The following is a 72,089-nucleotide window of genomic DNA, read 5'->3' as shown; positions in this document are numbered from 1 at the left end:
ATTCTCCTAAGTAATTTTAGCTTCCTTCTGTAGACCATGGAAAGGCACTGAGTTATTGTGAGTAAAGGAGCGAGAGGTTTAGATCTGAGTTTTAAGAAGGTAATGCTGGAAATTAGTAGGCTCCTAAAAGTATTTGTTAACTGAATGGAGAAAATGATGGCTAAAGATTAGGGGATCAGATAAAAGGTACTGTTACTATTTGGAAAATAATGGAAGATAAGGTGGAAGACCTCTCATTCAATGAAATCAGGGACTGAATTTGATCAGTCATTTGCTTTAACAAGCAAGGAATTAAGAAAAGATATATACATTTACCTTAGAGATTATAGTTTTAACCTGAGACGTATATGAGTACACTCATCCAGCAATTGTATAATACAGTGCCAAGGCCCTTCCTCTGAGTATAAGTCTGCTAATTGGAATTGTACCATTTTTCTTGCATGAGCCACACTCACATTTCTATTTCTTTAAATTGCAGCAAAGAGCAATCAAGTGCAGAATCTTAAAGACATGTTTATGAACTTTTCCCAATTATGTTTGGTTCACCTTTCTCATACTTATTTGAATTATAATATTTTCAGCCACTCACTCTCACCAAGTCTTCCAAAGAATTACAACTTAGTTTTCATAGGAACAGCTCTCTTACACACTCAGGTTTCATTGGTTTACATAATATTTAATTAAATACTATAACATAATGAAAAGAACAACTGCATTGACTGGCTTGTGGAAAAAATACAACTGTTTCTTGGTAAAAACATACAACTAAATTGTTGGAACCAGGAAAGTTCAATGTACCAGACAATCTCCTACTAGTCTCCAATGATGAGTGTGAAAGAGGATTGGAAAGTATTGTTAATGAGGTGATTTGACTAATTGGGGATTGGCTAACAGAGCTTCCATTGTGATGATGTGAGCAAGAGAAACAGCAGTGGAAAAAGACAGGAGAGGACAAATTGAAAAGACATCAAGACACAGTTTTGGAAATAAACAGGCTTGAGTTCAAATTCTGACTTCATCACTTAGCTGTGAACCTCAAAGTTTCTGTTTTCTTACATGTAAAACAAGAATAATGCAGTGTAGTGAAAGACTGATTGGGAAAACACAGCTTATGTACTTAGAAATGTGCCTGGCATAAGTAAGTAGAATGATATTGTCAGTAGAATTTTATGATGAATTGATAAAAGTGAAGACTCAAAGATGATTCTCTACTGTCTACCTTGCCTGAATAAAAGATAATAAGATAAAAAATATAATACCACTAACTGAAGGATGAGAAATGAGAGAGGAGTTAAACATGTTTTCAGGCTGAGGGGAAGGAACTAGCAGCAAGAGAAATTTTTTTTAAAATTAGAAGTTAAAAGTGGTTTTCTCTGTTTAAAAAAAATTGACAAACTTGTAGACAGACTCATCAAGAAAAAAAAGAGCCCAAACCAATAATATCAGAAATGAAAGAAAAGAAATTACCACCAACACCACAGAAATACAAAAGATCATAAAAGAATACTGTGAAAAATTATATGCCAAGAAATTAGACAACCTAGCAGAAATGGATAAATTTCTAGAAACATACTATCTTCTAAGAATGAATCGTGAAGCAAGAGAAAATCTGAAAATCACAATTACTAGCAAGGAAATTGAATCAGTAATCAAAAAACTTCAAAAAACCCCAAAAGCTCCAAAAAAACCCAGATGGCTTACAGGTGAATTCTACAAAATATTTAAAGAAGAGTTAACACCCATCCTTCTCAGATTATTCCAAAAAATTGAAGAGGAAGAAACACTTCCAAACTCATTCTATTAGGTCAGCATTACCCTGATACCAAATCAGACAAAGACACTATTAAGAAAGAAAATTATACGCCAATATCCCAGATGAACACAGAAGCAAAAAACCTCAACAAAATATTAGCAAAATGAATTCAACAATACATTAAAAGGATCATATACCATGATCAAGTGAGATTTATTTCAGGGATGTAAAAATGGTTTAACATCAGTAGATCGGTGTAATACACCACATTAACAAAACAAAAGATAAAACTCACATGAATATCTTAATAGATGCAGAAAAAGCTTTTGACAAAATTCAACATCCATTCATGATAAAAACTCTCCACAAAGTGAGTATAGAGGGAACATACCTCAATATAACAAAGACCATATATTATAAACCCACAGTTAATATCATACCCATTAGTGAAAAGGAAAGCTTTCCCTCTAAGGTCAGGTGCAAGACAAGGATGCCCACTCTTACCACTTTTATTCAGCATATTATTAGATGTCTTAGCCACAGCAGTTAGGCAAGAAAAAGAAAGAAAATCTAGCCAGGAGCAGTGCAAAAAAGAGACAAGAGCGATCCCTGGACCGACCAAAGCCCATGCACCACTGTATTCCTGTGTTCATTGCCTACATCTCACTGTCGTTGCGACCATGCCCAAGAGAAATGCTGAAGGGGATGCTAAAGGAGATAAAGCCAAGGTGAAGGACAAACCACAGAGAAGATCTGCAAGGTTATCTGCTAAACCTGCTCCTCCAAAGCCAGAGCCCAAGCTTAAAAAGGCCCCTGCAAAGAAGGGAGAGAAGGTACCCAAAGGGAAAAAGGGGAAAGTTGATGCTGACAAGGATGGGAATAACCCTGCAAAAAGTAGAAATGTCATAACAGACCAGGTACAGAAAGCTGAAGGTGCTGGAGATGCCAAGTGAAGTGTGTGCATTTTTGATAACTGTGTACTTCTGGTGACAGTAGTTTGAAATACTATTTTTTTATCAAGTTTTATAAAAATTCAGAATTTTGTTTTACTTTTTTTAAAGCTATGTTGTTAGCACACAGAACATTTAATTGTTGTTTTTTGGGGAAGGGCACATGTCACTAATAGAATATTTCTGAAGCTGGATTGATGTGGGGGAAAAAACAACTTTCCTGTCCAGTTTTGAAACACTTCCTCTTGATTCCCAGGAAGGAGGGATTCCTTGATGTTGACACACATTAGCCATGTTGGCACAAACTCCTTGTGGTATGGAACAACTAAAATAAGTTTTTAGGTGCTCTTCTCCCTCTCCACCCTCAGCATAGACTTAACTCCCTTAAACCCAGAGACCTGTTGGAACCTGACCCCCCAAAATTGGTTACTAGTATGTCAGGCAATCTGGACTTTCCAGTGTCACCATTGAGATAGCATCCCTCAAAAGAGCAATGATTCCTTTTTTAGATTGTGGGTCTTCAGATTGATATTTCTACCATTTCCATTTCCATTTCCTGAAAGTCAGGGTTGGCTTGTAAAAAGTTGTTAAATAACATGTTAAATGTGAAATGTCAACCCACACTCTAAACTTTCCCTGTTCAGAGCATCACATGAAGACTTCATTGGGTTTTATAGTGGATTTCTGATTTTGGTAGTTCATTGAAAATGGGAGTTTGAAAATTGTTGTATACTGTTAACAATTATCTGCCCATGTCCTACCTGAAATACCATGATGGTTTATAAAAGGTATCTTTAATAAAGCTGGATACAGTTTGGCTTGGGAGAAAAGATATCCAGATTGGAAAGGAAGAAGTAAAACTGTCACTATTTGCAGATGACATGATACTTATATTAAAAAAAATCTCAAAAATTCCAACAAAAAATTATTAGAACAAATAAATGAATTCTTTAAAGTTACAGGGTACTAAATTAATATACAGAAACCTGTTGCATTTCTATATAAATACAACAAACTATCAGAGAGAGAAATTAAGAAAACAATTCCATTTACAATTGAATCAAAAATAATAAAGCACTTGGGAATAAATCTAAGGAGGTGAAATGCCTGTACTCAGAAAACTATACAACATTGATGAACGAAATTGAAGAACACACAAAGAAGTGGAAATATATCTCATGTTGGTGCATTAGAAAATTAATGTTGTTAAAATGTCCATACTACTCAAAGTAGTCGGCATATTCAAAGCAATCCCTATCAAAACTGCAATACATTTTTCACAAAAATAGAAAATACAAAAGAAAACACAAAAGACCCTAAATAGCTGAGGCAATCATACAAAGAGGACCAAAGCTGGAGACATCAGACTTCCTGATTTCAAATTATATTATGAAGTCATATTAATTTTTCAAATTATATTACAAAGCCAACTAATTTTTTATTAGTGCCCCAAGAGTACAAAATGGGAAAAGATAGTCTCTTCAATAAATGGTGTTGAAAATATTAGATATCCACATGTAAAACAATGGAATTAGACCATATTTTACATCATATGCAGAAATCAACTCAAGAGGGATAAAAGACTTAAGCATAAAACCTGAAATCATAAACTACTAGAAGAAAACATAGGGGAGAATGTATTTCAGATTGGTCTTGTCATTGATTACTTGGCTATGATACCAGAAACACATGCAACAAAGACAAAACATAAACAAGTGGGACTACATCAAACTAAAAGTTTCTGCATGGCAAAAGAAACAATTAACAAAATGAAAATGTGAACTGAGAGAAAACATTTGCAAACTACATATCTGATAAGGGATTAATACCCCAAATATGTAAAGAACTCATATAAATCAATAGCAAAAATACAAATAATTCAGGTTAAAAAGAGCAAAGAACCTAAACAGATATTTCTCCAAAGAACATGTACAAATAACCAACAAGTAGATGAAAGAGTGCTCAACTAATCATCAGGAAAATGAAAATCAAAGGCACAAAATATCACATTACACCTGTTAGGACTGCTATTATTTTTTTAAAAAAAGAGAAGTGTTAACAAGGTTGGGAAAAAAGGGAACCCTTGTAAATTGTTGGTGGGAATGTTAGTTGGTACATTCATTGTGGAAAAACAATACATATGTTTCACAAAGAAAATAATAATAGAGCTACCATATGATCCTGAAATCCCACCTCTGGATATTTATCCAAAGGATTTGAAATCATGATTTTCAAAGAGATACCTGAACTCTTATGTTCATCACAGCATTATTCACAATAGCCAAGACATAGAAACAACATAGATAGCCATTACTGGATGAATGGAAAAGTAAATCATGGTATATACATACAATGGAATAATATTCAGCCTTTAAAAAAGAAGGCAATCCTGCCATCTGTGACAACATGGGTGGACCTAGAGGACATTATGCTGAGTGAAATAAGCCAGACAGAGAAAAAAAATACTGTCTGATCTCAATCACATGTGGAATATAAACTAGTCAACCTCAAATTCTTAGAAAAGCACAACCTTCCAAGACTGAACCAGAAAGAAATAGAAAATATAAACAGACCAATCACATGCACTGAAATTGAGACTGTGATTTAAAAACTTCCAACAAACAAAAGCCCGGGGCCAGATGGTTTCACATGTGAATTCTATCAAACATTTAAAGAAGAGCAAAGACCTATTCTTCTCAAAATCTTCCAAAATATAGAAGAGGGAGGAACACACCCAAACTCATTCTACGAGGCCAACATCACCCTGATAGCAAAACCAGACAAAGATGTCACAAAGAAAGAAAACTACAGGCCAATATCAATGATGAACATAGATGCAAAAATCCTCAACAGAATCCTCAGCTAGCAAACAGAATCCAGCAGCACATTAAAAGGGTCATACACCATGATCAAGTGGGGTTTATCCCACGAATGCAAGGATTCTTCAATATATGCAAATCAATCAATGTGATAAACCATATTAACAAATTAAAGGAGAAAAACCATATGATCATCTCAATAGATGCAGAAAAAGCTTTCAACAAAATTCAACACACATTTATGATAAAAACCCTTCAGAAAGCAGGCACAGATGGAACTTACCTCAACAAAATAAAGGCTATATATGACAAACCCACAGGCAACATCGTTCTCAATGGTGAAAAACTGAACATTTCCTTTAAGATCAGGAAAAAGACAAGGCTGTCCACTCTCACCACAATTATTCAAAATTGTTTTGGAAGTTTCAGCCACAGCAATCATAGAAGAAAAAGAAATAAAAGGAATCTAACTCGGAAAAGAAGAAGTAATGCTGTCACATTTACAAACAACATGATATTATACATAGAAAATCCTAAAGATGCTACCAGAAAACTACTCAAGCTAATCAATGAATTTGGTAAAGTAGCAGGACACAAAATTAATGCACAGAAATCTCTTGCAATCCTATACACTAATGAAAAATCTGAAAGAGAAATTAAGGAAACACACCCATTTACCATTGCAACAAAAAGAATATAATACCTAGGAATAAACCTACCTAAGGAGGCAAAAGACCTGTACTCCAAAAACCATAAAACACTCATGAAAGAAATCAAAGATGACACAAACAGATGGAAAGACATACCATACTCTATGGATTGTGAGAATCAACATTGTGAAAATGACTCTACTACCCAAAGCAATCAACAGATTCAATGTAATCCCTATCAAAATACCACTGGCATTTTTCACTACTACTAGAACAAAAAAATTCACGATTTTTATGGAAACACAAAAGAGCCCGAATAGCCAAAGCAATCTTGAGAAAGAAAAACGGAGCTAAAGGAATCAGGTTCCCTTATTTCAGACTATACTACAAAGCTACAGTAAACAAGATAGTATGGTACTGGCACAAAAACAGAAATATAGATCAATGGAACAGGATAGAAAGCCCAGGGATAAACCCCCACACATATGGTCAAGTTATTTTTGATAAAGGAGGCAATAATATACAATGGAGAAAAAACAGCCTCTTCAATAAGTGGTGCTGGGAAAACAGGACAGCTTCATGGCAAAGAATGAAAGTAGAATGCTCCCTAACACCATACATAAAAATAAACTCAAAATGGATTAAAGACCTAAATGTAAGGCCAGACACTATAAAACTCGCAGAGGAAAACATAAGCAGAACACATTACAACATCAATCACAGCAAGATCCTTTTTGACCCACCTCCTAGAGAAGTGGAAAGAAAAACAAAAATAAACAAATGGGGAGGAGTTTCAAGATGGTGGAAGAGTAAGACGTGGAGATCACTGTCCTCCCCACACATAGATCAGAAATACATCTACATGTGGAAAAACTCCTACAGAGCACCTACTGAACGCTGGCAGAAGACCTCAGACCTCCCAAAAGGCAAGAAATATCACACGTACCTAGACAGGGCAAGAGAAAAAAGAAAAATCAGAGACAAAAGAATAGGGATGGGGCCTACACCAGTGGGAGGGAGCTGTGAAGGAGGAAAGATCTCCACACACTAGGAAGTCCCTTCGCCGGCAGAGACTGCAGGTGGCAGAGGGGAAGCTTTGGAGCCAGGAGGAGAGGGCAGCAACAGGGTGTGGAGGGCAAAGCGGAGAGGTTCCTGCATGGAGGATTTGTGCTGACCAGCACTCACCAGCCCGAGAGGCTTTTCTACTCACCCGCTGGGGCGGGCGGGTGCTGGGAGCTGAGGCTCGTGCTTCAGAGGTCGGATCCCAGGGAGAGGACTGGGGTTGGCTGTGTGATCACAGCCTGAAGGGGCGAGTGCACCACAGCTAGCCAGGAGGGAGTCCGGGAAAAAGTCTGGAACTGCCTAAGAGACAAGAGACTTTTTCCTGCTTCTTTGTCTCCTGGTGCAGGAGGAGAGGGGATTTAGAGCACCGCTTAAATGAGCTCCACAGACGGGCGCGAGCCACGGCTATCAGCGCGGACCACAGAGATGGGCATAAGACGCTAAGGCTGCTGCTACAGTCACCAAGAAGCCTGTGTGCAAGCACAGGTCAATATCCACACATCCTCTCTGGGGGGCCTGTGCAGCCCACCACTGCCAGTGTCCCGTGATCCTGGGAAAACTTCCCTGGGAAAACACGGCAGGCCTCAGGCTGGTGCAACATCACACCAGCCTCTGCCACTGCAGGCTCACCCCGCATCCGTACTCCTACTTCCCCCGGGCCTGAGTGAGCCAGAGCCACCGAATCACCTGCTCCTTTAACCCCTTACTTTCTGAGCGAAGAACACACACTCGCAGGCGACCTACACACAGAGGCATGTCCAAATCTAAAGCTGAAATCCAGGAGTTGTGCGAAAAAACAAGAGAAAGTGAAATCTCTCCCAGCAGCCTCAGGAGCAGCGGATTAAATCTCGACAATCAACTTTATGTACCCTGCATCTGTGGAATACCTGAATAGAGGATGAATCATACCAAATTGAGGAGGTGGACTTTGGGAGCAATGATATATATTTTTTTCCCCTTTTTCTCTTTTTGTGAGTGTGTATGTGTATGTATCTGTGTGCGATTTTCTCTGTATAGATTTGGATTTACATTTGTTCTAGGGTTCTGTCTGTCCGTTTTTTTTATTAGTTTTAAAACATATTTTCAACAAAAAATTATTTTTCCTTAATAATTATTTTAATTTTTATTTTAATAAATTTATTTTATTTTATCTTCTTCTTTCTTTCTTTCTTTCTTTTTCTTCCTTTTATTCTAAGTCATGTGGATGACAGGCTCTTGATGCTCCAGCCACGTGTAAGGGCTGTGCCTCTGAGGTGGGAGGGCTAAGTTCAGGACACTGGTCCACAACAGACCTCCAAGCTCCACGTAATATCAAGTGGTGAAAATCTCCCAGAGATCTCCATCTCAACACCAAGACCCAGCTCCACTCAATGATCATCAAACTACAGTGCTGGACACCCTATGCCAAACAACTAGTAAGACAGGCACACAACTCTGTCCATTAGCAGAGAGACTGCATAAATTCATATTAAGGCCAGAGACACCCCAAAACACACCACCACATGTGGACCTGCCCATCAGAAAGACAAGATCCAGCCTCATCCAGGAGAACACAGGCACTAGTCCCCTCCACCAGGAAGCCTACACAACCCACTGAACCAAACTTAGCCACTGGGGACACACACCAAAACAAAAGGAAACTATGAACCTACAGCCTGTGAAAAGGAAACCACAAAATCAGTAAGTTAAGCAAAATGAGAAGAGAGAGAAACACACGGCAGATGAAAGAACAAGGGAAAAACCCACCAGACCAAACAAGTGAAGAGGAAATAGGCAGTCTACCTGAAAAAGAATTCAGAATAATGATAGTAAAGATGATCCAAAATCTTGGAAATAGAATGGAGAAAATACAAGAAATGTTTAACAAGGACCTAGAAGAACTAAGGAGCAAACAAACAGTGATTAACAGCACAATGAATGAAATTTAAAATTCTCTAGAAGGGATCAATAGCAGAATAACTGAGGAAGAAGAATGGATAAGTGACCTGGAAGAAAAAATAGTGGAAAAAACTACTGCAGAATAAAGAAAAAACAATGAAAAGAATTGAAGACAGTCTCAGAGACCTCTGGCACAACATTAAACGCACCAACAATCGAAGTTTAGGGGTCCCAAAAGCAGAAGAGAAAAAGGGGCTGAGAAAATATTTGAAGAGATTAGAGTTGAAAACTTCCATGATATGGGAAAGGAAAGAGTTAATCAAATCCAGGAAGCACAGAGGGTTCCATAAAGGATACACCCAGGGAGAAACATGCCAAGCCACATATTACTCAAACTAACAAAAATTAAGTACAAGGAAAAAATATTAAAAGCAACAAGGGAAAACCAACAAATAACACACAATGGAATCCCCATAAGGTTAAAACCTGATTTTTTCAGCAGAAACTCTGCAAGCCAGAAGGGAGTGGCAGGACATATTTAAAGTGATGAAGGAGAAAAACCTACTACCAAGATTACTCTACCCAGCAAGGATCTCATTCAGATTTGACAGAGAAATTAAAAGTTTTACAGACAAGCAAAAGCTAAGAGAATTCAGTACCACCAAACCAGCTTTACAACAAATGCTAAAGGAATTTCTCTAGGCAGGAAACAGAAGAGAAGGAAAAGACCTAAATAAAAAACCCAAAGCAATTAAGAAAGTGGTAATAGCAACAAACATATTGATAATTATCTTAAGTGTAAATGGATGAAATGCTACAACCAAAAGACATAGATTGGCTGAATGGATAAAAAAACAAGACCCATATATATGCTGTCTACAACAGACCCACTTCAGACAGAGGGACACATATAGACTAAAAGTAAGAGGATGGAAAAGATATTCCACACAAATTAAATCAAAGAAAGCTGCAGTATCAATTCTTATATCAGAAAAAATAGATTTTAAAACAAAGACTATTCCAAGAGACAAAGAAGGACACTACATAATGATCAAGGGATCAATCCAAGAATATATAACATTTGTAAATATTTATGCACCCAAAATAGGAGCACCTCAATATATAACGCAAATACTAACAGCCATAAAAGGGGAAATCGACAGTAACACATTCATAGTAGGGGACTTTAACACCCCACTTTCACCAGTGGACAAATTATCCAAAATGAAAATAAATAAGGAAACACAAGCTTTAAATGATATATTAAACAAGATGGATTTGATTGATATTTATAGGACATTCCATCCAAAAACAACAGAATACACATTCTTCTCAAGTGCTCATGGAACATTCTCCAGGATAGATCATATATTGGATCACAAATCAAGCCTTGGTAACTTTAAGAAAATTGAAATCGTATGAAGTAGCTTTTGCAAACACAATGCTATGAGACTAGATATCAATTACAGGAAAAAATATCTAAAAGATACAAACACATGGAGGTTAAAAAACACACTACTTACTAACCAAGAGATCACTGAAGAAATCAAAGAGGAAATCAAAAAATACTTAAAAACAAGTGACAATGAAAACACGAGGACCCAAAACCGATGAGCTGCACCAAAAGAAGTTCTAAGAGGGAAGTTTATAGCAATACAATCCTAATGTAAGAAACAAGAAACATCTCAAATAAACAACCAAATCTTACACCTAAAGCAATTAGAGAAAGAAGAATGAAAAATCCCCAAAATTAGCTGAAGGAAAGAAATCATAAAAATCAGAAATAAATGAAAAAGAAATGAAGGAAACGATAGCAAAGATCAATAAAACTAAAAGCTGTTTCTTTGAGAAGATAAAGAAAATTGATAAACCATTAGCCCGACTCATCAAGAAAAAAATGGAGAAGACTCAAATCAAAAGAATTAGAAACGAAAAAGGAGAAGTAACAGCTGACACTGCAGAAATACAAAGGATCATGAGAGATTACTATAAGCAACTCTATGACAATAAATTGGACAACCTGGAAGAAATGGACAAATTGTTAGTAATTCACAAGCTTCCAAGACTGAACCAGAAAGAAATAGAAAATATGAATAGACCAATCACAAGCACTGAAAGTGAAACTGTGATTAAAAATCTTCCAACAAACAAAGCTTCAGGACCAGATGGCTTCACAGGTGAATTCTATTAAACATTTAGAGACGAGCTAACACCTATCCTTCTCAAACTCTTCCAAAATATAGCAGAGGCAGGAACACTCCCAAAGTCATTGTACAAAGCCACTATCACCCTGATACCAAAACCAGACAAAGATGTCACAAAGAAAGAAAGCTATAGGCCAATATCACTGATGAACAAAGATGCAAGAACCCTCAACAAAATACTAGCACACAGAATCCAGCAGGGAATCAGAAGGATCATACACAATGATCAAGTGATGTTTATCCCAGGAATGCAAGGATTCTTCAATACATGCAAATCAATCAATGTGATACAACATATTAACAAAATGAAGAATAAAAACCGTATGATCCTCTCAATAGATGCACAGAAAGTTTCGACAAAATTCAACATCCATTCATGATAAAAACCCTGCAGAAAGTAGGCATAGAGGGAACTTTCCTCAACATAATAAAGGCCATATAAGACAAACCCACAGCCAACATCATCCTCAATGGTGAAAAACTGAAACCATTTCCACTAAGATCAGGAGCAAGGCAAGGTTGCACACTCTCACCACTATTATTCAACATAGTTTTGGAAGTTTTAGCCACAGCAATCAGAGAAGAAAAAGAAATAAAAGGAATCCAAATCAGAAAAGAAGTAAAGCTGTCACTGTTTGCAGATGACATGATACTATACATAGAGAACCCTAAAGATGCTACCAGAAAAGTACTATAGCTAATCAATGAATCTGGTAAAGTAGCAGGATACAACATGATGCACAGAAATCTCTTGCATTCCTATGCACTAAGGACGAAAAATCTGAAAATGAAATTAAGAAAACACTCCCATTTACCATTGCAACAAAAAGAATAAAATATCTAGGAATAAACCTACCTAAGGATACAAACGACCTGTATGCAGAAAATTATAAGATGCTGATGAAACAAATTAAAGATGATACAAATAGATGGAGAGATATACCATGTTTTTGGATTGGAAGAATCAACATTGTGAAAATGACTCTACTACCCAAAGCAATCTACAGATTCAATGCAGTCCCTATCAAGCTACCACTAGCATTTTTCACAGAACTAGAACAAAAAAATTCACAATTTGTATGGAAACACAAAAGACCCCGAATAACCAAAGCAATCTTGAGTATGAAAAATGGAGCTGGAGGAATCAGGCTCCCTGACTTCAGTCTATATTACAAAGCTACAGTAATGAAGACAGTATGGTACTGGCACAAAAACAGAAATATAGATCAATGGAACAGGATAGAAAGCCCAGAGGTAAACGCACACACATATGGTCACCTTATCTTTGATAAAGGAGGCAAGAATATGCAGTGGAGAAAAGACAGCCTCTTCAATAAGTGGTGCTGGGAAAACTGGACAGGTACATGTAAAAGAATGAAATTAGAACACTCCCTAACACCATATACAAAAAGAAACTCAAAATGGATTAAAGACCTAAATGTAAGGCCAGACACTATCAAACTCTTAGAGGAAAACGTAGACAGAGCACTCTATGACATAAATCACAGCAAGATCCTTTTTGGCTCACATCCTAGAGAAATGGAAACAAAAATAAACAAATGGGACCTAATGAAACTTTAAAGCTTTTGCACAGCAAAGGAAACCTTAAACAAGACCAAAAGACAACCCTCAGAATGGGAGAATATATTTGTAAATGAATCAACAGACAAAGGATTAATCTCCAAAATTTACAAGCAGCTCATGCATCTCAATAACAAAAAACAAACAACCCAATCCAAAAATCGGCAGAAGACCTAAATAGACATTTCTCCAAAGAAGATGTACAGATTGTACAGATGTACATGAAAGAATGCTCAACATCATTAATCATTAGGGAAATGTAAATCAAAACTACCATGAGATATCATCTCACACCTGTCAGAATGGCCATCATCAAAAAATCTAGAAACAATAAATGCTGGAGGGGGTGTGGAGAAAAGGGAACATTCTTGCACTGTTGGTGGGAATGTAAATTGATACAGCCACTATGGAGAACAGTATGGAGGTTCCTTAAAAAACTAAAAATAGAACTATCATACGACCCAGCAATCCCACTACTGGACATATACCCTGAGAAAACCATAATTCAAAAAGAGTCATGTACCAAAATATCCATTGCAGCACTATTTACAATAGCCAGAACTTGGAAGCAATCTAAGTGCCCATCAACAGATGAATGGATAAAGAAGATGCGCATATATACAATGGAATATTACTCATCCTTAAAAAGGAAAGAAATTGAGTTATTTGTAGTGAGGTAGATGGACCTAGAGACTCTCATACAGAGTGAAGTATGTCAGAAAGAGAAAAACAAATACCATATGCTAACACATTTATATGGAATCTAAAAATTTTTTTAAAAAGGTCATAGATTATAGGGGCAAGACGGGAATAAAGACACAGAGTTACTAGAGAATGGACTTGAGGATATGGGGAGGGGAAATGGTAAGCTGTGACAAAGTGAGAGAGTGGCATTGACATATATACATTACCAAATGTAAAATAGGTAGCTAGTGGGAAGTAGCCGCATAGCACTGGGAGATCAGCTCAGTGATTTTTGCCCGCCTAGAGGGGTGGGATAAGTAGGGTGGGAGGGAGGGAGAATTAAGAGGGAAGAGATATGGGGACATATGTATAACTGATTCACTTTTTTATAATGCAGAAACTAACACACCATTGTAAAGTAATTATACTCCAATAAAGATGTTAAAAAAAAGTACAGGAATTTAGAAAAAAACACCAGAAATATTTATTTCATTGTGCAATTGTTACTCTCAATTCTTTTTATGTAAAGCACCATCAACTTTTTTTTTTAACCTCTTTATTGGAGTATAATTTCTTTACAATGGTGTTTTAGTTTCTGCTGTATAACAAAGTGAACCAACTATACATAAACATATATCCATATATCTGATTAGTTGTATGGAGGATCTTAGAGAAAATTACCAAATATGGCTTTAAACCTCTAAAACTGCCATGCAGTTATTTTCTTTCTCATAGAAAACTTGGGATCAACACATTGTCACTATTGTACTCACTGTAGGTAGGCCAATTTCACTGAGCCCTTTCTTGGAAAAAGAATAAAAGGCTTCATGTGGTCACTATAAAGAAATAAATAATTTCCTGCTTAACGTTATTTTGCTTAGTGATTTTTCTCTTTACACTCTTTGGTGAAAATAAATGGATTAAGGAAAACCTAATAATTTGCAGTGTTCTGAGAATTTCATCAGTGGAATTAAAAAATATATACATACAATTAAAATTAAATAAAATAATGATAGATACAATATTAACATCAAGGGTAAGAGGGAATGATGTCTGCAGGTTTGGCAGACCCTAAAACATTGATTACTTGTCCTGTTCTCTGATTTATACTTCACCTGCTTAGAGGCTCATTGTAGTAACTGTATCTCTTTTGCTTGGATTTTATATAATAACCACAATTTGGTAGATATTCAATTTCTTTTACACTGTGTATTTATTGAAAATATTTTAAATTACGTAAATATATACAGAAATGTGTTGTTAATTCATTTGATTTAGCTTTATCAAATATCATCTTCATGTTTAAAATCTTGGTTCTTTTTTTTTGTTTACTTGTACCTAGTTTAACACGTTTTTGTCCTGCTTTATATGAGCTGAAGTAGCAGTTATATTATGAACTCATTTGTGAGATGCTTTTGAATTTTTTTAATTGAATGTTTTTACTTTTTACCTTTTGTATACACTATATCTGTAAGAGTTATGGAACTCTGGGGGCAAAAACATTTAAATCTTTGTTGAATTTACACTGCAATCTTTAATGCAAACGAGAAACATTAATGCAATGAACTTTTCTTAAGGCATATTTAAGTATATTATGTAACCATTGTTAGGCTTGAGAATTCTTATTTCTCATTCCCATGCTTCAAAAAAGGAAAGAATATGCACTAAAAAAAAGAATATTGTGGTGATGGTGTACCACACTGTGAATATACTAAAAAACATTAATTGCATTCTTTAAATGATTGGATTTTTGCTATGTGTATTATATATTAAATAAAGTTGTTTAAAAAAATGAAAGCAATGAAATTGAATAGAAATCAGTGCAGAAAAATCAGTGAAACAAAAGCTTGTTGCTTAAAGTGTCAACAATATTAATAGAACTTTAGCCAGATAACTAAGATAAAAGAGAGAAGACTCAAATTACCAATTTCAAGAATGAAAAAGAAAACAACTTTAATGATTCTACAGACATTAAAATACTAATAATGGGGCACTACAAACAACTCTATGCCCATACATCTGACAGCATAAAGTGAAATAGATAATTTCCTCCAAAGGTACAAGCTAACAAAATTAATTCAACAAGAAATATCAATAGATACCTGAGTTTTCCTACATGTATTGAAGAAATTGAATTTGTAATTTAAAATCTTCCATAAATAGAACTCCAGTTACCATTTCACCAGAAAATTATATCAAACATTTAAGGAAATAATATTAGCAATTCTATAAAACATTCCAAAAATAAAAATAAGAGAAAACATTCCCTACCTTATTTCATGAGGCCAGCATCAGTGCAATGCCAAAATCACACAAAAACATTACAAGAAAAGATCCCTGCTGAAAAATATTTCTCATGAACATAGACAAAATATTTCTCATGAACATAGACACAAGATATTAAAAACCCAAATTCAGCAAGGTTAAAAAGAAAGATAACATAACCAAGTAGGTTCTACTCAAGCATGCAAAGCTAATTTAACATTTGAAAAATTTAAAATGTAATTCACTGTATTAACAGACTAAGAAAAATTATAATCATCTCAATAGATGGAGAAAAATTATTTGTCAAAATTCTGAATTCATTCATTATAAAAACTCTCAGAAAACTGGTTTAAAAGGGAACTTCCTTAAAATAATAGAGGAGGTAATTATGAAAAATTTACAGCTAGTGTTATACTTAATGATAAAAGACTAAATGATAATATTGACAGACAATAAAGATAATGACAAGAGATCCCAAGATCAGGAGCAAGGCAAGTCTCTCACAGTACTTGTAGTCAACATCATACAGGAACTCCAAGCTATTTAATAAGGAAAGAAAAAGAAATAAAAAGACATACAATTGGATAGAAATATGTAAATGTAATTTTATTTGCTGATGATATGATTGTCTATGTAGAAAATCCAAAAACCATTTTAAAAAAGCATCTAGAAATTACTAGTTAATTTAGCAAGGACAGAGAGTATACAGTCAATATAAAAAATTCAATTATATTCCTATACACCAGAGGGGAAATCCAAATTTGGAATGAAAAATATTATTTGCACAAAAAATACAATTGCACAAAAAATGAAGTTCTTAGCCTGTAATTTTCTTTTGTTGTGGTGGCTTTTTCTGGTTTTGGTATCAGGGTGATACTGGCCTTGTAGAATGGACTTGGAAACATTCCTTCCTCTTCAAATTTTTGGAGCAGGTTGAAAAGTATACATGTTAATTCTTCTTTAAATGTTTAGTAGGATTCATCTGTGAAGCCATCTGGTCCTGGACTTTTGTTCTTGGGAGTTATTTTTCTTTATTCCTTGTTCAATTTCATTACTAGTAATTAGTTCATATTTCATACTTCTTCCTGATTCAGTCTTGGGAGATTGTACATTTCTAGGGATTTATCAGTTTCTTCTAGGTTGTCCATTTTACTGGCATAAAAGTGTTCATAGTAATCTGTTATGATCCTTTGTATTTTTGTGGTATCAGTCGTCACTTCTCCTTTTTCATTTCTGATTTTACTTATTTGGGTCATCTCTCTCTCTCTCTCTGATGAGCCTAGCTTAAGTTTTATCAAATTTATCTTTTCAAAGAAGCAGCTCTTAGTTTTGTTTATCTTGTCATTTTTTTAGTCTCTATTTTATTTCTTTCTGCTCTGATCTTTATTATTTCTTTCCTTAACTTTGGGTTTTGTTTCTTCTTCTTCTAGTTTCTTTAGGTGTAAAGTTAGTTGCTTATTTGAGATTTTTCTTGTTTTCTTTCTTTTTTTAAACATCTTTATAGGAGTATAATTGCTTTACAATGGTGTGTTAGTTTCTGCTTTATAACAAAGTGAATCAGCTACACATATACATATATCCCCATATCTCCTCCCTCTTGCATCTCCCTCTTACCCTTCCTATCCCACCCCTCTAGGTGGTCACAAAGCACCGAGCTGATCTCCCTGTGCTATGGGGTGTTGTTTTCTAAGGTAGGCTTTCCTATAGACATCCATTTTAGAACTGTTTCTGTTGTGTCCCACAGATTTTGGATCATTGAGTTTCTGTTTTCATTTGTCTCAAGGTATTTTTAAATTTCCTCCTTAATGTCTTCAGTAACCCATTCGTTGTTTAACAGTATAATTTTTAGGCTCCATCATATGTGTTTTTTGCAGTTTTTTCTTACTGTTGATTTCTAGTCTCACAACATTGTGGTCAGAAAAGGCACTTGATATGATTTCAATCTTCTTAAATTTACTGAGATTTGTGGCCAGCATGTGATCTATCCTGGAGAATGTTCCATTTGCACTTGAAAAAAAATGTGTATTCTTCTGCTTTTGAATGGAATATTCTATTTAAATATACATTAAGTCCATCTGGCTTAACATGTCCTTTAAGGCCAGTGTTTCCTTGTCGATTTTCTGTCTGGATGATTTGTGTATTGATGTAAGTGGGGTGTTAAAAATCCCTTAATATTATTGTGTTACTATTGATTTTTTCCTTTATGTCTGTTAATATTGGCTTTATGTTTTTAGGTCCTCCTATGGAATTGTTATTATATAACAATTTACAATTGTTATATATTATTTGTTGGATTGATCCCTTTATCATTAGGTAATATCCTTCTTTGTCCCTTTTTACTGTCTTTGTTTTAAAGTCTTTTGACTGGAGCATTTACTCCATTAACATTTAAAGTAATTATTTATAGGTACATATTTATTGTAATTTTGTTAATTGCTTTCTGGTTGTTTTTGTAGTTCTTTTTTGTTCCTTTCTACTTCTTTTGCTCACTTCCCTTGTGATTGATGATTACTTTTAATGCTATGTTTGGATTCCTTTCTCTTTTTTTTTTTTTTTGTGGTACGTGGGACTTTCACTGTTGTGGCCTCTCCCGTTGTGGAGCACAGGCTCCGGACGCGCAGGCTCAGTGGCCATGGCTCACAGGCCCAGCCACTCCACGGCATGTGGGATCCTCCCAGACCGGGGCACGAACCCGTGTCCCCTGCATCAGCAGGCGGACTCTCAACCACTGCGCCACCAGGGAAGACCTCCTTTCTCTTTTTATGTGTGTATCTGTTATATATTTTTGGTTTGTGGTTACCATGAGGTTTATATATAGTAATATATATATATATAGTAATATATATATATATACACACATATATATCATGTATATCTACATAGTATATATACTCATATGTTTGATTTAGTTGATGATCTCTGAAGGGTGAATGCATTCAAACAACTCTGCATTTTTACTCCCCTTCTCTCACATTTACTGTTTTTGACATGATAGTTTACATCTTTTCTTTGTGTAACCCATAACTACTTATTGTGGATATAAACCATTTTAATATTTTTTCTTTTAACCTTCCTACTAACTTTATGCAAGGTTGATCTACTAACCTTCCTGTATATTTTTTACCAATGAGATTTTTCCTTTTGTAATTTTCATATTTCTAGCTGTTGTCTCTTTTTTTCCCCTTAGATAAGTCCCTTTAACATTTTTGTAAAGCCAGTTTCATGGTGCTGCACACTTTTAGCTTTCACTTGACTGTAAAACTCTTGATAACTCCTTCAAATCTAAATGATAGGCTTGCTGGATATACTTGGTTGTAGGTTTTTTCTTTCATCACTTCAAATATATCATGCCACTGCCTTCAGGCCTGTAAAATTTCACTGAAAAGTCAACTGATGGCCTTATGGGAGTTTCCTTGTACATAACTAGTTGATTTTTCCCTTGCTGCTTTTAATATTCTCTCTTTATCTTTAATTTTTGCCATTTAATTACAATATGTCTTGGCGTGGACTTCTTTTGGTTGATTTTATTTGGGAATCTCTGTGTTTCCTGGACCTAGATGTCTGTTTCCAGGCTAAGAAAGTTTTCAGCTATTATATCTTCAAATAAGTTGTCTGCCCTTTTCTCTCTCTTCTCCTTCTGGGACCCATATAATGTAAATGTCACTTTACTTGATGTCTCAGAGCTCTCTTAAACTGTCCTCATTTTTAAAATTCTTTTTTCTATTAAGCTTTAGTGATTTCCACTACTATGTCTTCCAGTTTGCTGATCTTTTCTCTGTATCAATTAATCTAATGTTGATTCCTTCTAGTGTATTTTTTATTTCACTTATTGCATTCTTCATCTCTGTTTTTTCCTTCTTTATATTTTCTAACTCTTGGTTAGAAACTTCTAACTTTTCACTGTGATCATCCATTCTTCTCCTGAGTTTTTGAGCATCCTTCTGATCATTACCTTGAAATCTTTATTGGGTAGATTGCTTATCTTCACTTTGCTTAGTTCATCTTCTGGTTTTTTATTTTGTCCCTTCACTTAGAATATATTCCTTTTTCACCTCATTTTGCCTAATTCTCTGTGTTTATTTTTATGTATTAGGTAGATTGTTGTGTTTACTGATCTTGGAGAAGTGGCTTTATATAAGAGATGTACTATGGGGCACAGCAGTATATTCCCCTCTGGTCAGCAAAGCTATTTGATCTAGCCTCTATGTGGGCTGAAGTGGGCCTTTCTGTTGGAACAAAGTCAACAACTGTGGGCATACTGGTACGTAAGGCTGGTCCCCAACCTGGTTGGCTGCCAGGTTTTGTCTAGTGAGGAGGCTGCCAGTTGCTGGTAGGGAAGGCTAGGTCTTTCTGTGGCTGATGGAGGGAACTGGGGGGTCCTGAAGCTTGTGCCAGACTGCTTGAGGGTGGAGTCAAGTCCTGGGGCAGCCAATTGTGCATCTCAGGGTGTCCTGGGGCTGATGCTAGCCCCTTAGTGGGTGGGGCCTGGCTTTGAACGTCCTGGGGTTGGTTTTGGCCTGCTGGTGGGTGGGGCTGTGTCTCAGAGTGCCTGGTTGCACATCCTAGGGGGGAGGGTCCCAGAGCTGGTTCTAGCCCATTACTGGGTGGAGCTGGGTCTTAAAAGTCCTGGGGTTGTCTCCAGCCCAGTAGTGTCTGGTGCAAGGTCCCAGGGCAGCTTGCTGGGGAGCCTGGAGCTGATGCTGGTCCACTGATGGGCATGGTTGGGTCCCCAAGGGACTGGTTGCTCAACTCAGGGATCCTGGGATTGGTGCTGACCAGCTAGTGGGCCCAGCTAGGTCCAGGCAATAACAGTCTAGAGAAGGGACTCCAAAATGACACTTTCCAGCCCCAGAGTCTTTGTGGTAGACAAGCTCCTCAAGATGGTTGCTGCCAGTGTCTATGTCCCTAGGGGGAATCCCATCAGCTTACTGCCTTTCTGGGAGGCTTCTCCAAGAACAGCAAGTGTGTCTGACCCAGACTCCTTTCAAGCTACTGCCTCTGCACTGGGTCTCAGAACATGTGAGGTTTTGCATGTGTCCTTTGGAGTGGAATATCTGTTTCTTATGGCCCCCCACGTCTCCCATATGCAAACCCCAATGGCCTTCAATGCCAGAATTTCTGGGGGCTCATCTTCCTGGTGCAGGACGCCCAGACTGTGGAACATGATGTAAGACTCAGACCCTTTATTCCTTGGGGACAACCTCTGCAATTCTGATAATCCTCCTGTGTGTGGGTCGCTTACCTGGGAGTGTGGGTCTTTCCTTACTGTGTCTCCACTACTCCTATCCATTTCATTATGGTTCCTTTTGTGTGTCTATAATTTTGAAAAATCTTTTCTGCTAGTCTTCAGGTTCTCATCTGTAAATAGTTGTACTTTTGGTGTGTCCATGGGAGGAGGTGAGCTTAAGGCTTCCTACTTCACCATGTCAACCACTCCTCTCCCAGCAACCCAGAACCTAACTGTGCTGGTCCTAATCTGAGACCTCCAGCTTCCAGCACAAATATAAGGCTCCATTTGAAAGAGGCCGAAAGTAGAAATAGGTTGAAGATGCTCCATCACTGATGTAAAACTAAAAACTCAATAACAGTGATGAATATTTTGAGCATGCAAAAGCCTCAAAAAAATCAGCAAACTGAATTCAACATTATATTTAAAAGAACATACACCATGATCAAGTGGGATTTATCCCCACAATGCAAAAATAGTTCAATATCTGCAAATCAGTCAATGTGATATACCACATTAACAAATTGAAGAATAAAAATCAGATGATCATCTCAATAGATGCAGAAAAACTTTTGACAAAATTCAACATCGATTTAATAGACATTTCTCCAAAGAAGACATACAGATGGCCAAGAAGCACATGAAAAGCTGCTCAACATCACTAATTATTAGAGAAATGCAAATCAAAACTACAATGAGGTATCACCTTACACCAGTTAGAATGAGCATCATCAGAAAATCTATAAACAACAAATGCTGGAGAGGGTGTGGAGAAAAGGGAACCCTCTTGCACTGTTGGTGGGAATGTAAATTGATACAGCCACTATGGAGAACAGTATGGAGGTTCCTTAAAAAACTAAAAATAGAATTACCATATGACCCAGAAATCCCACTACTGAACATATACCCAGGAAACACCAGAATTCAAAAAGACACATGCACCCCAATGTTAATTGCAGCACTATTTACAATAGCCAGATCATGGAAGCAACCTAAATGCCCATTGACAGACGAATGGATAAAGAAGATGTGGTACATATATACAATGGAATATTACTCAGCCATAAAAAGGAACAAAATTGGTTAATTTGTACAGACGTGGATGGATCTAGACACTGTCATACAGAGTGAAATAAGTCAGAAAGAGAAAAACAAATATCGTATATTAATGCATATATGTGGAACCTAGAAAATGGTATAGATGAACCGGTTTGCAGAGCAGAAATCGAGACAAAGAAGTAGAGAACAAACGTATGGACACCAAGGGGGGAAAGTGGTATGGGGTGGGGGTGGGGGTGTGATGAATTGGGAGGTTGGGATTGACATGTATGCAGTGATGTGTATAAAATGGATGACTAATAAGAAAAATAAATAAATAAACATTAAAAACAAAAAAAATCCATTTATGATAAAAACTCTCCAGAAAGTGGGCATAGAGGAAACATACCTCAACATAATAAAGGCCACATATGACAAACCCACAGCCAACATCATACTCAAATGCAAAAAGCTGAAAGCATTTCCCTTAATATGAGAAACAAGACAAAGATGCCCACACTAGCCACTTTTATTCAACATAGTACTGGAAGTCCTAGCCACAACAATCAGACAAGAAAAAGAAAAAAAGAATCCAAATTGGAAAGAAAGAAGTAAAACTGTCACTGTTTGTAGAAGGCATGATATTATACGTAGAAAATTCTAAAGATGCCAAAAAAAACCTGTGAGAACTAATAAATTAATTCAGTAAAGTTGCAGGATACTAAATTAATATACAAAAATCTGTTGCATTTCTATACACTAATGACAAACTACCAGAAAAAGAAATTAAAAAAAAATCCCATTAACAATTGCATGAAAAAGAATAAAATACCTAGGAATAAATATAACCAAGGAGGTAAAACACCTCTACTCAGAAAACTATAAGACACTGATGAAAAAAATTGAAGTTGATACAAACAAATGGAAAGATACAGTGTGCTCATGGGTTGGAAGAGTTAATATTGCTAAAATGACCATACTACCTAGGAAATCTACAGATTCAATGCAATCTCTATCAAAAATACCAATGGCTGTTGTCACAAAACTAGAATAAATAATTCTAAAAGTTGTTTGGAAGCACAAAATACCACAAAGAGCCAAAATAATCTTGAGAAAGAACAAAATTGGAGTTATCACTCTTGCCAATTTTAAACTATACTACAAAGATACAATAATCGAAAGAGTATGATACTGGCATAGAAATAGACACATACATTAATGGAACAGAATAGAGAGCCCAGAAATAAATCCACACTTACATGGGCAATTAATCTATGACAAAAGAGGCAAGGATATCCAATGGGGAAAAGACTGCCCCTTCAATAAATGGTGTAGGGAAAACTGGGCAGCTACATGCATAAGAATCAAACAGGAATACTTCCTCACACTATATAGAAAAATAAAAACTCAAAATGGATTAAAGACTTAAATGTAAAACGTGAAACCATAAAACTCCTAGAAGAAAACATAAGCAGTATACTCTTTGATATTGGTCTTAATATTTTTTTGGATATGTCTCCTCAGTTAAGGGAAACAAAAGCAAAAATAAACAAGTGGTGCTACAACAAACTAAAAAGATTTTGCACAGAGAAGGAAATATTAACAAAATAAAAACTTTCCTACTGGATGGGGGAAGATATTTGCAAACAATATATCCAATAAAGGGTTAATATCCAAAATATACAAAAGACTCATATAACTCAACAACAAAAAACCCCAAACAGCCCAGTTGAAAAATGGGTAGAGGACCTAAATAGACATTTTTCCAAAGAAGACATACAGATGGCTAACAGACGTATGAAAAGATGCTCAACATCTCTAATCATCAGGGAAAAACAAATCAAAACTACAATGAGATATCACTCCACACCAGTCAGAAAGTCTATTATTGAATAGACAACAAATAACAAGTGCTGGCAAAAATGTGGAGAAAAGGGAATCTTCATACACTGTTGGTTGGAATATATATTGATGAAGCCATTATGGAAAACAGTATGTAAGTTCCTCAAAAAAATAAAATGATCATAGTATTCAGCAATTTCCTCTTCTGGGTATTTTCCCAAAGAAAACAAAAACACTAGTTCAAAAAGATATATGCACCTTTATATACATTGCAGTGTTATTCACAATTCCAAGATATGGAAGAAACCAAAAGAATGAAATCTTGCCATTTGTGACAATATGGAGAGACCTAGAGGGTATTTTGCTAAGTGAAAAAAGCCATACAGAAAAAGACAAATACCATATGATTTCACTTATATGAGGAATCTAAAAATCAAAACAAATGAACAAACATAATAAAACAGAAACAGAGTCATAGATACAGAGAAATAAAGGTGGTTGCCAGAGGGAAGAGGAGAATGAATGAAATAAGTGAGGGAAATGAAGAGGTACAAACTTTCAGTTACAAAATGAATCAGTTATGGTGATGAACTGTTGTATAGTGTGGAGAATATACTAAATAATAATGCAATATCTTTGTAAAGTGATGAAAGTAGAAAAAAGGTACAAACTTCCAGTTATAAGATAAATACTAGAGTTGTAACATACAACATGATTAATATAATTAACACTGCTCTATGTTATATATGAAAATTGTTAAGAGTAAATCTAGGAGGACCTCCAGGATGACAGAGGAGTAAGGTGTGGAGATTACCTTCCTCTCCACAAATACATCAAAAATACATCTATACGTGGAACAACTGCTGGCAGAAGACCTCAGACTTCCAAAACTCAAGAAAATCCCCATGTATCTGAATAGAGCAAAAGAAAAAAGTAAGGAGACAAAGGAATAGGGATGGGTCCTGCACATCTGGGAGGGAGCTGTGAAGGAGGAAACGTTTCCAAACACTAGGAAGCCCCTTCACTGGCGGAGATGGGGGTGGTAGGGGGAAGTTTCAGAGCCATGGAGGAGAGCGCAGCAACAGGGGTGCAGAGGGAGAAGTGGAGAGATTCCCGCACAGAGGATTGGTGCCAACCAGCACTCACCAGCCCGAGAGGCTTGTCTGCTCACCAACTGGGGCGGGCAGGGGCTGGAAGCTGAGGCTTGGGCTTTGAAGATCATATCCGAGGGAGAGGACTGGGGTTGGCTACGTGAACACAGCCTGAAGGGGGCTAGTGTGCCACAGCTAACTGGGAGGGAGTCTGGGAAAAAGTCTGGAATTTCCAGAGAGGCAAGAGACCATTGTTTCTGGATGTGCAAGGAGAGGGGCTTCCTGCTCCATGTGCCCACAGATGGCAGGGCACCACCTAAGCGAGCTCCAGAGATGGCCATGAGCTGTGGCTATCAGCTAGGACCCCAGAAGCAGGTACAGACTGCTATCACTGCCGCTGCTGCCACCAAGAGTCCTGTGTGCAAACACAGATCACTATCCACACCCTCCTGGGAGCCTGTGCAGCACACCATTGCCAGGATCCCATGATCCAGGGCCAACTTCCCTGGGAGAACTCACAGTGTGCCTCAGGCTCTTGCAACTACACGCTGGTCTCTGCCACTGCTGGCACTCCCCGCATCCCAATTATGACTACTGTACCTGTCCCTCTTCCCAGCCTGAGTGAGCAAGAGAGCCCTAATTAGCCACTGCTTTAACCCCCTCCTGTCTGGGTGGGGAACGGACACCTGAGGCCAGCCTACATGCAGAGGCAGGGGGAAAACCAAAGCTGAACCCCAGGAACTGTGTGAACAAAGAAAAGAAAGGGAAATCTCTCTGTGCAGCTTCAGGAGGAGTGGATTAAATCCCCACAACCGGCTTGGGAAACCGCATCTGTGAAATACCTGAATAGACAACAAGTGTTCCCAAATTGGGCCGGTGGACTTTGGGGGCAAACATGGACATGGGGTTTGCTTTCTGTGTTTGATTTGTTCTTGGTTTTATGTTTATCTTAGTTTAGTTCTTAGTGTTTGTTTTCATTTGTGGGTTTGTTTATTTGTTTGGTTGCCCTCTACCATTTTTTTCTTTCTTTTTCTCTTTTTGTAAGTGTGTCTGTGTATGTTTCTTTGTGTGACTTTATCTGTTTAGTTTTGCTTTTACCATTTGTTTGGGGTTCTGTCTGTTCGTTTTGTTGTTGTTGTGGTTATCTTGTTTTGTTTTGTTTTTTCTTCCTTTTCTTTCATGCAGTGCAGCTGGCAAGGTCTTGGTGCTCTGGCTGGGTGTCAGGCCTGAGTGTCCAAGGTGGTAAAGCTGAGTCCAGGACATTGGACCACCAGAGACCTCCCAGCCCCATGTAAGACTATTTGGTGAGAACTCTCTCAGAGATCTCTGTCTCAACACTAAGACCCAGCTCCACCCAATGGCCAGCAAGCTCCAGTGCTGGATGCCCCATGCCAAACAACTAGCAAGACAGGAACACAACCCTGCCCATTAGCAGACAGGCTGCCTAAAATCATACTAAGTTCACAGACACCCCAAAACACACCACCGGATGTAGCCCTGCCCAACAGAAGGACAAGATCCAGCCCCAACAACCAGAAGACAGGCACCAGTCCCTTATAAGACACTGATGAAAGAAATCAAAAATGATAAAAACTGATGGAAAGATACACTGTGTTCGTGGATTGGAAGAATCAATATTGTCAAAATGACTACACTACCCAAGGCAATCTACACATTCAATGTAATCCTTATCAAATTACCAATAACATTTTTCACAGAACTAGAACAAAAAATTTCAAAATTTGTATGAAAACACAAAAGATGGCAAATAGCCAAAGCAGTCTTGAGAAAGAAAAACGGAGCTGGAGGAATCAGGCTCCCTGACTTCACACAATACTACAAAGCTAATAAAGACAGTATGGTACTGGCACAAAAACAAATATAAATCAGTGGAACAGGATAGAAAGCCCAGAGATAAACCCAAGCACATATGGTCACCTTATCTTTGACAAAGGAAGCAAGAATATACAATGGAGAAAAAACAGTCTCTTCAATAGGTGGTGCTGGAAAAACTGGACAGCTACATGGAAAAGAATGAAATTAGAAGACTTCCAAACACCATACACAAAAATAAACTTAAAATGGGTTAAAGACTGACGTGTAAGGCCAGATACTATAAAACTCCTAGAGGAAAACATAGAACACTCTATGACATAAATCAGAGCAAGATCTTTTTTGACCCACCTCCTAGAGAAATGGAAATAAAAATAAACAAATGGGACCTAATGAAACTTAAAAGTTTTTGCACAGCAAAGGAAACCATAAGCAAGACGAAAAGATAACCCTCAGAATGGGAGAAAATATTTGCAAATGAAGCCACTGACAAAGGATTAATCTCCAAAATTTACACACAGCTCATGCAGCTCAATATCAAAAAAACAAACAACCCAATCCAAAAATGGGCAGAAGACCTAAATAGACATTTCTCCAAAGAAGATATACAGATTGCCAATAAACACATGAAAGAATGCTCAACATCACTAATCATTAGAGAAATGCAAATCAAAAACACAATGAGGTTATCACCTCACACCAGTCAGAATGGCCATCATCAAAAAATCTATAAATAATAAAAGCTGGAGAGGGTATGGAGAAAAGGGAACCCTCTTGCGCTGTTGGTAGTAGATATATACTACCAAATGTAAATTGATACAGCCACTATGCAGAACAGTATGGAAGTTCCTTAGAAGAAGTTAAAAAAAACAGTAAAAACAGAACTACCATATGACCCAGCAATCCCACTACTGGGCATATTCCCTGAGAAAACCATAATTCAAAAAGAGTCATGTTCCACAATGTTCATTGAAGCACTATTTACAGTAGCCAGGACATGGAAGCAATCTAAGTGTCCATCAACAGATGAATGGATAAAGATGATGTGGCATACATATAAAATGGAATATTACTCAGCCATAAAAAGTAACAAATTTGAAAGATTGATAGCTACACACATTGAGTGCTTATTACATGCCAGGCACTGTTCTAAGCCACTTCTGTGTAATAGTTAATTAAATCCTCAAAAACTTTAATGGCCTATATGGGAAAAGAATCTTAAAAAGAGTGGATATATGTATAGGTATAACTGATTCATTTTGCTGTACAGCAGAAAGTAACACAACATTGTACATCAACTATATTCCAATAAAATTTTTTTTAAGATGAACTTCTCCTATTATAATTTTATGTCAGAGAGCAAAAGTAATTGCTTTCTGGAGGCCAAAACCTTAAATGGTCTCCACATGTTCTATACACAAAATATAGTAGACAATTTTTTAAAATTAGCAGGCTTGAACAAGATAGAACAAAATAAATGGGACTACAGTTTACAAAAGTAAAGAAAAATAAAGAAGAGGAACAGGCCCATAAATGATCCAGATTTTAGAATTTAAAACAATGGATGACAAGAAGGAGAATTTCTCCAGATAACTGAAATATACAAGAATAATACAATGGGGCTTCCCTGGTGGCGCAGCGATTGAGAATCTGCCTGCTAATGCAGGGGACACGGGTTCGTGCCCTGGTCTGGGAGGATCCCACATGCCGCAGAGCAACTAGGCCCGTGAGCAACAACTACTGAGCCTGCGCGTCTGGAGCCTGTGCTCCGCAACAAGAGAGGACACAATAGTGAGAGGTCCGCGCACCATGATGAAGAGTGGCCCCCACTTGCCACAACTAGAGAAAGCCCTCACACAGAAATGAAGACCCAACACAGCAAAAATAAATAAATTAATTAATAAACTCCTACCCCCAATATCTTCTTTAAAAAAAAAAAGAATAATACAATGGAATTTTTAGAAATGGAAATCAAATAAATTAAAAACACAATAGATTGGTTTAGCACCACATAAGACAAGAAGAGAAGAATAATGAACTGGAAATTATATCAGATAAAAATATCCAGAATTAAAAATATAGAGCAAAAAGGATTGAAGACAAAGAAGTCAATGTAAGATATATGAAAAATGGAGAATAAAATATATCAAATTTGAGTCAGAGAGAGAGAGAGAATGGGGCAGAATGGGTATCTTTCAGGCAGAATGAAATGTTGACAAATGGAAGCATAGAGATACAAAAAAGAATAAATGGAAATTGAAGGGTAAAATATATGAATTATTGTAAATTAATATTTGTTATGGAAAATAGTAACATTGTCCTGTGGGCCTTAAAATGCATGTAAAATTAAAATACATGTTTAAAATAACACGAAAGATGAGGGATCTGAGGCAAATTAAAGTGTTCTAATATCCTTGTACTTTTCTGGGAAGTAGTAAAAGTACCCATAAAAATTAGACTCTAATAAGCAAAATTCATGGTGTAAACTTGAGAATAGTCAGTAAAAGAAAAAGAGTTATATATCTAACATGGTACTAAAAGGGAAACATAAACTGATGATACATACTTGATTCATCGAAAAGATGACAAAAACAAAATGAAAAAATAACACAGAATATGTTGGAGACACAGAAACAAATAGTAAGATGAGAGATTTAAACAAAAATATATGTGTAATTACATTAAACTTTAACAGACTAAAAATAATAAATAGAAGGAAATAAAACAGAAAAACATAGAATAGAGAAAATAAATCTAAACATTATTTGCAAAGTTTAATACAACTGATAAACCAATAGCAAGACTGATCAAGAAAAATAGAGAAAGCATAAATTAACAATATCAACAATGAATAAGTTGACAACATTCAAAGACATTATAGATATTAAAAAGGTAATTGGTATAAAATTGTCCATAATAAATTTGAGAGTTTACATAAAATGAAAAATTCCTTGAGAAAAACAGTTTACCAAATCTGACAGAATAAATAGAAAATATGACTGATCTTAAAGTTATTTTTTAAAGTGTATGTTATTAAACACCTCCCCACAAAGAAAATTTCAGGCTTAGATAGCTTAACCAATGAATTCTCCTGAACACTTAGAGAAATGTCACTAATTTTAAATAAATTCTTCCAGGGATAGAAAAAGTACAATTTCCAACTATTTTAACTCTCTAGCAAAATCTTGACCCAAGACTGGACACAGACAGTCCAGTCTGTGGGAAAGGAAAATTACAAAATATCAACAAATAGAATCCAAGAGTATATATGAAGGGTAGTTCATGATGATTAAGGCATGATTGAACAAGGAAAGGGTGCTTTAATACTGGAAAATCTATCAGTGTACTTTCTCACATTAATAAAAGGGAGCAAAGTCATATGAAAATCTCAATGGATACAGAAAAAATAATTTGACAAAATTAATTATTTAAAAAATTTTTTTAGAAAATTAGTGAATAGAAAAAAAGTCCTTAATCTGATAAATACTACCTTTATAAAACATGTAGCAAACATCAATGGTGGTGAATTATCCAAAAGAAATTGGATTGGAAAGGATAGAATAAAAATGCTACTATTCACACATGGTGTTACTAAGCACATGGAAAACCCAAAAGAATTTACAAACTATTAGAATTAATGAGTGAATTTAACAATGATGCAAGGTCAACACATAATAATTAATTATATTTCTATAAACAGAAATGAACAAACAAAAGGAAATTAAATAGTATAGGTGATGCCATTTACTAACATAAATAATAAAATACCTAGGAATCAATCTAATTAAAGAAATGCAAGACACAAAACACTATTTAAAGAAATTAAAGGAAATCTAAATAAATGCCATGCTCCAGGATTGGAAGTCTCAATAATGTAAGATGTAAATACTCCCCAACTTACTTAAAAACTAAAAAAAAATACTCCCCAAATTGCTCCATAGAGACAGTGTAATAAACAATTTTAAATGGAGCAGGTTTTTGAAAAATGATGAGTTCATTCTAAAATGCATATGGAAATGTAAATGGAAAGAAAGAAACAAGGTAATCTTGAAGAAGAAAACTATAGCTAAAAGACTCTAACTATAAGAAGAGTTAATAGAAAGTTATAATTAAGACACTGGTACTGGTACAAAGATGAACAGACCAATGGAATAGAGTCCAGAAACATGCATACACACATATGGTCACTGATGATGTAAATGCCATTTCAGGGCAGTGGGGAAAAGATAGACTTTTCAGTAACTTGTTCGACTTCAATGGTATATTTCTATGGAGGAAAAAAGAATATTCCCCCATCTTCACAAAATGTGAAATAATCTATTTGAAATGTATTTCAGATTTAAATAAGAAATGTAAACCAATAAAACTTTTAGAAGAAAATACAAGCAGGCAGCTGGTGTGGCTTGCTGGAGCCAGGGTGGGCAATAAGGACCTTTTTCTCTAAGTATCAGGGTTCTCTGTTCTGATCGCTGATCACAGTTTTTCATGGCTGAGGTGCAGGCAGCTCCTCAAAAAGTAAAATGTAGAACTACCGTAGGATCCAGCAATTCCATTCCTCAGTATATATTCAGAAAAATTGAAAGCAGGAGCTCAAACACAAATTTGTATGCCCATGTTCATAACAGCATTATTCACAATAGCCAAAAGGTATAAACAACCATGTGTCCATCAACAGATGACTGGGTAAACAAAATGTATATACATACAATGAAGTATTGTTCAGGCATAAAGAGGAATGAAATTTTGATATATGCTACAACATGGATGGACCTTGAAAGCATTTTTCTAACAGAAATAAGCCAGATACAGAAGGGCAAATATTGTATTTACATTGTATAATATATTTCACTTATATGACTTAAGTAGAACAGGAAAATTCATACAGGCAATAAGTAGAATAGAGGTTACTTGGGGCTAATGGAAGGAAGAAATGGGGACTTAATTTTTAATAGGTACAGAGTTTATGTTGGGAAAGATGACGACTTTTGGTATAGATAGTGATGATGGTTACACAACATTGTGAATGCATTTTATGCCACTGAACTCTGCACTTATGAATGGTTAAAATGGCAACTTTTATGTTGTATACATTACACCACACTTAATTTTTTAACTGTATCACCATTTTGGAAATTTCTTTATTAGTATTTAATAAAGCTGAGTGTAGGCAATGTCCTATGACCTAGCAGTTCATCTCCCAGGTAAATTCTTACACAAATTCACATAGGTAAGTATCATTATCACTAAAATATGTACAATATTTGATATAACAAAATATGTAATATCCCAGATTTTAAAACTACCCAAATATCCATAACAAGTAAAATTAATGAATAAATTATGCACATTGATATAGAATACAATTAAATGGTTGAATAACTACCAGACCCAAAGAGCATGGATAAAACACAGGAAAATGATGTTGAGTGAAAAAAAGCTACAAAGAAAAAAACACAAAAAACTTAATACTATATGATTCCATTAACATAAATTTAAAATCAGACAAAACTAGATCGTGCTGCTGGAGGCGAGGATTGTGGTTACTTTGGTGAGGAGGGGTGGGGGTATCTGGGAAGGGGCACAAGAAGGCCTTGTCGGGAACTATGTGATGTTCTACATTTCAAACTGAATGTGGATTACATAGGTGTGGTGTGTTTACTTTGTGGAATTTCATGGAGCAATACAATTATAATTTGTATAATTTTTGTATGTGAAGTTATACTTTAATAAATAAGTGTATTTGAAAAAAACTGGGAGATGGGGGAGATTGGGTCAGGAAGTGCAAGGGAACTATCATCCTCATATTTCATCTTCCAAGACAGGGATTCTCCTGAGCCTACCAAAATTTAAATGAGCCATGAAAATAAAAAAGGCCCCAAATCTAAAATGTTACTGAGAATCTATTTTCTTAACTTTGGAGGAATCTTCTAGGAATATTTATCCCATCAGCTAAAGACATCCTTAACCAAGACTCATCTCTTTCTTGTCACCTTTCCACTTATTTTTGCATACTTGATAAAACTAAATCTATTTTTATTTTGAATAACATTGTATGGTATAAGCTAATTGTTGCGATATTCCTTTCTTTCAAGTTATGTCTCTTTATTGCTTTCCACCTGCTGTCCTACCCTTTTATTTCATAGATGAATAATAAGATGCTTGAAGTGATTTTGATCCAGCATTAGAACTACATAAATGTGGATATTGAAATTTGTCATAATATATTGTTTTGCATTTATGTTTTCTCAGTGGTCAACTTTCTAACAATCAGCATATTATAACAAAATTATGAAGTTACACTCCTATATTTTTTAATTTATATATACCTCACCCTCATATTTTGTAAATGTAGCTATATGTTGTCAACCAAACCACGTGATTGATTTACACCATGATTAAAAGCTGCAAAATCCTCAGCATTTATATGCTAGATTTTGTTATTTTTTCTTTTATAATGATAATTCATTTTGTGAATTTACACTTGTTTTTGTCAGTGGATCCACATATAAACAGTTTCCAGAATTATTTTTTCTTAATCTGGGAGGAATCTTCCAGGAACTAACATCTCTTCAGTTAAAGAAATCATTAACTAAAGATTCACCTCTTTCTTGCTTCCTTTCCTTTATCTTATCATAGTCTAATAAAATGAAATCTAATACTTTTTTATTTGAAGAGCATGTATGGTATAAGATCATCATTGTAAAATCATTTCCGTAGGTTAGATCCCGTTCTGGCTATCCACCTTATAACCTATCAATAAATAATATGTTTCATAAGTGAAAAGAAAGATGTTTATATGTAATGATTTTGAATAAGTGTTAGAACTAGCTAATTCTGAATGTTGCAATTTGATTTAATTTATTGTATCTGCCTTCATATTTCCTTGTCCTTGACTTTTTTAACAATCAAAATGTTACAGTAAATCTATGAAATGGCCATCCTTTGTTTTTTTAATTCACATAAACCTCTCCCCTTACCTTTTGTAAATATAGCTGTATGTTATCAACCAAATCGAGTAACTTACAACACCATGATAAAAGTTTTTAAATCATCAGAGATTATATGCTAGAATTTATTTTTCCCTTATTTTCTAATGAAAATTCGCTTTTGTGAATTCACATTTGTTTTTCTCAAGAGGCCCATACTTCAACAGTTTCTAGAATAGGTGCATTTGAGATTTTAATAGCAAGATCAATTTTTACACATGACCTACTTTTTCTATGATCCAAGCAGTTTCTATCCATGGTTCTAGGTCACTGGAGGTGGGGGCCAGGCTTCTCTTTCCACTTCCCACCCCAGAGAAAGCCTCTTCTCCCAATCCCTTTCCTTATTCTTCCGTTAGAGGGAAGACTGATGTGATGGGCCAGATTCCGGAGCACTGTGAGCAGTACCAGTGTGCACTGGGACTGGACACCTATGCGTGGAGGACATGTCCATGCCCTCTCTTTCTTACAATACTAAGAGGTACGTAAGCTGAGCCACTGCCTACCTACCCATGAAGGCTGGGAGCTGCCACATCACTCTCTCCTACTTTCTTCTCACTGGAGATTTGGGGCTCTGTCATCCTTGCACATTAGGGATCAGCTGGTGGTAAGAGGTAGAGTTAGAGTCTAGGAGATCCTGCTTCATTCTTGAGCCCAAGCCTGTGCTTCACCCCAACTCCACAAGAGGGCGCTTCACTGAGGGACTCTGAGAACTGGCCCAGTGAAGGATATTCCAGACTCCTATGTGTCTGTCTCCTTTAGAGAAAGCCCTGGGAGAGGGCAGAGCGGCTGTGTTGGGTAGGAGGAGGGCATTGTTTTGTCCGCTGAACAAATACTGGCCCCGTACTGTCAGATTCTCACCAGTAACTCCACACCTTCACGTCTCTCGCTCTACTGCAGATGGTGAACACATTCACCCAAATGTCATAACCCACAATTAAATGTCACAGGTACCCATTCAAAAAGACATGCCCTCAGGTGTTGCCATGCTCTCAGCCAGAGGCCAGCACTTGGTGTTTGCAGACATGGTGGTGGACACAACTCATGGAATGATAAGGTAAATGTCTGTTGATAGGTTAAAGCCTCCTGAATTCCAGTGGTTCCCCCACACCTGCTTTCCATCAGGGGCTCATGCACCAATGTCAGGTACCATGAAGGCAGTGTTCTCATTCTTAAACTGGTCCCACTGTAACACGTTGTCCTTGTTTAGACCTCATGTTATCTCTCAGCACTTTGGCCTTGACTTTTAGACGGCCCAAATTGTAAAAACATTTCATGGCCAACTGACGGGTTTCTGATATTTCTCAGATAGAATTGGCTACTTCCAGCCATATGCCACATTTGAAATAATCATCCACTTACTTCGCACACAATTTATTTTATGTACCTCACCTTTTACAATTGTCTACAACTAGACAACACATATCCCTATTTCCCTTTTGAGACATGCCGTCCAGCTATCATTAAATTGTATATTGCTAATACTTTGTACAATTCTTATTATACCTAGCCAATAGCCATACTCCTCATCCCCTTCCCCAAATAAAAGAAGATCTGAGGATGAAAAGCATTTATCCACTAATAACTTTTCCTTGATAACCACTCTGAATAAGCCTCACATGTGTGCTGCTTGATCAGCCTCTTGGTTAGGCCTGTGTTAACTGTCCTAGGGCTGCTATTAACCATTGGGAAACTGATGTTGCACTCCCATAAGCTCTCTCCTGCTTGCTTCTTTCTGTCTTCCCTAAATATCCCATTGAGAGGCCATACCCATGCTGCATACACCATTACACAAAAGTGTCCAAACTGGGCTCATTGTAAACTTTTAGTCATTATCTCAGGGAAGGGGAGGGAAGATCTTATGGTAGAACTAAGATCGGTATGTCACAGAGGAATCAGTGTGGTTAGCCCTTCTCCATTTAAGTCCATGCAAGTCCTCAAGATGTTGCCTGTAACCCTCCATCAGCTTAAGGAAACAATTCAGGCCCATGGTGAACTACAATAAAATGTAGAGCTTGGGAAATATTGACATTTAAATGTCAAAATATGGCTGTTTGTTTCCACTGAGTCTCATTAGTCTAACACCACATGGAAGAATGCCCTTGGGTCAGGTGATCATGGTTACAACCTTTTCATGCTTTGTGATGTTAAATTCTCTACTTCATCTTAGAGGTTTGATATAATAAATGCCCAATACCAGCAGCAGGGCAACTCCTACCTGGAATGCTTGTTTTGCCCCTGAGAGGATTCAATTTATTTCCAGTGCCTCACGATGGAGAATTTTCCATGGTATATAGACAAAAGACTTATTTCCTTTTTCCTTTCTACAAAACCAACGCATACATCAGTCTATTACCTTCCCTGGATGTGCTTCCCACACAGCCACCTGAATGGAGCTTACTTCAGAATGAGGAGTGTCTACTTGTCCCTGTCCTTTTCCCTGTAGCCTTATCACTGGTAAAACCTCAGCTACTAGGCTTTCACCAGAAGCAATGAGTGGAGTCAGACCTTTGTTGCCTTGAATTTTTACAAATGGCTCTAATTTTTCATGGCCAATGTTAAGAGCTGGTGGTGCTAGAAAGAAAAGGAGGGATGTCTGGAATTCATTATTTTGATCACCACCCAGTAAAGTGTGTTGCTGGGGAGAGATGCTCCTTTACTTTCTGCCTGTCCCTGGCTTTCTGCTTGTCACCTTGCAGTCCCACTTGCTGTCTCTCTCCTCCACCTCTCCCTCAGCTCGCCTGCATCCTCCCTCTCTCTTTGCTTCTACCTCTGTCTCCCTCTTTCCTATGTCTTTACAGTCTTCCGACTGGTTTTTCTGCTCAGTCTCCCCTTCTCCTTCCATCCTTTATCCCCCATCCGCGTCTGTGTATCTTCCACGCCCTGGCTCTCCCTGGCATATCCCTGTCTGTTTTCCCATTGCTGGGCCCACGTGGAGCCACATCGGTGGGAAGACCATGGATATATACATTCATCCACCGATCCCTCTACCGATTCTTCCATCCTTTCCATTCTGTTTTTTAATTCATTAATTCCTCTGTTCATTTATTCCTCCCACAAATGTACTTGAGAGTCTATAAGGGAACAGGCACTGGACTAGACCCTCAGGATATACAGTGGAGAACAAAACAGACAATGGAAACTTTCACCATGGGGCTTGCACTGGAATGGGGCGGCAGGTGTTTCAAAAGGATCCCTCTAACAAATATATACAAATACATTAGTTATGACAAATACTGATAAGTGCTATGGGGGAAGTTTTCAAGGTGCTAAGAGAAAGGAGAAGAGGATAAGTAATTTAAATTGAGGATGAAGTGGTTTGTGGCCAGGAAAGGCCCTCAGGAAGGAGTGATCTTTAAGCTGAGACCTCAGAAATAAGCATGAGGTAGACAGATGAACAGGAGAACACAAAGGGTTATCACTTCAGGGTTCCCAGGAGCAGCACTATAAAGTCTCTAAGGCAGTAAGTGGTATGTATGGCTCCCACAGGGCCTAAGAGAAGGTCAGACTAGTTCAAGCAAAGAAGGGTGGGAATACTTTAGGGTCAGACGGTTGTGAAAATCTTATTCCAGCTCATATCACTATTGTCATCATTCTTTCAGGCCAGGCCCCTCACTTGTCAGTTATGTTTTCAATCCTTTTCATTCCCATTTTCCACTCCCTCTCTATGCCTCTCATGGAGACAAGGTATTCTAGTTTTTTTTCTAAGTATCCTTTTTCTTTTTTCTTCCTTTTTTTCAGATATTTATTGACATACAGCACTGTACAAGTTTAAGGTATACAGTATAATAATTTGACATAGATATATCATGAAATGATTACAACAGTAAGTTTAGTGAACATCCATTATCTCATATAGATACAAAAGTAAAGAAATAGAAAAGAAATATCCTTGTGATGATAACTCTGAGGATTTACTCCCATAACTTTCATATATAACGTACAGCAGTTTTAATTATATTTATCACATTGTATATTACATCACTAGTACTTGTTTATCTTGTTACTGGAAGTTTGTACCTTTTGATTGCCTTCATCCAATTCCCCCTCTCCCCACACTCTGCCTGTGGTACCCACAAATCCGATCTCTTTTTTCCATGATGTTTTTTGTTTTGTTTCTTTTTGAAGTATCATTGACCTACAACATCATATTAGTTCCTGGTACACAAAATAGTGATTGTATATTTCTATATACTTCAAAATGATCACCACAATAAGTCTAGTTATCATCTGTCACCATACAAAGCTATTACGTAATTATTGACTATATTCCCCACACTGTACATTTCATCCCTGTGACTCATTTATTTTGTAACTGAAAGCTTGTATCTCTTAATCTCCCTCAGTTACTTCTCTTTTCCTCCAAACCTCCTCCCCTCTGACAACTACCTGTTTGTCCTCTGTATCTATGGCTCTATTTTTCTTTAGTTTTGTTTGTTCATTTGTTTTGTTTTTTAGATTCCACATATAAATGATATCATACAGTATTTGACTTTCTCTGTCTGAGATTGTTCACTTAGTGTAACACCCTCTAGGTCCATCCATGTTGTTGCAAATGGCAAGATTTCATTCGTTTTAATGGCTGAATATTCCACTGTATATATACCACATCTACTTTAACCACTTATCTATTGATGAGCACTTAGGTTGTTTCCATATTTTCACTATTGTAAATAATGCTGCAATGAACATAGGGATGCATATATCTTTTCAAATTAGTGTTTCTGTTTTCTTTGGAAAAATACCCAGAAGTAGAATTACTGGATTGTATGGTACTTTTATTTTTAATTTTTTGAGGAAACTTCATACTGCATTGGCTGCACCAATTTACATTCCCACCAAAGTCCACAGGGGGCCCTTTATTTTCTCCACATCCTTGCCAACACTTGTTATTTGTTGTCTTTTGATGATAGGTATTCTGACAGGTGTGAGGTGATATATCATCATGGTTTTCATTTGCATTTCCCTGATGATTAGTGATATTGAGCATATTTTCATGTTTGTTGGTCATCTGTATGTCTTCTTTGGAAAAATGTCTATTCAGGTCCTCTGCCTATTTTTTAATTGGGTTTTTTGCTTTTTGGTGTTGAGTTGTATGAGTCCTTTAAATATTTTGAATATTAACCCCTTATCCAATATATTGCTTCCAAATATCTCTTCCCATTGAGCAGGCTGCCTTTTAGTTTTGTTGCTAGTTTCCTTCACTTTGCAAAACATTTTTAGCTTCTTGTGGTCCCATTTGTTTATTTTTATGTTTGTTTCCCTTGCCTGAGGCGACATATCCAGAAAAATATTACTAAGAGTGATGTTAAAGACCGTACTGTCTATGTTTTCTTCTAGAAGTTTTATGGTTTCAGGTCTTATATTTAAGTCTTTAATCCATTTGGAGTTTATTTTTGTATATGGTGTGAGAAAATTAACCAGTCTGATACTTCTGCATGTAGATGTCCAGTTTTCCCAACACCATTTATCAAAGAGACTGCCTTTTCTCTGTTGTATATTCTTGCCTCCTTTGTCATAGATTAATTGCCCATATAACTGTGGCTTTATTTCTAGGCTCTCTATTCCCTTCCATTTATCTATGTGTCTGCTTTTGTGCCAGTACCATACTGTTTTGATGAATGTGGCTTTGTAGTGTAGTTTGAAATCAGAGATTGTGTTACCTCCAGTTTTGTTCTTCTTTCTTAAAATTGTTTGGCTATTTGATTCTTTTGTATTTCCATATGTATTTAGAATTATATATTCGATTTATTTAGGTCTTCTTTAATTGTTCTCAGTAATGTCTTAATATTTTCAAGTAAAGTGCTGCTCAGCTTTAGTCACATCTACCCTTATATAATTCTTCTTTTTATGCTCTTGTAAGTGGTATTTTTGCTATTGGAAATGGTATTTAAAATTTCATTTTCTTGATTATTTCTGTTGTATAAATTTCCATTGATTAGAATAAAGTTATTGAATATTGACATAAATTTTTAATATTAGTGATATAATTAACACTAATTTTATCATTCTTGATATTGGTAATTCATGTTTTATTTCTTTTATTTCCCTAATTATTCTGGATAGAGGCTTATCACTTGTACTGATATTCTTAAAGATCAGATTTGATCTCTTTAATTTCCTCTATTTCTTTCTTTCTTTTTTTGTTTTGTGGTACGCGGGCCTCTCACTGTTGTGGCCTCTCCCGTTGTGGAGCACAGGCTCTGGATGCACAGGCCCAGCGGTCATGGCTCACGGGCCTAGCTGCTCCGTGGCATGTGGGATCTTCCCAGACCGGGGCACGAACCCACGTCCCCTGCATCAGCAGGCGGACTCTCAACCACTGCACCACCAGGGAAGCCCTATTTCTTTTTTTTGTTGTCTACCTCAGTGACTGCTACACTTCCCCTTATTTCCATTCTTCTGCTATTTTGGTTTTAATTGTATCTGCATTCTTTTTTCTAAATATTGAAATTTAAATGATTGATTTAATTCTGATTTTTAAATATAGGCATTTTGTGCTATAAATTGGTTTTTAAGGACTGCTTTAGGTGCATCCTACAAATTTTGATAAGTTGTACTTCACTTTTCATTCAGTTCAAATTAATTTCTAAATTTCTTTTTTTATTTCTTTCACTGATATGTTATTGAAGAGTATGTTATATCGTTTGCAAATATTTTGGGAATTTTACAGATACATTCCTGTTATTTATATCTAATTTAATTTCATTGTCCTTCAGGAAAATCCTTTAGATGATGTTAATTCTTTCATTGGTAAGATGTATTTATGGCCCAGAATATTGTCTATCATGGTAAATTTTCATGTACATATGAAAACAATGTGTGTTCTTTTTTTTGTTAGGGATAGTGCCCTTAAAATGGAGAACAGTATGGAGGTTCCTTTAAAAACTGAAAATAGAGCTACCATATGATCCAGCAATCCCACTCCTAGGCATATACCCAGAGAAAGCCATAATTCACAAAGATACATGCCCCCCAGTGTTCATTGCAACATTATTCACAATAGCCAGGACATGGAAGCAACCTAAATGTCCATCAACAGAGGAATAGATAAAGAAGATGTGGTACATATATACAATGGAATATTACTCAGCCATAAAAAAGAATGAAATAATGCCATTTGCAGCAACATGGATGGACCTAGAGATTGCCATACTGAGTGAAGTAAGTCAGACACAGAAAGACAAATATATGATATCGCTTATATATGGAATCTGAAAAAAAAGTCTACAAATGAACTTATCTACAAAACCAAAATAGAGTTACAAATATAAAAATAAACTTACGGTTGCCAGGGAGTAAGGAAGGGAGGGATAAATTGGAAGATTGGGATTGACACACACACACTACTATATATAAAATAGATAACTAATCAGGACCCACTGTATAGCACAGGGAACTGTATTCAATACTCTGTAATAGTCTATATGTGAAAAGAATCTTAAAAAGAGTGGATATATTTATTTGTATAACAGATTCACTTTGCTGTACACTTGAAACTAACACAACACTCTAAATCAATTACACCTCAATAAAATTTTTTTAATGTTAATTAGATTAATTTGAGTGATAGCATTTTCAAGCATTCTATACACTTACTGATGTTTTTAGTCAACTTGTTCAACTGTGGAGAGAAAAGACAAATCTCTGACCCTAATTGTGGATTTTCCTTTCTTTCATATATTTCTAAATTCCATTTTTAGGTGTATAAACATTAAGAATTTTTTTTTCTTTTTTTTTTGCGGTACGCGGGCCTCTCACCGCTGTGGCCTCTCCCGCCGCGGAGCACAGGCTCCGGACGTGCAGGCTCAGCGGCCATGGCTCACGGGCCCAGCCACTCCACGGCATGCGGGATCCTCCCAGACCGGGGCACGAGCCCGCGTCCCCTGCACCGGCAGGCAGACTCTCAACCACTGCGCCACCAGGGAAGCCCAACATTTAGAATTTTTATGCCCTCTTGATGAATTGGCCTCCATAGGCAATCATAAATATAAACAATCCTCTTATAAATGATCCTCTTTATCCCTGACAATATATTTTATTCTGAAATCTGCTTTATCTGATATTAATATATACATTACAGCCTTGTTTGGATTATTAGTAGCATGATATATCTTTTCCCATACTTTTACTTTTAACCTATAGGTACAATGGGATTCATGTACACTGCATATAGCAGGATCTTTTTAAAATCCAATTTGTCATGCCCCACATCGTATGTTATTAGGGAAATGCAAATTTAAAAACTGAGATACCACTACACTCCTATTAGAATGGCCAAAATCCAGAACACTGGCAATACCAAATGCCTGCAAAGATGTGTATCAACAGGAACTCTCCTTCATATCTGGTGGGAATTCAAAATTATACAACCACATTGGAAGACAGTTTGACAGTTTCTTATAAAATTAAACCTATTCTGACCATGTAGTCCAGCAATTGTGCTCCTTGGTATTTACCCAAATGAGCTGAAAGTTTATGTCCACAGAAAAACCTGCATACACATGTTTATAGCACTTTTATTCACAATGCTGTAACTTCGGAAGAAACCAAGATGTACTTCAGTAGGTGAATGGATGAACAAACTGTGACACATCCAGATAATGGAATATTATTCATCACTAAAAAGAAATGAACTATCAAGCCCTGAAAAGACATTCAAGAACCTTAAGTGCATATTACCCAGTGAAAGAGACCAATCTGAAAAGTGTATATATTGTATGATTGCAACTATATGACATTCTGGAAAAGGCAAACCTATAGGGACAGTTAAAAAATCAGTGGTTGCTAGCAGTTAGGAGAGCAGTTAGGAGCAGTTAGTTATGTGGAGCACAGAGGATTTGGGAGGCAATGAAATTATTCTGTATGATACTGTAGTGGTGGCTACATGTTGTCCAAACCCATGGAATGTACAACAGCAAAAATGAGTCCTAATGTAAACTATACACTTTGGGTGATAATGATATGGCAATGTAGGTTCATTGATTGTAAGAAACACACCTCTCTGGTGCAGGATGTTGACAGTGGGGGAGGCTCTGTCTCTGTGGGGGCAGGAGGTATATGGGATGGCTCTGTAATTTCTGCTCAATTTTGCTATGAGCCTAAAGCTACACTAAAAAATAAACTCTATTTAAAAGAGAAAGGAGTCCAATTTTAGACAAATAGTATTTAATATGATTACTGATATGGTTGGATTTAAAGCTGTCATGTTAATTTTTTTCTATTTTCTCATCTGTTGTTTTATTTTTTCTCTTTTAAAACATCTTAAGTTAAATGAGCATTTCATGATTCCATTTATCTCCCATATAGGCTTACTAGTCATAATTCTTTGGATACATACGTTAGTGTTTATAGTTCATGCTTCTTTAACGTATCACAATGTACCTTCAAGTAATATTGTACCACTTCACATGTAGATTTAGAATCTTACATACACTTATATTCCCCCATCCTTGTGCTATTATTTTCCAAGAAGCTAATTCCACATAAGTTATAACTCCACAATGCATTATGAATTTTTGCTTTACATCATTAATAATAAAATATTCTTAAATGTGAAAATTAATAGTTTATATCTACTTTCATATCTACCATTTCCATTATTGTTGACTCATTTACGTAGACCATATTTCCATTTACAGTCATTTTTCTTGTGCCTGAAGGACATCCTGTAACATTTCTCGTAGGGTAAATCTACTGATGATTAATTTTTTCAGCTTCAGTATGCATGAAAACCTTTTATTTCAACTTCATTTTTAAAAAGATATTTATTGAGTATACAATTCTGATTGGACAATTATTGTTTCACTATTTTAAAAATGGTATGCCACTTCCTTCTGACTTGCACTGTTCCTTATGAGAAGTGTCCTCTAATTCTTATCATTGGTCCTCTTAATGATTCTATATTTTCTGGTTTTACACTTGTTTAGGAATAGAAGTAAAACCCTGGGGAAGCAGATTGGAAAAATATCATGAACGCACACCATGCATTAACTGTGCATAGCAACTTGGATACATATTAAAGCATAAGAGTCACTAAAAAAAAAATTAAAAACCAGGATGGATACTTATACTTGCAGCCACGATGAATTAACAAGAATCCGATGTGCTCTGCCACCAAAATATCTATAAACCAAAAAAGTTACAAAGCTTTACGTCGTGGCTCCACGAGCCACGCAGGACATTGATCCCCAAGATAAGGGAAATTAGAAAGGTGATCCCCAGGATTGCCCAATTCCCCCCAACTTCTTGCCTGGATAGAGTTTACAGGCTGCGGCACAGGGAGGTTGAACACAAACAGAGGTGAATAAGTGAAGGAGACAGAGCTGAGAATTCCAAGAGGCCAGTGTGACTAGAATATTCTGGGGGTAATGGAGGGGAGAGAGCTGCACACTGAGGTAGCCCTGGAGAGCTGCAGAGGTTTCCCATCTGGGTGCAGTGTATGAGAAAAGGGCAGTGGTGGTAGCTGACTTCCATTTTCTGGAGTGAGTAGTTGTGTGGATCGTGGTGCCATTTACTGAGATTGTGAAGATGGGAGTTTTAAAAACAAGAGAGATGGGGGACGTGAGTGTGTGGGGGTGGTGGATATAGCAATACCACAGTGAGACAGACTCACTGTGAGGAGCCCTTGAAACATCCAAGTGGAGATGTCAAGTAGACGAATGAATATATGGATTTGGATCTCAAAGCTGAAGTTCGAACTGGGGTTGTAGATTTGGGAGTTGTAAGCATATTAGCATATATAGTTATAAAGCATCTAGCATATAGAGGGGCTGGTATAAAAATGAATACAATAGAAGTTCTCATCATAAAAAATTGTAACTATGTGTGATGATGGATGTTAACTGGACTTATTGTGGTGATCATTTCACAGTATATACAAATAATGAATCATGATGTTGTACACCCGAAACTAATATAATGTTATATGTCAATTATATCTCAATAAAGAAAAAGAAAAAATAAGAATAAAAAATAAAATAAAGCGAATATAAAAGTCCACTATGGATTTTGTAAAAAAAGCACAGTTTCAAAATGAGATGGGAACATAGCATTTTCTATTAGCACAGGAAGGGCTGAGAGACACAAGCAGCTGACAGGGAAGGTTGCTATGCAACAGCTGAGGAAAGCCATCCAGACAGGCAGAATTGATGTTGGTCACTGGAGAGTAAAAGCTCTGGTCCTAGCAATAGCTTCCATTCAGACACAGGGGTGGACAGCCTGGAGAGGCTGATATAAAAACGAATATAAAAGTCCACTATGTTTTTTTGTAAAAAAAAATAGAAGTGCAATTTGAGGTGGGAACATAGCATTTTCTCCAGTCATTCTGGAAGCGCAGCAGCATGTGTGTCCTTAGGTAGGACCCCAGTAAGTTCTCCTTTTGCTTCACATTTTGCATATTGAGAAACCGGGCTCAGAGATGTCCAGTGACCCAAGCGGGCTTTCACACAGCTAGCGACAGACTGGTCCAACACTCCGTCCCTGGAATTCGGAAGTCCAGCCCAGCTTCTATCCACAAGATCACAGCTGCCCCAGGCCCCAGCCATGGAAGGAACCAGGCGAAACATTTACTCTGAATCAGGGCTTGCCATGGCTCAGACACACAAGTGCCTGATTGTCCTGGCCGCTCCAGTGGGCACCAGGAAGGCCTCAGGCAGCGTGTTTGTGCCACTCACAGCGAAGAGGCCTGACAGTCGGAGCAGGGAGTGGACCCCAAGGAGCAATTCTCACACCTGGATGGACCCACATAGAGCAGGCAAGGGGTGGGCCTGGGGCTCCTACCTGTTCCCCCTGGAATGCAGAGCGTGAGCTTAGGTCTCAGAGAACAGAAACCTGGCTTGTTGGGACAGATGTTGACAGGGCAGGAGAGGTGGGGTGGATCTGCTGCTCAAACTGAAGAAGGGAGGGTGCCCCAGTCCCCGGGGCCAGTGCCAGTGGAACATGGATTTTTGGAGTCAGCGAGACCCCGGCCCAAATTCTGCATTTTCAACCTGCTGGCTCTGTGGCCTTGTCTAGGTTGTGCGATGTGTCCGTCTGTGCCTCAGCTTCCTGATCTGTAAAATGGGGATGCTGACATCCACCTCCCAGGGCTGCTGTGAGAGGAAGATAATGCCCAGCACAGCTCAGGCTGTGACACACAAGCTGCATGAAGAGTGGCTGGGGAAGCAGATGTTCCCAGTGTGTCTGGGGGCCCTAGAGGTGGATAGTAGAGGGGAACGCAAAGGGAACTGGTGTCCTCTCGCCATTTCCATTTCTCTTGTTGCAGTTGCAGACTGGGCTAGAGACCTCTGTATTGGTGACCTAGGGGTCACGCTGGGGAAGCAGGGCTCAGTGTATTCCAGACCACACTGGAGGAGCTTAGAGGCAAGGGGGAGGGCAGGGCTGAGAAGCATTGTGCAAAAGTGGGGGGACTGAGGGTATATGATGGATGGGTTGGAACCGCAGTACAGGGTGTGAGTGCCCGCGCCTGCGGTCGGGGGCGCGGAGGCGGAGGTGGGGAACGGTGAGGGGAATCTGGCGGGAAGGAGAAAACGCCCCCCTACCCCGCCCACCCACTGGCGGAATCGCATGCGCACAGGGGACCTGGTGGGAAAGGCTTTTGTTGGGAAAGCGGGCCGGCTGGAGGGGTCCGCGCATGCGCAGGCTGCCCAGCCGCGCGGCGGGGAGGGGGGGCGTTGCGCGGAGAAAAGGGGCGGGGTGGTGGGAGCTGCTGTGCTGGCAGCAGTAGGCGAGGGCGCGGCTGCGGGGTTCCTGGTGCTGAGGACGGACGCCATTGGAGCCCCAGGGAAGGTAAGGATCCAGCCCCAGACAGGACCGGGAGAGAGCGAGTGGAACGAGGGTACGCTGTGCCCTCCCCATCCCCAATCCCCCGCCCCCGGATCTGAACAAAGCCCAAGCACGCAGAACCTGAACCCCCTTAGACCCGCGGTCTAGATAGGAGCCTCCCCCCTCCACCGCCATCAGACGCAGGCTCCCCGATCCGAGCCCTACTTACACCGGAGCCCACCATCCGAACCCCTTTAACAGACCCGTGTGCTCCGTGCTGAGCTTCCTTAGAGCGGAGGCCCCACCTCCACCCCAAACACTCTGAGATCAATCCAGTGGAACTGAACGTTTTGCCCCCTTCCTGGAGTTGCAGTCCTGGCCTCTGAGACCTCCAGCGCTCCAGTTCGAGCCTCACCTAGCCCGAAGACCCCCACCCCATACACCTTGAGCGCTCCTGTATGAGCCCAACCTAGACCCGAATCAGCTGAATCCCCCCACCGGCACTTAGAGGGTCCCTGGGATTCATTTTCCCAGAGCTTCCAGCGGTCCCCGTTTGTCTCAGCCCTCTCATGTCATTCTCCTCCCCACCGTCCTGGCCCCCTGCTCCAGGCATTAAATTCAGGCGCTTTATTTCTCCCTCTCTCAACGCATCTCCTATGGGACTCTTTGGACTCAGGCCCGCCAGTGCACCCCTTGTTCAAATCCGGCCGCTGGGCCGGGGAGCCTGCCTGTCCTAAACTCCCCTTTCAGTGTAGGGACTCCTCCGACCTCCTCTATCCTTCTCTTAGGGCTCTGTCTCTGAGGGAATCTACCCCAGCAGCCTTCACTCCCCCACCCACCCCGACCTTATACTGCCTGGTAACCTGATGATTGCAGCTCCCCACTTCCTGAGAGATCCGGCCTCCTGCTGGGTCCTGCCCCCCTCCCCCTGAAGAGGCCTCCCCGTCCCTCTCAGGCTGAGCTCTCTTCTCCTTGGGACCCCCAGCATGGCTGAGGGAAGCTACCACAAAGAATCTGAAGGGTACAACGTTGAAGACATGGACGAGGGTAGTGATGAAGTCGGGGAGGAAGACATGGTTGAAGGCAACGACTATGAAGAATTTGGTGCTTTTGGAGGCTACGGAGCCCTCACCAGCTTTGACATCCGTATCCTCAGAGCCTTTGGGAGCTTGGGTCCAGGCTTTCGCATCTTAGCGGTGAGGCCCCTTGTCGGCCACCTGCTAGCCCTGGGCCTTCCCTCCTGCGACGTCAGGGAGGATGGGAGGAGGGGGTGGGTGAAGGCTGGAGTTGAATGGGGAAGGACTGCCCAGCTTCACCAAACCTTCCCTCTCCTGCTGGGAGAAGGGGGATTTGGGAGGGTCTGGGGGCTGGTCGGGGGCTGGCCAGCACAGGGCGAGTGTGTACAGCTGTCTGCCTTGCCCTCCCCTCCCTGGTCTTGCAGAATGAGCCCTGGGAACTTGAAAACCCTATGCTGGCCAGGACTCTGCTGGAGGCATTTCGGATGGATCCAGAAACACTTGCCAACGAGCCGGCTGCCCGTGCTGCCAACGTAGCCCGGGCCGCCTCCTCTAACCAAGCTGCTCGGGCCGCTGCTGCTGCTGCCCGTGCCACCTACCATCAGGTGGTCGCTAACCACTCAGTGGCCACAGACCAGGGCTCAGGAGGCGATACCCAGCCCATGACATCCGCTGCCGAGGCTCAGGCAGCCACCCTTGAGACAAGCCTTGCTTCTCCGCACAGCTCCCAGATGCTAGTCAAGAGCGAGATGGCCACCCCCGGGGCTCCAGCAAGGTCCACGCAGCCCCAGACATCCTCCCGGGCCCAGGAGGCTGCTGCCGAGGGCCCTAGTACGGCCTGTGCTTTCTCCCAGGCCCCACGTGCCAGTGAGATGGATGCCACCCGGCCCAAAACAGCCTTCCTGGGTCAGAACGATGTCTTTGATTTCACCCAGCCGGCAGGTGTCAGTGGCATGGCCTTCCCACGCCCCAAGAGACCTGCCCCGGCCCAAGAGGCTGCCACAGAGGGCCCCAGTGCTGCCTCCGGGGGGCCCCAGGCAGCCTCTGCCGGGGAGGGGGCAGCCACCCGGCCAAAGACGACCAAGTCTGGGAAGGCTCTCGCCAAGACTCGGTGGGTGGAGCCTCAGAATGTTGTGGCAGCAGCTGCTGCCAAGGCCAAGATGGCCACGAGCATCCCTGAGCCTGAGGGTGCAGCTGCCACCTCTCAGCAGAGTGCGGAGCCCTGGGCCAGGATGGGAGGCAAGAGGACAAAGAAGGTGAGACCTCCCTGTTGTCTCCAACCCCCCTTGCTCCCCTGCTTTCTGGGCCCTCTCCTCTCTGCCTCCTCCTCTCCCTCCCCGCATCCCCTCCCTTCCCCTCCCCTCTCCTTCCCTCTCCTTCCCTCCCCTCTTCTCTCAGCTTGTGCATGTTTCTCCAAGACAGGTTAACCAGCATGTTTTTACTCCACGTAGTCCCTACCCTCAGGCCTGGAGGGAGAAGCGGTTGGCTCAGTGCCTGGCACTTAGTAAGCACTCGGCACGTGTCATCCGCTGTTCCTACCACCCTTATCTCCAAGTACCTGCTCTGGTTAAGATGTGTGCCAGGTGCTTTTGCACGGGTAGCCTGGTAGCCCTGAGTCTCTCCTCTGTCTAATGGTACAGTCCAAGCACCTGGATGACGAATATGAGAGCAGCGAGGAGGAGAGAGAGCCTCCTGCGGTCCCACCGACCTGGAGGGCATCGCAGCCCCCACTGACAACTGTGCGGCCTCAGATGGCCCCTCGGCCCCCCATGGCCCTGAGGTCCCAGGTACCCTCAAGGCACGTACTGTGCTTGCCACCCCGCAATGTGACCCTTCTGCAAGAGAGGGTAAGAAGCCTGCCCTTCCCCCATCTCGCTCCTCTCCTCCCTTGCGGGCCTGTTCTTTGAGGTCGCCCACGCCTTGGTCTACCCGTGTGCTCCCTCCTTCTCCAGGCAAACAAGTTGGTGAAATATCTGATGATTAAAGACTACAAGAAGATCCCCATCAAGCGCTCAGGTGGGCAACCTGTGCCCCCTCCCTGAGCTCTGCCCTTCCCCCCTCCCACAACCCTGCCCTGTGGGCCTCCCATCAGATGCCCACACACACACATCAGGCCTGGCTGATGGCTCCATTTGCACGGTGTGGGGTCCTGAGTGTGCTCCCTTCAGCAGGGCTGACAGAAAAGCTGCAGCTCTGTGGCCCCTGCTCAGCCTCGGTGCTTTGCCCACCCCTCCCCTCCTGCAGACATGCTGAAGGATGTCATCCGAGAATACGATGAACATTTCCCTGAGATCATTGAACGAGCAACGTACACTCTGGAAAAGGTGGGTGCGGGGCCGGGGGCAGCTCTGTGGAGCAGGGGCCACAGGGAACCCTTGCCCCCTGCATCCCCTCGAGGCCCAAGGGCAGGACTATGTGCTCTGGAAGGAAGCCCTCCCTGGCCTCTCCACCTGGGAGCTTCGTCTGCCTGCCTCCTTCCCTCCTTCTTGCCGTTCGTGCTCTCTGAGTGTCTGTGGTCTCCTGAGGTGGATCCCATTGTCTCAGCCAGTGTCAGTGCTCCCACAGGGTACTTCCTCTGCGGCCTCTCTTCTTCCTCCTCCCCCAGGGCTTGGGGCTCCCCGCCAAGGAAAAGCTCTAACGGGGAATTGAGTGACTGCCTGCAGGACACCCAACATGGATGTTTGATCTCACATTCTGTTTTCTCCCCCATGTAGAAGTTTGGGATCCACCTGAAGGAAATCGACAAGGAAGAACACCTCTACATTCTTGTCTGCACACGGGATTCGTCAGCCCGCCTCCTGGGAAAGTGAGAGAGCACAGGAGGGTGGTGGCCTTCCTTGGTGGTGCCTCCCCGCTCCTCTCAGAGAAACGGGAAAGTGGGGTTGGGGGGCCTAGCACGGCTCCCACCCAGAGTTAGCGGTGCTGAGCAGTTAAGGGCTGGCAGGGGCAGTAGCCTGGGCCGAGGATTTGCTGCTCTCTGGGTTTCGCCCCTGCCCGCCCTTCCCCACCCCCATCTTCCTAGGAAAGCAAGCTCCTTGGTTGCCTCTCCCTGCTAAGGTCCTGGCCAGGGCTTGGCAGAGTGGGCCTCGGGAGGGGGACGGGGGTGTGGGGGTGCTCTCCAGTGGAGTTGTGCTCCCGACGCAATGCGCAAAGGGCAGGGAAGGTCTGGATGTGCCTCTGGACACAGGGTTGCCAACCGTTTGCTCCCTGCCTAACCCCATCCTCGGCAGAGCCCTGGGAGGAGGTGTTAGCATCCCCATTTGATGGATGAAGGGACTCAGTCTCAGGCCGAGGAATGAATTGTCTGGACCAGGTAGCGCAAGCCATACAGAGTAGGAGGAGCTGCCCTGTAGCCCAGCAATCTGGGAGAGGCTAGTTGAGTGAGCCGGCTGTGGTCCCCCCGGGAAAATGGCTGCTGGACAGGATCCCTCTTTCTACACCTTCAGGACCAAGGACACTCCCAGACTGAGTCTCCTCTTGGTGATTCTGGGCGTCATCTTCATGAACGGCAACCGTGCCAGCGAGGGTGAGTGGCTGGACCTGCAGCTGGGGGGTTGCCCGCCGTCTCACCTCCGTGTGCTAAACTCTTGTACCTCATCTCCCCTCGCAGCTGTCCTCTGGGAGGCACTACGCAAGATGGGACTGCGCCCCGGGTATGATTGGGGTCTCTCGGCTCCCACTCCTCAGTGTGTCTGTCCTTGGGCACAAGAGGCCCCGGGATTGCAGTGGCCTAGTGGTCTCTGCGGGGCGTGGCGTCCTGGACTAGGTAGAGCGCAAAGGGTCCCACCAGGGTGCGTGGGGAAACGGTCCTGAGCACTGAGCACCCCCTCTGCTCCGTGTGCCTTCTCTGTTCCCAGATGAGAACTAAGAGAAACCATCGGACCTGGGGGCTCCGTCAAACCCCTCCCTGGGGCGTCGCTGACAAGTGGCCGTCTGGCCTCTGCTGCCGGCCCAGGCATCCATGGGGACACCCCACAGGCTGGGAAGCTCTCAGTCCTGCTGGGAGTGCTCCCGCCCACCCCGGGCACTGCCACTGTCTCTAGTCATGCATTCCTTTCCTTGCACTCAGGGTGAGGCACCCATTCCTGGGCGATCTGAGGAAACTCATTACAGAGGACTTTGTGAAGCAGAAGTGAGTATCGACTGAGTTCACTTTGCCTCCCACTCAGGCCTTCCTCGTGTGCTGCTCTGGCTGAGGAAGCCATTCCCCAGCCCATGTCTTAACACCAGAGGGATGGGTGTCTGGTGTGAGTGTGGGGTGGGGGGGAATGTGAGTGTTGGGGGGAGGGCAATTCCAGGGAGGCTTGGGGAAAGGGAGCACATGCTGACTGCGAGCACCAGGTGGGGTGGTACAGTCCCCATCTCGTTCAGCACCTGCCCTCTAGGCAGTGTCCCCGGCTTTACATCTCAGGAGCCTGGGGCTCAGAGAGTGGAAGCCTGACATGGCTCCGGCTGGGATAAGGCCCATTTGGGCCTGGAGTCCAGCCCCGCTGACCTTCTAGCCCAGGCCCACCCCATCCTCGGTGCTTGGAGATTTGGAGATCTTGTGTGCCCTCACACAGGCCCGTATGCATGTTCACCACCCCCACCCCCGCCCCCTGCACCACACACACACACACACACACACACACACACACACACACACACACACACACACAGATGGTCGAGAGTATGCATGGAGTCCACTGCTCTTGGTTGACTGTTTCTTCCTGTACAGTCATTTTCTAGGGTGGACTGTCCCAGGGTTCAGCCAGGCCACGGACGAGCCCCATGGTGGGGTGTGCTCAGAGCAGGGGGCCTGAAGAAATGGCTCCTCTGTTTACAACACACCCAACAGGAACCTGGGTTATTGTGACAAGGGGCACAAAACTCGTGGCCTTCCTATGAACAAATACCCTACACGTGCCCCCTGCACCTCCACGTGGCTGCTGGGCAGGACCAGTGGCCTAAGGGTGTGAGCACCTCAGTTTTGGAGGCAGAAACCCCTGGGAGTGAGCGTGGGAGCGAGGCAAGGGCTGCGGGGCCAGGGCAGGCCTCCTGCGGCAGCCAAGCTGCAGCCTCGGGGCTGGGAAGGGGCCACCTGGGAGCCACTGGTGCAGCAACAGGTCTGCCTGGCTGGAAGCAGAAGTTTATTTTCCTCTCTCACGCAGGTACCTGGAATACAAGAAGATCCCCAATAGCAGCCCCCCCGAGTATGAGTTCCTCTGGGGCCTGCGCGCCCGCCACGAGACCAGCAAGATGAGGGTGCTGAGATTCATCGCCCAGGTAAGGCAGAGCCTCTGTTCTGGCTGGAGTTTCCCATACCTCGTTGGTTCGCTGAGGCCCAGAAAGGTTCCTAAGTCACTGACACAAGTTCACAGACGTAGTGAGTGGGTGGGGCGAAATCCCAGGTCTGGCACAAAATAATGGGAGCCCGATTCCAGTCGTGCGGGTTTCTATCATGATTTTGCAAAGCGCTCAGGAGGGCGTATGGCAGGAAGCAGGTGCTGAGCGAGGTGGGGTAGCTGTTCCGACGGCTGCTGTTCTTCCACCGCAGTATCAGAACCGAGACCCCCGGGAATGGAGGGCTCATTTCTTGGAGGCTGTGGATGATGCTTTCAAGACGATGGATGTGGATATGGCTGAGGAACATGCCAGGGCCCAGATGAGGGCCCAGATGAACATCGGGGAGGAAGCTCTGATTGGACGGTGGAGCTGGGACGACATACAGGTCGAGCTCCTGACCTGGGATGAGGATGGAGATTTTGGCGACGCCTGGTCCAGGATCCCCTTCGCTTTCTGGGCCAGATACCATCAGTACATTCTGAATAGCAACCGTGCCAACAGGAGAGGCACCTGGAGGGCTGGCGTCAGCAGTGGCACCAATGGTGCGGCCAGCACCAGCATGCTCGATGGCCCCAGCACCAGCTCCACCATCCGGACCAGAAACGCCGCCAGAACCAGTGCCAGCTTCTTCTCCTGGATTCAGTAAGATTGGAGGTCATTAGATGAGACTCTGAAGGATGGGGTGTGGAGGGACTGGGAGGAGTCAGGGGAAGGCCTGGGGTGTCATGGGGGAACGAAGAGAGCCTGACGGGACGCTCAGTTTGTTCTTCCTATCCCTGACGGTTCACCTGTATTGACCCTTGTGTTCTGGCCTTTGTGTCTCCCGGTTCCAGGCAGCGCTGAGGAGCTGCAGCAGCCCCCTGCCGAGCCAGAGTGCCTCCTCTGCCCCCCGCCCCCCGACAGAGCACTCTAGGCAGCTACTCCCCGTCCATGGAAGATGGCATGCCAGATGAGGCGCTCTCTGCCCTTCCTGCTTTCCTGTGTGCTTTTTGTCGTGCTGTCGTGTTTTGGGTATCAGTATTGCATTAAAGTTGCAAAATCAGTCGGACGTCTTCTCCTTTTCCTGGGCAGGTGTGGCTCTGAGTGGCCGGTGGTCAGGCCCTCCGGGACAGGCGGGGGCCGCCTCCCCCTAAAAGGCAGACGGGTGTGGCTGGGTCAGGCACTGGGAGGCGCAGAGATGCCAGCTGAGTGTGGAGGCCAAGAGTTTCCAGGGGCTCCGGTCCATACAGTTTCATGATTTCTTACACTGTGTGGCCCCGGTTAAATGCCAGTGGGGATCCTCAGGAGAAGGGGTGGGGTGGAGGGCCGTGAGCCGGTGCCACCGTCCCTCCCACCAAGGGACGGGATCCACAGACATCCCCTAGGACCCACCTCCGCCCCATCTCTGGAGGCGCTGTCCTGGAATCCTTCCCTCATCATCCATACCATTTCAGGACCTCCTCCCTCAGACCGAGTCTTAAGGACAATGAGGTAGGCCTCACAGTGACACTCTCACCCCTCCAGCAGGTAGAAGGAGGAGCCATTACTGCCACAAGAGCCGATTCAGTGAAAGAAAGCTGTAGGCAGACCTGGACAGCCCATTGCCTGTGACCATGATCCGAGGCCCTTTGGGAGGCTCCGGGGCTCTTCTCCATGGAAGCAGGGCTCTCCCGGCGAGGCCAAGGCCAGCCTAGGTCTCTGTGTCTTCAAGGGCTGCGTGATCCCTGCGGGGGCGGAGGCTAGAACTTTCATTCCCCAGGTGCACGACAGTGAGGGCAGAGACACTTTGGAACCCTGGGAAGGACTCCGTAGCAGGAAGGGGCCGTCTCGGGCTTTTCTGGGTCCCCCAGTGACGTCCACAGCTTGGAGGACAAGGCTCCAGGTTAAGAGGAAGGAGAGAGTAGTGTAAGGACCCCAGCCCGCCCAGCCCCCCCCACCCCCCGCTTGCCTCTTTGCCCCAAGAAGTGGTCCCGCTCCCTCAGCCAGACCTGGATCCTGACCCAGACCCAGCTACATCATTTGCCAGAGCCAGTGGAAGACAGAAACTCTGGTCACCTGGCTCAAAATGTATTAACGATCGCAAGAGAGCAGCAGCAGAGCACTGCACCCCTAGTGCAGACCTGCTGAGGGACGGCCCGGGCCGCACCCCCAGGAAGCAGGCTCTGTATGGACCCCCGTCCCCTAAAGACAGGCTTCACGCGGGTTTCTGCCTTATTTGTTGCTGCTTTGATTTCTGCCTCCCTGGCTGTGGGCTTGATGCCTGGCCTTGTGGACACTCTGTGATTCCGACAGAGATTCAGGCCCCTTCCAGGTGCAGGTTTCCCGGTCGACGGCCCGGGATTTGGGAACCCAGCCCTGGCATGATGAATGACACCGGAATGTTTCTGGTTCCCTTGCCCTGGGACCTCCCAGGACCCTGCTGTGCACGAAGTACGCACCTGCCTTGTCATGGACAAGGGTGGGGCACTCGCCACAAGCCACAGGGATGAGCTGGAGCACTGTGTTCAGAGGACACCTGAGATAAGGCAGCTCATCTAGAAAGGAGGAGAGAGCAGCCCTCAGAGACAGCGTGCTGGGGAAGGTACCACCTCCCCAGGCCTCCAGGCTTGCAGCACTCTCCCCTTCCACCCCCTTCCCCATGGTTGTCTTCACCTGGGCCCTGCTCCCCCACACTCTGCAGGGAGCAGTGCTGAGAGCAGGGTGGGGAGGGAGGAAGGAGGGCACTGGGGATCGCAGAAAGACACAGGGTCCCTCAGAAACCTGCACCTGGAAGGGGCCTGAATCTCTGAGGATGGTCACCTCGAAGGCGGCCGACCTCCTCACCCACGGGGCAAACATGAGACCAAGGCAGGCCTCCCTCCCGGCCCCAACCTCAGCCCTTCCACGGGCTCCCCCACCACAAAGGCCCACAACAGGTCTCAGCAACTGTTTTCTGAGGCCCTACTATGCGCCAGGGCCGTGGCTGAGGTGTGCGTGCACCTTGGCAGCTCCCGCAGCTTTCTCCCCAGCCCAGGCCTGTGCCCTCTGACTCCTGGGACACTTGTTGATGGACAAGCACTCACCGATTCACTTGTTTCCAGTTACTGACGATTATGTATAAAGTCGTTCTGAATATTTGCATGCCACTACTCGTATGGCCTTGACGTCATTCACCAGACAGCCCTGATGGGAGGTGATGATCAGGCCCATTCCATGGATGAGGACACTGAGGCTCGGAGAGGGAGGACACTTGCCCCACGTCCCACAGCCAGGAAGGGGGCAGTGCTGGGACTCGAGCCCAGGACGCTTTGAGGCCAAATGTGTGCTCTTCCCACTGCAGTCTGCTGCCACTGCCTTCGAGGGACTCACAGTGTCGTGGGGTGACACCCCCAACTCTCACCCCTCTCTGCAGACACCCACCCTCCTGACCACCCGGGCAACCCATACAGCTCCCCATCTCCCTTCACTGAACCAGTACCCCACCCTTCACGGCCTCCCTGCCCCTGAGGTTCATCGTGGGCTTTTAAGGCCTGCCACTGCCCACCCAGCCTCCTGACACATCCTCACTCCTGTGTCCTGGAGAGGCCAACGCTTCAGCGTCCTCATCAGAAATGGACTCGCACACCTGAGGGTGACACAACAGTCCCTTTCCAGGCCAGCTGCTCTAGTATGGGGTTCAGCAAATACATGCAATATATTTTGAAACGGGTGACCTACCCACGGGTTACAAAGTTCAAGAAGTGAAATGGGGTGCGCACACCCAATGACCACATGAAAGAAGAAAACTATGAAGACTGGATACTAAGAGTTGATGATGAGGGTGTGAAGCAAATGAACTCCCCTACACTGTCCATAGAAGTCTTCATTTGCAGGAGGCCTCCGGAAAACAGGAGGGATTAGAGCATGTGGCTACTTCAGGCAGCCTGGACAGAGGAGGCATCAGAGATCAGGTCTAGGCGAAAGTGAGCCTTCTGAAAGCAGGGAGGGAAGACGTGGGAAGATGTAGCTTCACTATGAGCAGCGCACTGCTTTTAGCCAGGAATCTGAGAGAGCTGAAAGCCAGATAATCATGGGCCTTTCGGGAAGGCAGCAGCTACAAATTATCTTTAAGCTTGTCTCTGAAGCTCTCTAGGACACTGAGGGGTCCCAGCACCCAGAATCAGGACACAGAGGATGAGCCCTGGGGTCAGGCCACCCTCACAAATCTCCTCCTCTTGCTTCCTTTCCCAACACGGTGGGGGGGGGGGCGTGGGGGGAAGGGCCCCAGGCACAAGGTTCGGAGGCAGGAGGGACAAGGGCAAGGGCAAGAATCAATGCAGAAGGGCGTTCCCGATGTCCAACCTCAGCTGTAGTTTCACATACTTGTCAGAAGCATGCTTTGTCCTTCTGTGTGTGGGCGGGTTTCGGAGGCCTGCAGAGGCTGGCGAGACTCCCCTGCTTGCTGCCCACAAGGAGAACACTGCAATGACTGCTAAAGCCTTGAATATTTTCCTTATCAGAGGTCCACGTTTTGGGTGTTCGCTCATTTGCAAACTGAGCTCCTCCAAATGAAACTAATAGTCAAGGTTTCTCTTTATCAGTTGTACTGGGGTTTCACTGGCCACCAAAAATGTATCCATTTAAGTGTACAGTTCCATGGACTTTGACAAATGCTACCATCCATGTAACCACCACCTCAGTCAAGAAAGAGAACATTTCCCATCACCTAATAAAGTTCCCTTGTGCCCCATCCCAGTGAATCCCTACCATCCACATCCAGCCTTAGGCAACCACTGATCTCCTCTCTATATTGCTTACAGGTTAGAATGCTGTTTACGAGAGCCTGTTATACACATAAATATGCAATATGTAACCTTTTGTGTCTGCCTTTTTTTCCCTCTGCTTCAGTGCTTTGGAAATTCATCCATGCTGTGGCACAAATCAGTAGACTAAATTAAAATTGTTCCAATTCGCAAGCTGATTGTCTCTGTTGAAATCACACAAATACACCAAAATCTCCTAGAACTGGTAGGTGAATTTACCCAGAGTGCGAGATACAAGATTACAGCACAAAATCAATCATATTTCTAGATACTAGTAAAACAGCGTTGGGAGAAATGAAACTTAAGAGAGGAACACCACGTACCACTCACAAATGAGGGCGATTCTTAGTTGTGAATCTAACAAATGACACATAGTATTTGCATTCTGTAAACTGCAAAACACTGAGGAAAGAAATAAAAGAAGACCTAAATAAACGGAAGAACATACCACGATCATGGATTGGAATATTGACCGTAGTAAAGATGTCAGTTCCCCCTAAATTTATCTATAGGTTTAATGCAATTCCAATAAAAATCCCAGCAGCACGATTTCATTTTGTAGGTATAAACAAGCTGATTCTAAAGCCTGTACAAAAAGTAAAGGAAACTAAAATAGCCAAAACAACTGTGACAAGAAGCATAAAATTGGAGTCACATTATCTCATTTAAAACTTATAAAACTACAGTAAACAAAAGTCAGTGTGACGATGGTGAAGCAACAGACACACAATTAAATAAATTGGAGGGAAGAGTCCAGAACTAGTTTCACAAAATATGGCCAATTCGTTCTGGACCAAGGTGCAAAAGCAATTGAATGAAGAAAGGATTGGCTTTTCAGCATATGTGTGGGAGCAACTGGACGTCCATCTAAAAGAAAAAGAACCTCACACCGTATCCTAAAACCCACTAAAAATGAATCTTAGATATAAACCAGGAACATGAAACTGTAAAACTTTTAGAAGGAAATAACACAAAATCTTCAACCTGGAGTTTGGCAAGGATGTTTCAGGTATGACACCCAAAAACTCTTTTCCTCTGTGAAAGGCATTGTTAAGGGTTTGAAAAAACAAATCCCAGGCTGGGAGAATGTATTTAAAAATTACATATCCAACAAAGGTCTTGTATCCAGGATATATAAAGAACTGTCAAAACTCAACGGAAAGAAAATAGTGGAATAAATATCTGAAGAGGCAACTTCAATAAAAAGAATATATAGGTGGCAACTGAGCACATGAACAGATGTTCAACTTCCCTAGCTCTCAGGCAAATGCAAATTAAAACTAAGGTGAAATACCTGTCTTCCTATTTAAAAATGCTAAAACGTAACAAAACCCAAAACAAAACAAGAAAGAAAGAAGCAAGCAAAGAAACAAACCAAGGAAAAAACACCTGACAATACCAAAGGATGTTAAGGATGGGCAGCAACTGGATTTACCACAGGTTACTGATGGGAATGCAGAGTGGCACAGCCACTATGGAAAGAGTTTTACTGCTTCTCATGAAGTTAAACTTACACTTAGCCACGTGACCAACAACTTCACCCCTGAAGTATTTCCCCTAGAGCAGGTTAAACGTGAGTTCACACAAAAACCTGTACACGAGCGTTTATTACAACAGATCTGTTCATAATCAACAAAACCATGCAACAACCCAAATGTCCTTCAACAAAGTGCATTATTCCCATACAATTGAATACTATTCAGTGGTAGAAAGGAACGAACTACTGATACAGTCAACAACGTGGATGAAACTCAGTAACATTATGCTTAGTGATAGAAGCCAGTCTCAGGTTACTTTTTAAATGGCTCCATTTGTAGCATGGTCTTGAAAAGACAAAACTAGTGTGACTGAGAGCAAATTGGTGGTGCCGTGGTTAGGCATGGAGGTAGAGCATGACTACAAATGGATAGCACTGGGGACTTCTTGGGGGTTGCAGAAATGTTCTGAATACTGATTGTGATGGTGGTTACAAGAAGCTATACAAGTAAGTGTTGAAATTCCTAGAAGGGGATGTCCAGAAGAAGTCTATGTCACTGAACATTAATTTAAAAATAAAATAAAATAAATAATGACGCAATAGCCTTTTTCAGTCAAACAAACAAACAAAAAGTATTAGAATTGTCCACCAGTGGCCTGTACAATAGAAAATACTGAATGCATTTCTTTAGGATGAATGAAAACCATGCCAAATTTATGCCCAGATCAACACAAAGGAACATATACCTATAGAAATGGTTAAATATGTGGAGGGGGGGAGGGGAAGGGTTTCTAGAAGATTCCTTTCTTTAAGAGTTAACTGAATGTTTTCAAGACAAATAACAATGCATTATCGGGGATATAATATATGTATAAATAAACTGTATGGAAACAAAAGCAAATAAATGGGATTATAAAAATAAAGGCATACATGTGTGTAAGGAATCTTATTCTTTGAAGATGAAATGCCCGAAGTGAGAGAGTGGCATGGACTTATATATACTACCAAATGTAAAATAGATAGCTAGTGGGAAGCAGCCACATAGCCCAGGGAGATCAGCTCGGTGCTTTGTGACCACCTAGAGGGGTGGGATAGGGAGGGTGGGAGGGAGTCGCAAGGAGGAGAAGATATGGGGATATGTGTATATGTATAGCTGATTCACTCTGTTATAAAGCAGAAACTAACACACCATTGTAAAGCAATTATACTCCAATAAAGATGTTTAAATAAATAAATAAATAAATTTAAATATGTATAGTATACTCTTCTACAGGAACCACTTAACTATAAAACAAAAGGAATAAGTAATAAATATGTAGATTAAAATGGAATACTGAAAACTACATCAGCAATACATAAGATGGCAAGGGAATGGGGTGAAAGAAAAAATGAAAAAGCAAATCAAGAAATTAAGGAAAGAAAGGGAGGAAGGAAAGGAAGATGGAAGGAAGGAAGGAAGGAAGAAAGAACTATAGATAGAGAGAAGGAAAGAAAGAAAGAAAGAAAGAAAGAAAGAAAGAAAGAAAGAAAGGAAAGAAAAAAAGAAAAGAAGGAAAGAAAGAAATCTGCTTGAAATAAGATGGTGGATTTAAAGCCAATACTATTTCTACTTAAACTAAATGTAAATATTCTAAACCCTACAAATAAAACACTGAGATTTCTAGATAGAATAGGTGTAGGATTCCATAGTATGGTGTTACATAGGAACTCCCTCTAATATAGAGACAGAGATAGGTTCAATGAAAAAGATATGCCATGTGAAGATGAATTGTAAGAAAAAAGAGAAGGTATAATAACAGATAAGATGGATTTTAGGATCAGTGATAAACAAGCATATTTAATAATGAAAAAAATGGACTAATTACTCAGGAAAGCACAACAGTTCTCAATGCACTGGATAATTGAAGGTTAAATTACATAGAGGGGGCTTCCCTGGTGGAGCAGTGGTTGAGAGTCCGCCTGCCAATGCAGGGGACACGGGTTCGTGCCCCGGTCCGGGAGGATCCCACATGCCGCGGAGTGGCTGGGCCCGTGAGCCATGGCAGCTGAGCCTGCGGGTCTGGAGCCTGTGCTCCGCAACAGGAGAGGCCACAACAGTGAGAGCCCCGTGTACCGCAAAATAAATAAATAAATAAATAAATTACATAGAGGGAAAACTGACTGAACTTAAAAGAGATATAGATGGACAAATGTATTTAATAGTTGGAAATTTCAAACATTTTTTCTGAGATTCTGGTATAATAAATAGACAGAAGGCCAATAATGATAAAGAGAACTTTAACAACACTATCAACTAATTAGACCTAATTATAGTACATTCCCCTCAATAGCAGTGGAATACACATCCTCTTCAAAGGCACATGGGACATGCAGCAAGAAAGAGCCTCTCTTGGCGTTACAAAACAATATTGCATCAATGAAGAAGGATTGAAGTCATGTAGAGAATGTCCTCTGGGCCCAATGGAATAAAACAAGAAATCCATAGCAAGAATATTTCTAGAGAATCCCCAAACTTTGAAATTTAACAAGGATTTCACAATAACACACGGTCAAAGAAGAGGCACTAGGGAAATTTGAAAGTACGTTGAACTAAAGGGAAATGTAAACACAACATATCAACTTTTGTGTGATTAAGCTAAAGCATTGCTTAGAGTGAAATTCTCACTTTGCATGATTATATTCGGAAAGAAGAAAGGGCTAACATCAATGAACTACAAAACTAAGATGCTACCAAAAGAAGTAAAAATTAAACCGAGAGGAAGTAGAAAGAAGGAAACAATAAAGAGATCAATGAAATGGAAACCAAAGAAATAATAGAGAAAATACAATGAAGTCAATAGCTGGTTCACTCCAAAGATTTATACAATTTATAAACTCAGTGTAGACTAATCAAGAAAAAAAGTATTGATAGCTAAGACACAAGTGGCCAGTATCAGGAGTAATAGAGGAGATATGACTTTAGAGTGCAAAAAATGCTAAAGCGACAATAAGGGAATAATATGAAAAACCTTATTTTAAAAATTGACAACATAGAAAAAATGAGCAAATTGGTAGAAAGACACAGCCTATCAAAACACACTCAAGAAAATAGAGAATACTCGAGTAGCCTTATATCTCTTAAAGAAATAGAATTTTTGGCTAAAAATCTTCCCACAAAGGAAACCGCAGGCACAGTTTTGGCCTCACTGGTGTGTTCTACAGAATATTTCAGGAAGAAATAGTACCAAATTTGCACAATTCTGCCAGAAAGAGAAAGAGGAAGGAGTACTTCCCAATTCACTCTCTGAAGCTATTGTCCTTATACAAAACTATCCTTATACCAAAACCAGACCAAGACATTGCAAGAAAATATAGCTGCAAACCAATATCCCTCAAGAACATAGACACAAAAATTGGTAACAAAAGGCTAGCAAATCGAACGCAACAATACATAAAAGAAAATTTTTATGACCAAATAGGGTTACTCTCAAAATATAAGTTCTCTTGAACATTTGGAAATCAATACATGAAGTTAATCATATTAATAGACTACAAAAGAGAGCCATACCATCACCTCAAATGATGCACATCCTAGGCAGAACAATGGCACCCAAATGTATCTACGTATTAATCTCTGTAGCCTGTGAGTATGTTACCTTACCTGGAAGAAAATACTTTGCAGATGTGATGAAGTTGAGGACCTTGAGATGTGGAGATTATCCTGGATGATCTGGGTGGGCCAATGGAATCACAAAGGTCCTTATGTATAAGGAGGTGGCAGGAAAACGAGAGTGAAGAGTAGGACATGTGATGTCAGAAGCAGAGGTCAGAGAAGAGAGAGGTTGGAAGATGCTATGCTGCTGCCTTTGGACATGGAGAAAGGGACAGGAACCAAGGAGTAGAGGTGGCCTCTAACATAGGAAAGGCAAGGAACAGATTCTTCCCTAGTAGCCTCAGAGGAACATAACACTGTAGACACATTGACTTTGGCCGTGTAAAACCCATTTCAGATTTCTGCCCTCCAGAACTCTAAGATAACAAACTTGTGTTGTATTAAGCCACTGAAGCATGTGGTAATTTGTTAGAGCTGCAAGAGGATACTAATCTAATTCGGAAAAAGCATTTAACAGACTGTAACACCTACTCAGATGAAAAGTTCTCTGGAACCCAGGAATAGGAGAGACTCCTCAACCTGATAAAGGTCACCTAAAACATACTTCACAGTTAAAAGGTGAAAGCTTTCTTCTTAAGATCTCTCACCACTCCTGATCAGCACTGGACTGGCAGTCCTCACTAGGGCATTAAGGCAAGATTTTAAAGTATACAAAGTGGAAAGGAAGGAGTAAAATTGTCTTTATTCATAGATGAAATAAACCATCTATATGGACAATCTTTAAGTATCTTTTAAAAAAATTACTAGAACTACTACTGATGAGATAAGCAAGGTTGCAGGATATGAGGTCGGTAAACAAAAGTCAGTTACAGTTATCTATTGTGAAAACAAGCAACTAGAATTTTAAACAAAAATGTCATTCATAATTCATGCAAAACATGAACGACTTACAGGTGAATTTAACAAAATGTGAGTGAAGTTGTAAAATGATACACAGTAGGAATTGCCTAGAGAAATTCACAACAAAGTAAATGAAACGAGAGATGGATCATGTGTTTGTATTTTTTTTTTTTTTTTGCGGTACGCAGGACTCTCACTGTTGTGGCCTCTCCCGTTGTGGAGCACAGGCTCCGGACGCGCAGGCTCAGCGGCCATGGCTCACGAGCCGAGCCGCTCGGCGGCATGCGGGATCTTCCCGGACCGGGGCACAAACCCGTATCCCCTGCATCGGCAGGCGGACTCTCAACCACTGCGCCACCAGGGAAGCCCCCCATGTGCCCCCGTGTGTTTGGATTTTAAGGCTCAAATATGTTAAGAAGTAAAGTGTCCCACGGTTGATCTATTGATACACAGCACTTCGAATGACTAGGAAGCAACAAGATACTTCTACAACGTCTACTGACATACAAAGGATTGGAATAGCCCAAACAACACAGAAAGAGAATCACATATTTGGAATTCTCACATTGCCTAACTTTGTAACTTACTACAAAGGTACAGTCATCAAGATAGTGTGGTACTAGAAAAAAGATAGACGTATAAACAAATAGAAAATGAATAGAAAGTCCAGAAAGAGACGTACATATATAAGGGCAATTGCTTTTCAACAATGGTGCTAATGTAATCCATTGGGGCAAAATACGCTTTCAACAAATATTGAAGAAGCATTGAGTATGCATATGGAAAAATGTGACTTTCACATTACTTCAAATGACATACAAATATAAGCCAAAATAGATAATATGCATACATGTAAAGGGGAAAATTATAAAACTTGCTCATGAAAAACCTATGTTAGTTAGTTAGGCAAAGACTTCTTAGAACACAAAAAGCATGAGCAGTAAAAGAAAAAATCAGAAAACTATAAAGAAAAAATTTTAAATGCAAATGAGAAATTTTGCTCCTTGGAAGATCCTGTTAAGAAAATAAAATCCAGTCACAGAAGAAAAGAGCACATTTGTAATACAGAACTTACTTGCACATCTGAATATATAAAAATCTCTTACAACTCAATAACGGGAACCCATAACTTGTTTTTAAAATGGGCAAAATATTTGAACAGTCATTACCCTAAATATGATACATCAAAGGCAAGTAAACACATATAAAGTTGCTCAAAATCATTAGTCAACAGGGAAATAAAATTTAAACCCAAATGAGATGGCACACCACAACTACTAGAATGAATACAATTCATATGGCTGAGTATGGCAAGGGCTGGTGAGGTGGAGCCACTACAGATTTCAGACGTGTGGGCACAAAGATTAGGTACTTCCATAAAAGTTTGGCAGCTTATTATCAAGGTACGCATACGACTACCGCATAATCTAGTCATTCCAACCCTAGGTATTGAACCCAGAGAAATAAGAGCACATGCCAACAGCAAACTTGTACATGGATCTTAGTAGCAGCTTTATTCATAATGTCTCCAAACTGAAAACATCCTAAATGTCCATCAATTGGTGACTGGATTATCAAACTGTGGCATAGTCCTACAAAGGGTCAAAAGGAACAAACCACCAACATAAACAATGCCTAGGAAAATCAAAAGAATTAAGTGGAAGACCAGAAACAGAATACTGCATACCTTCTGATTCATTTTATACACAATTCTTGAGAAGTCAGAACTAAAATGAGACAAGGAAGGTTGTTGATTGCCCAGGGCTAGAAGTGGGATGAGGAGAATGACTGCAGAGGCACATGGGGAACTTTGTGGGACACTGGAAATGTTCTCTATCTTGATATTGGTGGTGGTTACACAGACGTTCCAATTTGTCAAAACTCATCAAAGTGTACACTCAAATGAATATAGTTTATTGAGTGTAAATTGTGTCTCAACAAAACCAAGAAATAAATGGAGCGTATAAAAAGCAAAATATCTGAAAGCAAGAAATGAACGGATACATTCTCAACAGGTAAGACATGGTAGAGAGAGAATCAGTGTGCTAGGTAAAAATACACAGGATAAAATAGAGAGAGAAAAAAGGATGGAAAATACAGAATAGGTAGTAAGAGATATAGTGGATGCAGAGGCTAACATAGGCCTGCTATTTTAATTGGAGTTCCATGAAGACGTGACAGAGAGAAAAGGTTCTAGGCCACAGTTGAACAGATAGGGACCATGGTGCTTCCAAAACTGACAAATAACATGTCCCTTCGAGACTCAAGAAACACTAAGGAGCCGAAGCAGGATAATTCTGAAGTAAACATCTCTTAAATTTGTATAGTCAAACTGCTGAAAAGCGAACAAGGAGAACATCACAAAAGCAACCAGGGAAAATCAAGCCATGGTCTTCAAAAGAGGGCGATGAGACTGACAATTGACTTTGAACATAGTCAAGGAAGCCAGAAGTATGTAGAATGATACATTCAAAGTGCTGAAAGAACAGAACGGCCAATGTAGAGCTCTATAACCAGGAAAAAGATCCTTCAAGATGAAGGTGAAATAAAGATATTTTCAAACAACCAAGAGGGTGACTGTTTCATATTCTTACCATATGATCCAGCCATCATGCTCCCTGAGATTTACACAAACTTGCTGAAAACTTTTGTCCATGCAAAAACCTGCACACAAATGTTCATAATTGCTAAAACTTGGAAGCAATCATACAGCATGGTGATCACAGTTAATAATAATGAATTGTATAATTGAAGTTTGCTGAGAGAATAGATATCAAGTGTTCTCACCACGAGAAAAGGGTAACCATGTGAAGGGATGGATATGTTAATTAGTGTGACTGTGGTAGTCATTTCACCATGTATATTTATGTCAAATCATCTCACCGTACCTCCTAGATATATACGATTTTTATCTTACTAAAGCTGAAAAAACAAAGGATGCCTGGCAACAGGTGAATGGGTAAACGGTGGTACATCCATAGAATGCAATACTATTCACTAATAAAGAGAAATGAGCGATCAAGCCACAAAGAGACATTTAGGAACCTAAAAAGCGCATTGCTACATGAAAAAAGCCAATCTGAAAAGGCTACCTTCTCTATAGTTCCAAGTGGACAATATCCTGGAAAAGGCAAAAGTATGGAGACAGTACAAAGGTCGCCAGGATTCCAGGGGAGTGAAGGAAAGAGGAATAGGTGGAAGAAAAAGGCAATTTTAGGACAGTGAGACTATTTTGTATGTGGCAGTAATGATGGACACCCGTCATGTTACGTTTGTCAACAGTACAACACAAAGAGTAAGAGTTGACCCGAATGCAAGCTATGGGCTTTAGTTAATAATTTTCAATTGTAACTCATGGACCACAATAACGCCAGATGTAAATGACAGGGGAAACCAAGAGCAGGGTGCAGGTGGCGGGGAGAAGGAGTACGTGGCAACTCTCTGTACTTTCCGATCAATTTTACTATAAGCATGGACTTGAGTCATGAGTCCCAGACTTTTAGTGCATATGGCAGAACAGGTGTAAAATGAGCATGTTATTGATGGTGGGGAAAAGGGGAGATGTTACTGAAAGCTTTGGACTACATTGCAATCAAAGTTAATAAAGAATGTATATTATTTTTTTTAATTTACTATAAGCATAAATCTGCTCTAAAAATAAACTCTATTAATTTAAGTTAGAAAGGGAAAAGGTTTCCCCAGCACATCCACACTAAAGAAGGTACTTAAGTGTGTTCTTTAAGAACAGAAACAATGACCTCTGATCAAACGTAAAGACATGGAAGTAATGAAGAGTGACATACAAGATAAACATGTGCATATATTTAAATGGTATTGGCCTTATAAACTGATACTAAAAATAATAACGTCTCTTGAGGTTAAAACTGTCTGTGTTTGTGTGTTTATATCTATGAGGGATTAAAATTCATTACGGCAACAATATTAAAGTAAGGAGTGGGTAAATATAGACCACGTGTTCTAACGTACTTACGTTTTCTGCGATGAGATAAAGGGGCCAATTTATTTTAGACTTTGAGAAGTTAAGAATGCAAGTTGTAGTCTCCAAATAACCACTAAAAGAATAGTAACAGAGTGAATAACTATCAAGGTGATAGAGGTGGGAAATAGAAAAAAATTTAAATTAATCAAAAAGAAGACAGCAAAACTAAGAGATAAATGAGCATAGAGAAACAGGAATAATAGAAAATAGTAAGGTGGTAGATATAAAGCTAAGTATATCAATAATCACATTAAAGGTAAATACTCCAATCAAAAACAACAACAACAACACAAAGATTAGCAAGCTGATTGAAGGAGGAAGAGGAGGAGGAAGAGGAGAAGGAGGAGGCAGAAGAAGAAAAAGAAGGCAATATATGCTTACGGTATATGTTGCTTCAAATATAAGTATGCAGAAAAGTTAACATTACAAGTTGGTAAAATATGTACCTGAAAAGTACTAATCAAAACAAGCTGGTGTACCTCTTTTTATATCAGAAACTTTGGCCTCTGAGGCAAAAAACCATTACCACAGGTAAATATAATGACCATTAACAATCATAAAGGGTTCAAATTCACCAGGAAAATAAAACACTTATGAGTCTGTTTGCACCAAATAATGTGATCTCAGTATATGATGTAAACCTTGGCACAGCTGCAAGGACATATACATTACTCCACAATCATAGTGGGAGATTTCAAAACACTTCTCTCCATAAACGATACATCACACGCATAAAAATTTGCAAAGACATGAGAGATTTGAAAAATACAGTGAACAAACTTGACAATATATATTTATACATTCCTACCAACATTCAGCTCAACATTCAACTCCACAACTGCAAGATACACAGTCTTTTCAAGTGCTAACAATGTTTACCAAAGAAGACCACATGTTGACCGTAAAGCAAGTCTCAGAAAATTTCAAGACAATGAAATAGTGGAGTATATTCCCTGACCAAAATGCTATTAAGCTATAAGTTAATAAACAACGATAACTAGAAAATCCCCCCTGTTTTAAAATTAATATCCTTCTAAATTACCCAGAGCTCGAAGAAGAAATCAATGAAATTATAAAACATTTTGAACTAATAATGAAGATTTGGGGGATCCAGCTTCAATATGTATACTACCAAAAAAGAAAGGCAAAAAAATCAATGACATGTGCGTCTGTCTCAACAAGGTGATAGAACAGCAGATTCAACACAACGAAAGCAGGAGAAACGAAATAAGAACAAGAGCATTAATCAGTTAAAGATAAAATAGCCAAGGTTGGTTCTTGGTAAAGACAGCACAACTGACAGTCAGCTCATGTAAGCTCGAACAAAAAAAGAGAGAAGTTATCTTAAAATCAATGTCTGGAATGAATGAGGAGACATGATCATAGATACAATAAAGATATCAAAAGATCATTAGTCAAAATCATGAGCAACTTTATGCAAGAAATGTGAAGAGTTAGATATAATGTACAAGTTTCAAGGAAGCACAACAAAATGACACCAAAACAAACGAAAAACCTAAATTGTCCTATAAATACTAAATGAATGGAATCTGAAGAAAACAACAGCAAAAACGATTTCCATATTCTGATGGCCCCACCAATCAATTCTACAAAACTTGAAAGAAGAAAGAACAGCAATCTTACATACAAGGCAGAAAGTATAAAAAACAGGACTCACTTCCCAGCTTGTTCTAGGAGGCCTAAACATTATAAGACATGAAATATACAGGCCAGTATTTCACATAAACATAGAAGGAAACATTGTGAATGAAACACTGGCAAAACCAATCCAGTTATATGCTTTGAAAGGATAATATATCACAAATAAGTCAAGACTACTCTAGAAATGAAGTGGTTCAACACTTGAAAAATGAATGTATTTCATAGAATTAACATATTAAGGATAAAAAATATTATATTTCCTATAGATGCAGAAAAAGTATTGTGTGAATTTGATTGTCAAAAAATAAACATCCAAGGATGTGGAGAAAAGGGAACCCTTGTGCATTGTTGGTGGGAATAAAATTGGTATAGCCACCATGGAAAACAATGTGGAGGCTCCTCAAAAAATTAAAAGTAAAACTACCATAAGATCCAAGAATCCCATTTCTGAGTATACATCCTAAGTAAAGGAAGTCACTATCTCGAAGAGATATCTGAACTCTCCTGTTCATTTCAGCACTATGCAAATTAGCCAAGATTTGGAAACAACCTAAGTATCCATCGGCAGGTAAATGTGTAAAGAAAGTGCAAGATATATATATAACGGAATATTATTCAGTCATAAAAAAAAGAATGAAATCTTGGCATTTTGACAATATGAATGGGCCCTGAGGGCAGTATGCGAAGAGATATAGGTCAGAAAGTGAAAGGCAAATACTGTGTGTTCTCACGTATATGTGGAATCTAAAAAAGCCAAACTCATAGAAACAAAATAGATTGGTGGTTGCCAGAGGCGGGAGAGTGGGGGAAATGGATGATGTTTGTCAAAGGCTACAGACTTCTAGTTAAAAGACGAAAAAGTTCTGGGGGTCTAATGCACAGCCTTGTGATTATACTTAATACTGTAACACATACTTAAAAGTTCTAAGGGAGTAAATCTTAAATGTTCAAAACACACACCACACACACACACACACACACACACACACACACATTGTAATTATGTGATAAAAGGAAGCTGTTAACTAACCTTATTGTGGTAATCATTTCACAGCACGTACCTGTATGAAATCATCACGTTGTATCCCTTAAGCCTACACAATGTTATATGCCAACTATGTATCAATAAACTGGTAAATAATTTAAAATGCAATATAAAAATAACATCCATTTATGATTTTAAAAAATCCTCCTAGCAAACTGGGAATAAAAGGGAACTGTCTTAATCCAATCAGAATATCTTTTAAAAGCCTACAAAATCCACCTCACTTAGTGATGAAATGTTGAAAACTTCCCCTATGAGATCATGAAAAAGACCAGGCTATCCATTATCACCACAGACATTGCCACAGGGGAAGAAAGTAATAAAAGTGATCCTGCAAGTACAGCCTTAAAGGAGTCAGAGAACACGGGTATGAGTGTTCACCACAGTAACATTTTTAATACTGCAGGGCTGGAAAGCTACTGAAATGTCCATTAAACATAGAAGGTATAACTAAGTTGTGGTATGTTCATACAAATTTAATTACTATTCAGTAATGGAAATCAATAAACTACAGCTAACACTACGACAAAAATGAACAGCAATACATAAAAATATAATGTCGCCAAAAGAAAGCTAGATTATAAGAATACGTGTTTAGGGGTGCAGGAGGGATAAATTAGGAGTTTGGGATTAGCAGATACAAACTACTACATATAAAATAGATAGAAAACAAGGTCCTAATGTATAGCACAGGGGAACTATATTCAATGTCCTGTAATAAACCACAATGGAAAAGAATATGAAAAAGAATATATATATATATCTATATATATATATATATCTGAATCAGCTTGCTGTACAGCAGAAACTAGCACAACATTATAAATCAACTATTCTTCAATAAAAAGTTTCTTTAGAAGGATACGTATTTATTATGTGTAATAAGTTTCACAAACAGGTAAAACTATAGTGCTAAAAGTCAAATACTGGTTAGATTTGCTGAGGTGGCAGATGGTAGTGACCAAGTAGAGGCACGATGGTGCTTTTGGGTTGCCGGCAACGCCGAATCTCTTGACCTGGATTGCAGTTACTCAGTCGTTTGTGATGTAAAAATTTACTGAGCAGAACATTTACGTTTCGTGCAATTCCATTTTTGTGTTGTATTCCATTGAAAAGTTAATACTATTCAGATAAATAGACTCCCACGACCATACATAAAGAATAGACTCTTCGGTGATTTGTATATTTTCTGACCACTATAAACTATAAAATGCCATTAAAACTATAAACTGATAACAAAGATCATTAGAAAATACCCCATATGTTTGTAAACGAAGACATACCTCCTAAACAACCCATGGCTCTGAGAAGAAGTCATTGAAATTAGAAAATATTTTGAACTAATATTGAAAATGTGGGGACCATTGCCTGCTATAATTATGAAATCTCTACTCTTGGGATGGTTTGATTACCCAGGGAAGAACCTCCTGCATCTATGGGAAAAGGCAAGATGCCGGCACTTTGTATAGCAAATTGGGCATGAGGCTGAGGATCGAACTTTTACGTACAGTACATTTTTCACTTAAATCCCTATGTTGAGTTTGGATGCCTGCTTTCCCCTGACCCCGAGGTTCCAAGTCCATAAGTCTGCTGATTCACTCCCTCCAGAGAGTAAGTCTCTCCTCAAACTCCCTAGGGTTTGGAGAAGGCAATTTGTCCAGGCTACAGGTTGTTGAGAGGGGCTCTG

General features: G+C 40.5%; 2 protein-coding genes across 5 annotated transcripts; both read left to right on the top strand.

Moving 5' to 3' along the window:
- Positions 1-2,422: 2,422 nt before the first annotated feature.
- On the top strand, positions 2,423-2,706 carry LOC307180977 (non-histone chromosomal protein HMG-17-like; the record flags this gene model as incomplete). The annotated part of the gene is made up of 1 exon (XM_079911674.1): positions 2,423-2,706. Exon 1 carries the CDS (start codon positions 2,434-2,436, stop codon positions 2,704-2,706), a length of 273 nt encoding a protein of 90 aa, XP_079767800.1. The 5' UTR covers positions 2,423-2,433.
- Positions 2,707-46,559: 43,853 nt separating this feature from the next.
- LOC307180976 (melanoma-associated antigen D4) lies at positions 46,560-54,007 on the top strand. 4 transcript variants are annotated; one of them, XM_079911671.1, is made up of 13 exons: positions 46,560-46,649; positions 47,581-47,821; positions 48,067-48,897; positions 49,282-49,488; positions 49,594-49,657; positions 49,886-49,965; positions 50,356-50,447; positions 51,088-51,167; positions 51,252-51,294; positions 51,711-51,773; positions 52,792-52,906; positions 53,178-53,608; positions 53,800-54,007. In XM_079911671.1, the coding sequence occupies exons 2-13, from the start codon at positions 47,612-47,614 to the stop codon at positions 53,807-53,809; spliced, it is 2,226 nt and encodes a 741-aa protein (XP_079767797.1). In that variant the 5' UTR covers positions 46,560-46,649; positions 47,581-47,611; the 3' UTR covers positions 53,810-54,007. The 4 variants fall into 4 exon arrangements, with proteins under 4 accessions (XP_079767797.1, XP_079767796.1, XP_079767798.1 ...); XM_079911670.1 differs by having other exon boundaries at positions 46,574-46,649; positions 47,611-47,821; XM_079911672.1 differs by having other exon boundaries at positions 46,574-46,649; positions 47,611-47,821; positions 53,178-53,620.
- The last annotated feature ends 18,082 nt before the right edge of the window (positions 54,008-72,089 follow it).

Source organism: Stenella coeruleoalba, assembly GCF_951394435.1.
Source record: "Stenella coeruleoalba genome assembly, chromosome: X".
NCBI classification, from domain to species: domain Eukaryota; kingdom Metazoa; phylum Chordata; class Mammalia; order Artiodactyla; family Delphinidae; genus Stenella; species Stenella coeruleoalba.
This window is presented reverse-complemented; position numbering and strand designations above follow the sequence as displayed.

Coding starts and splice junctions, on each gene's coding strand:
- LOC307180976 (XM_079911671.1), top strand. CDS start 47,612: ATGGCTGAGGGAAGCTACCACAAAGAATCTGAAGGGTACAACGTTGAA. Junction 49,489..49,593: donor TGACCCTTCTGCAAGAGAGG/GTAAGAAGCCTG, acceptor CTCCTTCTCCAG/GCAAACAAGTTGGTGAAATA. Junction 51,168..51,251: donor CGGCAACCGTGCCAGCGAGG/GTGAGTGGCTGG, acceptor CTCCCCTCGCAG/CTGTCCTCTGGGAGGCACTA.